Source organism: Aythya marila (assembly GCF_965140915.1).
Source record: "Aythya marila genome assembly, chromosome: 2".
In the NCBI taxonomy this organism is placed as follows: domain Eukaryota; kingdom Metazoa; phylum Chordata; class Aves; order Anseriformes; family Anatidae; genus Aythya; species Aythya marila.
Genome location: NC_139043.1, coordinates 41,178,811 through 41,250,456, shown reverse-complemented (window position 1 = coordinate 41,250,456; position 71,646 = coordinate 41,178,811). Strand labels below are relative to the sequence as shown.

The 71,646-nt window shown below is 39.9% G+C and overlaps 3 protein-coding genes and 1 long non-coding RNA gene across 5 annotated transcripts in view; 3 read left to right on the top strand and 1 right to left on the bottom strand.

Moving 5' to 3' along the window:
• Positions 1-18,503: 18,503 nt before the first annotated feature.
• Positions 18,504-24,948, bottom strand: OXSM (3-oxoacyl-ACP synthase, mitochondrial). Its single transcript, XM_082754125.1, has 3 exons — positions 24,917-24,948; positions 22,055-23,072; positions 18,504-19,311 (listed from the first exon to the last, which is right to left on the bottom strand). The coding sequence occupies exons 2-3, from the start codon at positions 23,035-23,037 to the stop codon at positions 18,909-18,911; spliced, it is 1,386 nt and encodes a 461-aa protein (XP_082610251.1). The 5' UTR covers positions 23,038-23,072; positions 24,917-24,948; the 3' UTR covers positions 18,504-18,908.
• Positions 24,949-26,238: 1,290 nt separating this feature from the next.
• On the top strand, positions 26,239-49,728 carry NGLY1 (N-glycanase 1). 2 transcript variants are annotated; one of them, XM_082754745.1, is made up of 13 exons: positions 26,239-26,376; positions 26,544-26,658; positions 28,772-29,014; positions 31,540-31,696; positions 34,855-35,077; positions 35,325-35,446; positions 35,749-35,894; positions 36,077-36,187; positions 40,806-40,826; positions 41,161-41,325; positions 42,702-42,890; positions 46,143-46,320; positions 46,841-49,728. In XM_082754745.1, the coding sequence occupies exons 1-13, from the start codon at positions 26,249-26,251 to the stop codon at positions 47,014-47,016; spliced, it is 1,974 nt and encodes a 657-aa protein (XP_082610871.1). In that variant the 5' UTR covers positions 26,239-26,248; the 3' UTR covers positions 47,017-49,728. The 2 variants fall into 2 exon arrangements, with proteins under 2 accessions (XP_082610871.1, XP_082610872.1); XM_082754746.1 differs by lacking the exon at positions 40,806-40,826 and having other exon boundaries at positions 46,841-49,725.
• Positions 49,729-52,922: 3,194 nt separating this feature from the next.
• Positions 52,923-61,588, top strand: LOC309875374. The gene is made up of 4 exons (XR_014317027.1): positions 52,923-55,580; positions 56,148-56,465; positions 60,877-60,912; positions 61,564-61,588. It is a non-coding gene; the product is annotated as an uncharacterized lncRNA (long non-coding RNA).
• Positions 61,589-63,852: 2,264 nt separating this feature from the next.
• TOP2B (DNA topoisomerase II beta) overlaps positions 63,853-71,646 on the top strand; it is a 62,941-nt gene continuing 55,147 nt past the window's right edge. The window contains exon 1 of the mRNA XM_082753759.1: positions 63,853-64,276. Within this exon, the coding sequence (XP_082609885.1) occupies positions 64,199-64,276 (78 nt within the window). The 5' untranslated portion in view covers positions 63,853-64,198. The remainder of the gene's footprint in view (positions 64,277-71,646) is intronic.

Genomic DNA, 71,646 nt, shown 5'->3' with positions numbered 1-71,646 from the left:
AGTGACTCCACCACCTCCCTGGGCAGGCCATTCCAGTGCCTGACCATTCTTTGAGAGAAATAGTTTTTCCTGATATCTAATCTAAATACCCCCAGACACAACTTGTGGCCAGTTCCTCGAGTCCTATCATTAGTTATCTGAGAGAAGAGGCCGACCCCCTCCTCAGCACAAGCTCCCTTCAGGATGTTGTAGAGTGCAATGAGGTCTCCCCTCAGCCTCCCCCAGACTAAACAACCCCAGCTCCCTCAGCTGCTCCTCACAGGACTTGTTCTCCAGACCCCTCACCAGTTTTGTTGCCCTTCCCTGGACACGCTCCAGGTCCTCGATGTCCTTCTTGTAGTGAGGGGCCCAAAGCTGAACACAGCACTCGAGGTGCGGCCTCACCAGAGCAGAGCACAGGGGGACGATCACCTCCCTGCTCCTGCTGGCTGCACTATTTCTAATACAGGCCAGCATGTCGTTGGCTTTCTTGGCCACCTGGGCACACTGCTGGCTCACATTCAGCCGAGCATCGGTCAATACCCCCAGGTCCCTTTCCTCTTCACAGTCGTCTAGCCACTCTGCCCCAAACCTGTGGTGTCGCAGGGGGTTATTGTGGCCAAAGTGCAGGACCCAGCCCTTGGCCTTGTCAAACCTCATCCCATTCACCTCAGCCCAGCAGCCCAGCCTATCCAGACCCCTCTGAAGGGCCACCCTGCCCTCAGACAGATCAACACCACCTCCCAACTTGGTGTCATCTGCAAATTCACTGAGGGTACACTCAATCCCCTCATTTAGGCCATCAATAAAGATATTAAACAAGATAGGCCCCAGTACCGACCCCTGGGGGACACCACTTGTAATGGGACACCAGTTGGACTTAACTCCATTAACCACAACCCACTGGGCATGGCCCTCCAGCCGGTTCTTTGCCCAGAGAAGAGTGTACCTGTCCAGGCCACGGGCAGCCATTTCCCACAGGAGAATACTGCGGGAGACCGTGCCAAGGGCTTTGCTGAAGTCTAGGTAGACTATATGAACAGCCTCATCTACCAGTCTGGTCACACAGTCATAGAAGATGAGGTTGGACAAGCACAACCCGCCTTTCATGAACCCGTGCTTTCTTCCCAAAGTGAAAACTGGAGAAATTATCTTCATGGTGCACTTGCATATGCCATCTTTTTTTCAGACCACCTAGAAGAACAGATCTTCCCTGATCTCAAAAGACTTTCTGAAAATGTTTCTTGTAGTTCAGCATTATTACTTTTGGTCTGAATTTGAATGCAAGAAAATAAACAGGTGAGTATTGTATTTATTATCTACATCTTTCCAGAAATTGTTAAAAATTAGTTCAATCCTGGATGAATGTTCCAGCCAAATTTTATTATTGATCAAAGAACACAAATAAGAAGATTTGGTGAACTTCAATCCATTTGCTCTTCACCTGCAGTGCATACTATGAAGTGAAAATTGCTGGAAACCTTACTAGAAGAGGAAGGAAAATGGCCTCTGCTTTTGCCAGGTAACCACTATCAAACTTTCTGAAGGAATTCCCTGGAGATGTGACATGGGTCCCAATCCATAATTTGATTCCCAGGTCATTTCTCTCTTTTTTCTAGAGCTTGTGCCATCCAAATACGTATAATATACACAGGCAAGAAATCCTTTTATTGTGAACACAGATATCTTCATGGCTCCCTGTGTAAATATCATGCTTCACATAAACCATTTCCCACAAAAGACTTCAAAATTTAGCCTTTTGGTTTTCAGTTTAAGACAAGTATGTTTCCTTTTGCTCTGTATACATACCACATTTACATTTCAGCCTCCCCTCTGAAAACTAACCATTATGAAATCAGCCTCCCCTCTCCAGTCTCCACTTTGACAGTTAAACTTTTCCTGGAGGAATTCCCTGAAGATATGAGATGGTCTCAACCCATAATCTGATTCACAGGTTATGGTTCTGGTTTCCTCTTTGTCTAGATTTTAAGTCTTCCAAATGCAGTTAATATAAACAGGAAAGGCATCCTTGTATTGCATACACAAGTCTTCAATGTCCCCTGTTCAAACAAAACTTTTGGTCTCCGCTTCTAGCCTCTACTTCGTAAACCAGTCGTTATAAAAGATTTTCTGGAAGAATTCACTGGTGTTATGAATCCTACTACATAAGCTGATTCTCAGGTAATTGTTCTGGTTCCCTTTTCACCTATGACTAGAGATATCCAAATGCATTTTGTGTACACAAGCAATAAATCCTTTTATTGCACACAAAACTGTTCCAGCCCTCTTGCTGCCATCCAAGAATCACACTTCACAAAAGCTACTTTCCTCTAAACACGTTAAAATTTAGTCTATTTTTCACTTTCAGAAGATTACATGTTTCCTTCTCATCTGTTGACCCACCATATTTACATTTCAGACTCCCCACCTGGCCTCACCTCTCAGCAGTTAACCATCATCAAACCTTTTCTGTTTCTAGTTTCTAGTTGCCTAATAATAGGAGAGATTATGGATTAGGACCTAATTCCCAGAACACCACTTTGGTTCCCTTTTTGTCTAGCTTTTGTGCCATCCAAACACACCTTTCATTAGCAGGTAAGACATCCTCATAATACACACAAAAGCCAGGCCATGTGTCAAAAACATTGCATTTTACACACACCATTTCCCACAAAGGAAAAATCTCCCAGATTTAGCCTCCCAATTCTCTTACCGAGCCTCTTCTGGAACAATTCCCTAGAGATACAAAGTAGACCTGGGAATTAGATTAAGAAGGACCTATGTTCAAGTTTCCTTTTTTTCCAGATCTTGCCCCTTCCAAATGGATTTTATGTGAGCAAAAAACACATCCTCTTATTGTACAGTAAATCCTTCCACCACCAACTCTCAAAACACCCAAGAGTTTCAAATCATGCTGAAGTTTGAGAGAAAGATTTCAATATATTTTTTATGAAGTTTAAAGTGTTATGTTCTGAGTATATCTATTTTATAAATGTTTCTAGGCTTTATGTCTTACACATTTATCTCTTTGCCATAACTACTGTACCCGCTCTACTGAACAAGACATTCTGACCTAAGGCAATTTCCGCAAGCATATAACATGCTCCAGCCATGGGCTAAGTCTGATCCCAAGGAAGCAATATCTCCTGCCAGCTGCTTGAGACGCAATTTTGCAGAGAAAGAAAGCAAAGCAGTGTGTATCAGCCCCTTGTTCAGCTAATCAGCTGCTGAATGCAACTTTGGCAAACCTCAGAAATAGCTAAGGTAGGAAACCTGATGAAATGGTGCAGCTGTCTCATGTAAACAAGAGCTGAAAAGGACCAGCATCCAAGTATAGAATATCCACAGCAGTTGACTGAGGCGGTTTAAGCCTAACATGATGCCTCCAGGGAGGCTGCAAAGTAATTAACATCCTGGCTAGATTTTTTTATAAGAGTACTAAGAATTCCATAAGTTTCCAGGACAGACTTATGGAAGCAAAAAAAATACATTATTGTGTTTTGCAATGTATTTAATTTCATGATTTAGCATTTTAGTTATTCTCTGCTAATATTGTTCTTCACTGAGTCCCTTTGCTTTGCTCAGGATAATTAGCTTGCCTTTTGCCATTCTTCCATCTGTCTGATCCACCTTTTAGATGAAGAAAAATTTTCTTTCAACAAGTCCCTTGTTAAAACACACCTTCTGCAAGGCAATGAAAACCTTACCTCATGAAATTAATACTTATAAAACCAACACACACAAAAAAAAATAGTACAGGAGTGACAGACACAAGTCAAGGAATTCTCTTACTTTGTTGTCTGCTGTTCCTGCCTCCAACTCTTATCTGAATCATGCTGTTTTAAGAAGTAATTATTACCTTATGCCTGCTGTTGAGTTACATTATTATTAGATGGTGTTAGAATAACAACAATGATAATGTTCAAGGGCCAAGACCAGAGACCTGGATAGTAAACACAGTTGATCTAGTACACTGATCACAGGCGTTAAGGTTGGCTTATTCTACTAAGTATTACAGTCTGCTAGTATCTGGCAGATATTTTATAGGCCTCTAATTGACTTAACGCTTTTTATAGCAGTATCATTAGATAGTTCTAATAGCCTAGGATCTCTTCCATATGAAATATTTGTGGCTATCATTACTATAGGAATAAACGCTTAGGGATATAAAGGAAAAACCTCAGATTACAGGAAGAGCAGAAAGCATTACACCTACAGAGTAAGAGTTGCACCAGGGTGAGCATGCAGCGTTGTCGTGACAACATACCACGTTCTGAAACACTAAGTTCTGACAGCAAACAGACCTGAGCTGGTCTGTTAACAACTATTTTGATCGGTCCTCTTAACATTGTAAAAGTAGATGCATGCAATAACAAATAACTTCATTCCTCCATTGTAATTGGTGTTGTTCCCCTCTTTAAGGCATTTCATCAGGAGAGGTCTTGGAAGTGCTCAACAAAATGAGACCCACAAAGTTCTGCCCCATGAGAACATGTGGCTTCAAAACTAATTTATTCTGACCAAATTCACATAAACTGAGTGGAGTCAGAAATTCAGAGCCCATTTCTAATTCCTTAACTATTCAATACATTAAAAGTAGAATTTTGTTGATTATAGTAATTTTTTTTATTTGTACTTAATAAAGTTACAGTAGAGCTATTTTACAGTTATCTTCCAGATTAATTTGGCCAAATGTCTTAAAATGGAGTAGAACTGCCTCATTGTTTCATTCTTTAGTTGGCCCCATGTTTGTTCTAACTAGAAGTATTAAGCTGAGTTGAATTTTAAGCATACTTGAAAAAAATACTCCTCTTAAAGAGGAGAGAACTAGCATCACGTTGCAGTAGTCTTACAGTCCATAGAGGGTAGGTAATGTACACTGGTAGAATCCCTTCAAGACCAGCTTCTAAAGCCTCATTCTACTTGCATCGTTCTCTATTTGTCCCTGCAGCTTCCAATTCCAGTTCAGTACATACTGTTTCTTTGTGTTGTTTGTTTGTTTGTTTGTTTTTTCCTCAAGAATAACCTAGCCATCACAAAACAATTATTTTATTTTTATGAAAATATACTGCAGAGAAAATGCATCATAAACTAAAAGCAGTCTAAAGGAATTCAAAATTTAATCAGTACTTTCTACTGGTGCACACATCTCAGTCTCCATCTTCTCCTCTACCTTTTTATTTGCCTGGTTCCTTGAATGAGAATAGAACAGTTAATGTTGTTTCCTTCAGCAAGTATTCCTGACTCATGTATCTGGTAAATAATTCAATTAACTGCCCACTAATAAGCAAAGCAAAGAGAATCTATCACTAAAATAATCTTTAAACTCTCTATCTGCTGTAGATAGTGTTTCTATTTAAGCAAATATTGTACTGGGAATGAACAATTTAGTTATTTTATTGCTTACTTATCCCCAACCCTGTGTATATCATAATAATGGAAAAACCTACAGACAAGTAACTGTAATCCCAGAGACTAAATGCAACATATATCTTAAGTTGTCTATTGCTTTGTCTATTGCTTTAGAATCTAAACACCAACAAAACCAAATAATCAAAGATCCTAAAATACTCTTAGTAAGAAGCATCCAGCATTTTAAGTTTCAGTCTTAACCATAAGGTTAAGACTGAAATTTTGAAGAGGATGTTTCCATTTTGTTGTTAGGGTTGGTTACTTTAAAAAGAATAAATAACACAGTTAAGGTCATCTACATCTCAGCTTTTAAACAGCTACCTGATTAGTATTAGCTGCTGAGATTGTGGAAAAAAAGAATAGCTGTTCATAATTGAGTGCAACAGTCCTCACTTTGTTTTGTATCCTTTAGAACTATCCCCAGATTGATTATATTACGGAAATACAAGAACTGCTACAACCACTGGCACTTTCCTTAGATGTAGTCTACCCAGAGACCTGAAGAGAATAACCAAATACCTGCTAAGGCTAAGACCACCTCCTTCTGTATTTACTATGATTTTTTGAAACCACAGACAACACAAAACTCCATTGCATTATTGTAATTGCCCTCATCTGCATATACAGTTAAGCCAGCCTCTTCTATAGCAAAGATTTTATTGCATCCCCAATTACATCTGGCAGGTCTTACAACCAGTAACCGACCCCATCAACCATCCAGTGATCATAAGCCAAAGACCAGTCTCTTGGCCAACACAGGATAATCAAACAGAATTGCATTGAATTGAGTGACAAAGATATGACTAGACCCATACATGTACTTGCATCACCTAAGACCAGATCTGGGTGCTGAGGCTGACTTTATATGGGCTCCTCAGCCATGGGCGGGGAGTGTGGGAGTGGTTGTGGTGTAGTGGTTGTGGTGTAGGTTGTGGGAGTGGTTGTGGTGTAGTGGTTGTGGTGTAGGTCAAAACTCAGGACATTCACAACCTATTTACCCAAACGCATACACATTCAAAGGCTTAATAGAGCTTAGAGCTCCATAAATAGCTCCATAAAGAGCCATTCTTGTGTCCTGGCCTAAGAGTAGTGATTTGGTTTGTATCTTCCAGAAATGGGGGCAGTTTTCTTTCGTAGATGACCCATCGTTTTCTCTAAGAAATGCAAGTCACTGTGCACAGTCCCACTGGCAGTAACAGGTATCCAAGGGAGAGCAATGCTCTTCGGCAGACTGGTAGCCTTTTTCCCACTGAAGGCAGAAGTAGTACTTCTGCAATTTAGTGAGGGCATGAGCTTACCACAGAAGGAAGAAGATCCAAAAATCTTCCTAGGCTGATCTGCCTACCCCATTAGCATGCAGGTGTTGCAAGGGCACTGGCTGCTCACGTGCTGCCATCATGGACAACTGTGAGGCAGCCTGGGGCTATTCACCCACTCTGAGTATGCTCCCCTGTGATAGACAGACACTTCACAAGCAGGAACCACCATCATCTTTGGCCTTTCTTGGGGTCACGACCTCCCTTGGGGTCAGCAACACTTCAGGAGGTGGCATCTCTGGGTCAGACAGTCCAGGGTCCGGTTGCAGGAGGCCATGGCCAGGCCCAGGCCTGGCTGCCTGAGGCTCAGGGCCTGCACTCGCAGTGAAGAAACCACAAAGAAAAGGTATAAACCTGTGACTTCAGAGCAACTCTGCAATTCAGTCTCTGATGCCAACGGTGTTTTGGGGGCCAGAATCCCATTTTTTTTTATTTTTTTACCTGGTCCATTAAGAAAAAAAAAAAAGAGAGAGAGAGAGAGATCAAAGGATGAGGCAGCAGCAATGACTGTTTGGGCATTTTTGTTTTTTCCTCTCTTTCCCATTTCCCCTAACCAATCACTATGCAATAAATATTATCATTTGCCTATGAATGTGATTTAGGAATTTATTTTTAAAGAGTTACCAGGAGACTCCTTTCTTTCAGCCTTGAATGTCACTCCATGCAGAGCAGAAAACACGAAGATGAAGCCAGGGGAGAAAGGAAACAAGCAGAAGTGACAGCCAAGTCATATTCAATATCTAGTTAAGTACAGGGAGTGTTAAGCTGCCTCGATTCATTTGCAATTTATGATAGGGAAATAAGTGGTCCTAAAAGACTTCTGAAGAAAGTCCAAAACAAGAAAGCTGAGTTACAGCAAATATTGAGCTGTCCCCAGTATATTTCTGTTTCCAAACTCTAGGGTTCCTCTGAGATTAGAGCCAACAGGGATCTCTCCTGCCCTCTCTCTTCCAGCAAACACATTCGGGGACTAAAACATCTGAATTTAAATTTATTGAATATTGTGATGCCTTCCTCTGAGCGAGCGCAACGTTTAGGAAAAGACAAATTTCCCCTCTTTGTTGCTGTGCTCTTGCTTTTTTCTGCCTGATGTTGTAACATCATAGCATAACTTAACAAAGCTGATAACACCCCCTAAGACTGCACTTTAGCAAGTCTGTCCAAACTTGCTTTTTAGTCCCATACAGAGATCCAGCTGAGCTTTATGAAGGGAAAAGCAAAGGCTGGATGAAAAGCATTTAGATTCTTTTCTCCTTTCCTTTCTCTGCTCTTCAGTAAGAAATTGCACGGTGGTGTCTGTGAAAAGGAAAGCCATGACTAAGGGTAATTAACCGTTTAGCTCAGACTGTGAGGGCACGGAGCTCCCCAGATAACTGAGATTTTGCTGCCACCGTGTGGTCACCTTCATTTCGCTCACGGTTTGCTCGGGAGGAAGCACCGTGGGACGCCAGGGCAATGTCCCTCTACTGAGATGCAGGAAAGCGGCCTTCAAGCAAAGATGCTCACATGAACGTGGTTCTCGGTAAAAGCCTAACCCTAATCTTAGCCCAAACCCCAACCAGTAAAGCCCAGCTGAGTCTGATGCACACGTGGAGAACAGCAGTGGCTGTTCTCAGCAGGTAGAGGCTCACCAGTTTTGTCCAGGTTCAGACCATGCTCTTCTGTGGTTTCTGATGGCTCTGTGCTGTTCCTCCATTGTCATGCATTGGAGATGGACAAACAGCAGTATTCAGGACAGGAAGCTACTTGGCAAAGAAGCAGCTTCAAGCAGGTGTCTTTGATCTTCTCCAGAGAATTGACAGGAGTTGATGCTTTTAAACGTTTTATTACCATTCATGACTGAAATCACTGGAAATGTTTTATGGTATCATTAGTAGGAGTAGCTCTTCAGGCACCACATGGCATAGGGAACAGGCTTCAGGTAGTCTGAAACTGTTGTGACAGTCTTTTGTCTCTGGGTTTCACAGACACAAACACCCTGGATAAGCCCATGTCCTCAAGAACATATACTGCTGATGGATACGCCTCTGAAGTCTGTGAAGTTTGTTTCTGTGTGGCCAGAAAGCCACACACAGTTTTTATGCAGAGGACTTTAATTTTTATTTTATTATTATTATTTTTTTTTTTTTCTGGAGACCTACCAGAATTAATTGGGAGAGATATTAAACTTCCTCTCCAGAACTCTTAAAACATACCTCTTCCTAAACCTGTCCTATAGCATCCTCTGTGAGGCATAGGCTGGTTCAGCCCAGTGCAGAACTGGGATCCATAACACACCAGTACAGGTTAGTGTGCTCACAAATTAACCTGACTGTCAGCCAGTAAACCCTGTGCTCTTAAATACGGTGCAAACAGCAACAGTTTACTTTTTAGCTCTTTCAGAAGAGGACGGTATTATTTGACAGTGCCAGCAGAAGAGGAACAAATCATTCAGTACAGAAATGAGAATGCCTCAGTGACATAGTGACCATGTGTAAGTCCTTCCTAGCAACCTATAAAATTTATAGACCTAAACAGTAAATATAGCTAAGGTCCTTAGTTAGCAGGACTATTTCAGGCAACATGACCCATGGGAGTAAGATCTTTTGTGTCAGTCCATTTCCCAACTGACAGACACTCTAATTCATAATGCAACCACCACAACCAGCACCCTCATTGCCAGTCTGAGGAGGAACAGACACTAATTGAACAGAGGCCAAATTATTCTCTCTCATTATAAGCGTGACATTGGAGAAGATCCAAAATGCATCCAGCAGTAACTTCACCTAGTCCGTTGGATATTAAAATTGCCTCCGAGAGAGCATGATCTGATTATTTTCAAGGGTCTGAGCAATTGTCATTCAGAACACTCTTCCACACACATCCAAGCTGCATAGCACAGAACAAAGATGTCCTGCATTCTCATTCTACCTGATATTGTTGAATCACAAAGGGAATGCCTTTAAAGCAGTTGTGAATAGAAAAACTACTTCTCCTTGACTTTGTTGCAGTGGTAAACTCCCCGGACAATTTGCTAATAATCTCAGGAATCTGCTTCTCTTAGCAATTCTGGCTTTTTAACTGCTTCTAAATTCATCTGAATCCTTCAAGTGAAGGTCTTTTCCCTTCTCTCTGTTACTGAAAGAAATTAGATATGAATGCTATTTCTACAAACTCCACTCTGATGTACTCTGCTGGAAGGGCATGCGTTATGAGTGATTTGCCTACACTAGCAAGGAAAAAGCACTAACAAAAAATTAATTGTAACCATGACAAAGGTTCTCATTCTCTTCCTTTTCCAGGCAGAGGGACATATTTTCTGATTTCCTCCTGTTCTGACACAAAGAGCATGAATAGGTAACATCCCCCACTTAGCAGTTAAGTTAAGGAAATGCTCAAAGTAAAAGTAACCAAAAAAAATCAAACGTTGACTTATGATATATAGGTCAGGCTCAGTTTAATCCAAACTAAGAAACATATTGCATAGATTTATAAAACAGTTTCACCTTACAGGTAATGAGCTTCTATTCAGAAAAGTTGGTGGGGCAGACAGTGAGCTCTAACAGACTGCAAATAAGCTAGAGAACAATATTTTTAGACTTATATTCCCAGCTCAGAAAGATCCTTTCAGTCTCTTAACTGTCTCCTAAACCTTATCTTTATATGATGGAGAGAATAATATTAAACTGTTAATGTTAGGAGAAAGCAATATGACTTAATTCTTATTTATGTACTAGAATACATCAAAAAGCACAGAATTTCTCCCATAACTGGGAAATTTGCAGCTCCCAGATTTTATCTTGTTCAGATGAACATGTGCTTCTTATCATTCAATGTACTTAGCATTTAGGTAATAAGCACAGACCAAATTTTCTGATTAACGCTTGTTCATCTCCTTCTGTTTCTGGATGTCCTTCCCTACTATCGGTCCTCTCGTCTCCATGCCTTGTACTCCACATTCCTTCCTATTCCTTTGAGTCTCTTCCTAGCCCTTCCCCCATCTTTCTGTCTGTGAGAGGCTTAAATGTGTCCCTCCATTCCTCTACTCTCTCATGCAAGGGAATTCTCCAATTTGCCCAAACTCACTCTCATTTCCCTTTCCATGCAAGATGAGCTGTGGTGCTTTTTTTTTTTTTAATTCCTTCAGCAGCTCAGTGCAAGCTCATGCATGCGACCACCATCCACTCAGCTGAGTGAATGAGCACCGATTTCATGGTTACCCAGTGTCCTCCCCACCTCCCAGACCCAGCAGAGCTATGGTATTTCCTTTCCTTCCAAGAGAGGAGTATTCTGTATGTTGATATTTCAACAGACACATCCGAGACAAGACTTATAACTGGGATGAATTAATCAATGTAAGTGCCAAGGCATTTTTTAATGTGTAAACAAGGGGATGACTAAAGGGCGGCGGCCAGGACACACCTGACTCCAGAGGCTGTTTTCTGTGTTGTACTGCTTGCTGTCAGATCAACCAAATATGTTTTGTTTCTGTTTATGCACTCTGGACTGGGTGCATATCAAGGTATATTAGGTCAGGACCTCAAGGTGCAACTGCAGTTGTGTTGGCCGTGTCTCCAGCATACATGCGAGGACCTTATGGTGGTCAGCAAGCTTACAAAACCTGATGGATATAATTACAGAGACAGTTTAAGATACTGGTTCTGCTACCCAAATGGCTGGTGCTCCCATTTTCCACCCAATTTTCCCAAGAGACAAGAGAATTCCCACCACTGATTTATGATATTCCTTGAGAATTCTTAGATGATTCAAGACAACATTCAAAAACTTTTACATTAAATACAGACAAATGATGCCAAGTTCCAGGTAAGCCCCCTAGGCAATAAACATCATTCCTGGAAATAACAGTCCTCAGGAAAAGACAGAAATGCTACTGTCTTCTTAAATAATAATAATAACAATAACAATAATAATAATAATAATAAATAGAATTATTATTTTCTGAAACTCTTTCTGAACTTCTACAAATATTCAATATCAAGACCAAAGTCAATAGCCCATCTGCTTTTCTTTTTCCTTTCTTCCAACAAACTCATAACATTATGAGAATTAACTCCTAAATTAACTCCCAGGATAACTTTTACATATTTTCTTCTGCCCAGGGCATTTCTGATGGCATTCTGAACACCAAGAAACCATCCATTAGCATGAAACAAAAAATAATCACTGCTCATAACAATAACACAGCAGTAAGATCCTGATGATCATAAAAAAAGGGGGGGAGGGATCTACAAAATGGTAGCATCGAACATATGGATGTCCAGCTATTTAACATCTGATATGCTTCACAGCACTTGAGGAAAACTACAAGATCCATGTTAAAAAATATCCTTCTCCTTTTTAATTATAGTTCCTATTTTACATTTCTTTTGCTCCCTATGAATATGTCTTTTTTCAATCCTTCTTATTACCTATTTTATTTGACTTCACTCCTATTAACATATTTTGCCAGAGACCTTGTGTGGCAATAACCTTATATACTACCAGTTTGGTATTTCAGTATATTAGCTGTCATACTGAAATTATTGTGCCTCCTGCACAGAGGTACTGACTATAAGCAATTGGTACTGGCATATTTCTTTACAGTTCAATAACTCCGGGTAGAAAATTGCTTTTCTACCAAGTTAATATTAATCATCGTTGTTACAAAAGTTGGAGTGGTGTCTACTGCCAAAGAAGAAACTATTATACATTTTGTTTAGTTTATAAAACTGCCTTCATCCTATTGTTTTTCTGTCACTGATGCTAGCTTTAGAAATCAAATGGGAGCCTGTCTTCTCCAAAAAAATGCCAAATAAAGGTTTATTCATAAAATGTGGTACATACAGAATTATTTTTAATCTTAGATGAGGCAATCTATGCTAATTAAACTGCAGAACCTATGATCTTGATAGAAATATCCAGAAAGACAGAATGTTTTTGCTATGGTCGTAGCTGTGGAAAATGCTAATTCCAGTTTTGATTTCCTATTTGGTGAAAACTAGCTAGTGAGTTTGGGCCAATACTATTAGAGAATCAAAATTAGTTACTCTAGACAACTAGTTAGTCTCCCAGTATCATGAGAGGTGGGGAGATTTGCTTGTGTCCAGATGATGAACAAAAGCCCTGGAAGATTTGCTGAAACTCACTAAGGTACTTAAGAATAAAACATCCATTTGTTTCAGGTGAAATGTAATTTATATGTTGGAAACAAAAGAAGATAAGAATATTTATAAGTATATATTTAAGGACATGACCCTTGGTAACTTAACTGAAGACACAAAGAAAGCCTGTGGCAGAAAAATGATGTAACCTAGGTCTTTCATGTATATTGCAAGAACCTTAGTCCGTATTTGCTGCTACTGAAGAAGTTAGAGTGGTATATTTTCACAGACCATTAAACAAAGACACTCCAGTTCGATTAGGATTTTCAATCAAGTCTTGTAAATAAGTACACCTACATGCCCTTAAAAGTACTCATTATTTCCATTCTGCAGTATTTTCCACTGTACCAACAGCATTTGAAAACATAGTGTTTGGCTACTCTTAGACATTTGGGCTTTTACAAGGCAAGGTAATACACATTCTTTTTTTCTTTTTTTCTTTTTTTTTTTTTTAATTCAAGAGGGTTTTTTTTATTTTTATTTTATTTTTCAAGTAGTAAAATCCAGTAGTAATGTATCATTCATACAAATCAGGCAAAGAGATAAAAGAGTGAAGATTAAAAAAAAAAAAAAAAAACTTAGCAATTTACTATCCATTCTTTTCATTCTGTGGTACAGTAACATATATTTTCCACCTCAGAATACAGCAAGTATATACTGCTGAAAGATCAAATCATACAGTGTGAAAGCCTTTCCTCAGAAACTGTCCAAGATAGAAATGTTCCATCCAATGCTCAAAAACAGTAAAATGTCTCTTCTGCCAACAACGTTTAGATTTGGAGCAACAAATATTTTCAACATAGGAACCTGATGTGATTATCAGTAGCAGTCAGGGATCACATTTTGCAGTTTTCAATGGAGGAGATAGATATATTCCAACAGATGTTTCTTTTAACAGCAGTTGGGTTGCTAAAAATTACACAATTTTCAAGGTCATGCTTGAAAAGATCCAACATCAGTATGGTATATTTACTAACAGGTACTGGTTTCCCTAGGCAAATGAAAGAAAATGAACCACTTGATTTGAAGTAACATCTCTAAATCAACTGATTTAGGTTTTCTTTCACTAATGATGAAAAAAAATTAAAGACTGGAAGTACTCCATCTAGAATCTGCCCACTTTTTTCATTCTCAGATATCCTCAAATATGAAATACTCATTCACAGTCCTTACCCCATATCCATGGTATGTCTTTATGTATCAGGACAGCTATAAACGTATAACGTAGAATACACATTTAGTATATGAACTGTCATCTGCAGAGTACATGGGCATGCCCAATCTGAATTACAAGATGAGGTGTATGGTTTGATGAAGTCACCCAAGAGAATGCCACTTACATAAAATTTGGAATTGAGATCTTTGATCTGAGTCCTACTCATCCCAAAGAGCAGGAAGTCAAGCAAAGATGACTGGAGGCCTGCATGATTGAACATGGAGGAACACAAAAAAAGTGCAGAAGAGGTGGAAACAGAGACAAGTGACCTGGAAGGAATATAAAAACACTGCCTAAGTGTTCATGATTGGGTTAGGAAAGCCAAAGCCCACTTGGAGTTGAACTTGGTGAGGGATGTGAAGAGCAACAAGAAAGCTTTCTACCAGCACATCATCAGCAACAGGAAGATGGGAGGGTAAGTATGGGCCTGCTGCTGAATGGGGCAGGGAACCTGGTCACAAAGGACAAGAAGAAGACCTGGATAGTGAATGCCTTCTTTGCCTCAGCCTTTACTGGTAAAGAAGCCTTCAGCAATCCCTCCAAAATATGGGGGAAGGTCCAGGGTGAGGCAGACTCCTCCTCAGTGGAGGAGGATCAGGTTAGAGAACATTTAAACAAATTGGCCGTACACTAGTCCACAGGCCCTGGTGGGATGCACCAGCAGGCTCTGAGGGAGCTGCCTGGTGTCATTGCAAGGACACTACTGACATTTCCAGGCTTTGCTTATCAAACTATAAGTAACACCAAGGCTATGAGGCTAACTATTAAGCCTTTTGAATCAAAACTCTGGACCATTATGCCTCCTAATTATTAAGACGAAGGGTATGTTTTAAGGGAAAGCATTCTGTTTTATTATGTTATTCAATTTGCCTGTTTCATAGCTCAGCAACAGGGAGAGATCCATTTCCTTTTATGTGCACAGCTATCATAATAAAGCAGTAATTAGCAGTAAGTAGTCCCTGATCAGCTCAGTGGGGTATGTGAAAAAAGAGATGACTCCATCAAGTCCAAACAAGTACATAAAAATGTAGCCTGAACAAACAACATTCAAACAGACGGGGCTCCACTTTGGGGCTGTCCTTTTTTTTAATTTATTATTATTTTATTTTTTTAATAAATCTTGATTCCTACAGGGCACACTATTTACAACTACATCCAGACCTCTTAAAATTATCCATGATCATACTAAGAAAGCTACCCCCACAAAGCTTTCATGGTTTAAAGGTTACCTGCAGCAGAAAATCAAATTGCAATGAAATAAAGTGAGGTGAAAGATCTTTTTAGTCATTTCAGTTTCTGTTTTATTTGTCTGTGTGATGGTACAATCTGTCTTTTCGTGGTTGGTACACAAGAGTCTGCATCCAACACTCCAGAGGCCACGATCTCTGCTAGCTAAGGGAAAGGGAAGCATTTCTCCCTGTCACAATATTAATTACAGGTGTGTAGCTATGTAACAAGGTTGGGGGAGTTTTGCTAGACTGTACTTCAGGTCCACAGTAACACAGCAATATCTAGTCTTCCCAAGTTCCACCCCTGCTTACAACCACCTGAAAAAATATGATCTCCAGAAGAAACTCACTGCACGATTTCACAGTCCAAATTCACAGTCCTATTGCTAGCTTGCTCTTAGAGGCTGATTCCTTAAATTAATTCATTTTGCATGTAATTTGCAGAAAGTAATGTTGAATTTTAGATTCTGCCTTTTATATTGCATGCAATCCAGATTCTCATTCATTGTACTACGACTATTAATTACCACAGGCTAAGAGGTTTGCAGATATTTTTTCCCCACAGCAAATTCCCAAACTCTGTCTTGGTAATAAGCTTTCACATTCTCCCTCTGGTAATAAGCTATTTTACTTGCAGGGTTATTTTACATTAATCTGTTTTGGACTGCATTGTTCTGTACTAGCTCAGCTTCTGAAAGAGTCTTAATCATTCCCTGACTGCATTTTTTCTCATCATTCTCTCTTTCTACCCAGTAAAGACAGCAAATGCAAAAATTATGCTATTTCATATCATCATCCCGACCGTTTATATAAATAATGACGTTTTAGAGTACTGCTAAGCCTCATGATAGCCCATTAGCAGTCTCTTTCCAGAATGAAATTTACTTATGATATAGCTACTTTATATGTCATTTACTTTAAATTCAGCAAGTCAATCTGTCTCTACTTGCGTGGGTCAAAGGCTAACATCTTGAAAAATAAAACCTGTTTTTATAAACTATAACACCCATGGGGATGTTTTGTATCTGTGCCATCAAGGCATGAGTTGGCTAAGACATATACTGGTGCTACAACCAAATTCCCTTACTTTTTCTTTGCAATAGATAACCAAAACCCCATCAATTTATCTGTTTGAAGTCTAATTTCATAACAAAACCCCCCATCAATATATCAGTTTGAAGTCTAATTTCATTTCCTTGCTTTCATTCTTCAGATTTGTTTATTGTGTATTCCTTTGTGACCTTTTCTTTCTTTCTTTTCTTTCTTTTCCTTCCTTCCTTCCTTCCTTCCTTCCTTCCTTCCTTCCTTCCTTCCTTCCTTCCCTCCCTTCCTTTCCTTCTTTCTTTCCTTCTCTCTCTCTCTCTCTTTTTCTAAAACATTCCTTGTTTTTCCAGATTTGGCCAGCTTTATTTTTCCATTTTGGCTGAACAACCATGGGTTTCAGGAGTCTTTTCCTTTCTGTCTAAGTATTGTTAAGCCCATATTTGAATAAATACCTCACTAGTCTTGTATAAAATTTCAAAACAAAACTGGTTATCATCTACTAATTCTTCGTCTACATATGGAAATTAATAAAGTTAACAAGAAACTTTTTAACTGGCCCAAAGTGCTCACAGAAGAGCCACTGGAGAGCCACCTGCAACTGTGCACTTGGTCAAACCTCCAAGTTCCCATTCGTGTTATGTGATCCACTGCCAGAAATCCTGTCAGCCCTGTATTGTCTCCTGAATGTCATCTGTATGGAAGAATGTATGCAAGTCTACAACATTTGCAACGACTTATGATGAAAAATGATGGTGAAAAAGTCAGAATTGTAAATGGAACAAGTAACAAGGGGAAGCTCAGTCATAAACCTTGTACCATCATGCAGTAAGTCACCAAGTCACAACTGTACAGTCCTAACTTGCTAGCCAGCATCCCTTTTGCATAAATGTTTCTGAGTAATTTCTGTGCCAAATGCCTAAGAAGAATCTATTCTAATTAAGAAAAACAAAACCACAGATTGATCAATGGGTTGTTAATGTTGAGTCAATTGCAATATAATTGCAAAACTTTCAGTATAACTTTATTTGAGCAGTCTTAATCATCACATCCACACTCCTCATACTTTCTGTAGTGCCTTTTTTATTTATTTTCTAAATGAACACTATCAGGTTGAGACACGGTAGGTTAATTGTTCATATATTTCAACTGTTAGAGACTAACAATTTTAGCAATTAGTTGTTGATAGCTTGGATTCTGCATAATAAAAAAAAAAAAAAAAAAGAGAGTCAAAATACCTTTCTTTAGAACCTTTATTTTTAGCTACCAAGAAATGAGCTGGCTAAGGAACATCAGTTAGGATTTTTCTATCTAGCTCAACTAACAAACTCTACTACATAACCCCTATTCCAACGACTTTGAAATCCTTGTGCCATTTTCTCTCCACTATCACAACACCGAGACTGGTATAAGAACCAAGTTGATTTCCTCGGCCTGTTGGAAACTGAACAGGGAGCTGGAAGAGCAGAAACTCTTACCTTCTTTTCAAGGACAACTGGCGCTATTGCTTTTGTGCATTCACAATTTCTTTTACTCAAAACTGAACCAGCAGACTCAGAAACCAGACAAGTCTATTTGGAATTGTAATGGTAAATTAAAATAAAAGCAGAGGACACAATTAAACTCTTATGCTTTAGATGAGATGCTGGTAATCTAGAGCTTAATTATGGTGGCCTTACAATGGGTATTCTGTAAGGCTTTTTACCAGCCAAAATGGAAGAAAACTCCACCAACCTACACTGATACTCAGGGTATCTTCTGCCCAAAAGCGATTTTGAGATCACACCATCATCAGAACTCCTGCCAATACCAAAAGCAGAATACTGCTGATTAGCAGCACTCTCTGATTATGAGAGGCAGTACCTCCCACTCCAGTGTTTGACACAGACTACCAGAGCATGCTGAGCAGTGTTGCAGACAGAATGCCAAAAAAGAGCACTACCTGCCTCACTACAGCAGCTGATAGTTTAGGAGATGAGATGAGGTAAGAGCCTACCAAAAGCATGAATGTCCACTTTCTCTTTTCACTACATAAAACTAATATCCATATGCACAGCCAGATGGTACTCCATCTTGACTGCTGAAAAGAACATCATAGGAAACAAATTTAAATAAACAAAAGGAGGAAAATTAAGTAAAGAAAATCCACATTTGAAATTTCATATCTGCATTTAATTTTATAAGCAAGTCAGAGTTCAAAAGAAGTCCATCATTTGGCCCAAACAATGACAAAGACAGGAGATACAGTAGTCATAAATGCATGTCACTGAAATACAGTATTTGTCATCACCTTGATCCTCTACTCACAAATTAGTGCTATTTAGATTAGTTGTTAGAAGTCTCCCCTTTTAGTGAAGAATAAAATCTTCTTTACCACATATAGAATAGTTCTTATATTTATTTTTATTAAAATGAGTAAAAGAAATTCCCTCTTCCTAAAAGAATTACTGATATAAGTGTTGGGGTGAGTAAAGTTCTTACATATCAAGTCTCCACGCTAAGATTACCAAATACACCAAGGATGGCAGCATAGAAAATGACTGAATGCCATTTTTCATAACATGCACAGCACAAGTCAAACACTTCCAAAGCACAAAGTTGCATTGGTACCGCCAAAGCCAAATGAATTTGTGAGTGCAATATGCCGCTTTGCAGTTTTCCATTCCTGGGCTGTTAGCGGAACATAATTGAGATCAAATTCTGGCTCTGTTTGTTTTAAGTTTAAAGTAGGTGGCAAAATTCCATGGTAACAGGACAGTGCAGTAAAAGCTGCTTCAATAGCTCCTGCAGCCCCCAAAAGATGTCCCGTTGCTCCTTTTGTTGAAGAAACTGCAATGTTACGTGCGTGATCTTTAAAAAGTCTCTTGATCGCTTGATTCTCAGCAGCATCTCCCAGAGGTGTAGAAGTTGCATGTGCATTAATGTATGTTACATCTTCAGGCTTGATTTTAGAATCTTTTATTGCTGCAGACATACACCTAAGGAAAAAAAAAAAAAAGGCATAAAAATGCTGAATTTCCCATTATATTTTTGTCACATGTATAAACCAAAAGCAAAACTACAGTGTTTGAAAACATTTATCAAATGTGAAAACCTGCACAATCTACTTTACTAGAAATATCAAGAGATGGGTTCATTTACCTAAACTAACCTCTACATTTAGCCACCCTAGAAAGACAGCAGTGGTAAGGCCCACTACAGAATCAGACTTGCCGCTAAAAATGTGCTGATTAAATTCCACCACTAAGAAAAATACAAGTTGAAAGAAAGAAGATATAACAAGCTATCTCTACAGATGACATTAGTATATCAAAGACTCTTTTCAATGCAAAATTTGAAAACATTTGTGAGAGAAATAAGTACCTGAAAAGATTACAAAAATCTAAGTTCTGCTTCATTGAAGTTTCTCTGGTGTAGCTGACATTAATGTAACATTCAGTACAATGCTGCAGGAAATCCCCGTGGCTTTGTAAGGGAAAGAAAGATTCCCCCGTCTTTACATTTTATTTACCTTTATATTTACAGTATTACAAAATAAGAAAAATTGCTCTATCCAAATAAAATATTTGGAGATGAAGGACAAATTCTGAAGTTGTTGTGAGTTTCTTTTGCATGTTTTTAGAGGTTGAAAGATACCTTCTTCCCTTCCCTTGAGCAGCAAGGAGGTAGCCAAATTCCTGCACATTAAAATATTTACTGAGAGTCACGCTGTTCCACTCTGACACCATATCTCTCATTCTGACATCTAATGACCTATGGACTATGACTGCCTCTATAAATAATGCTTTTTTATGAAAACCACAGAGAGATACAGCTCCATATACACTCCACACTGTGTTTTTTCTCAGCTGTCCTACAAAAAGGAGATGAGTCACACACCCTTCCTTGCACACACATTTTAACTAAGCATCTCTGGACGAAAGATCACTGTCTCCTTTGAAATATATAAAAACTAAGTAAAAAAAAAATGAAGCTCAAGAAAAAAGGATAGCACAGCCAGCTGGACAAATTGAAAAGTCTCCATTACAGCCTTCTATTCTCAGAAGCATACAGCTTAGTTTAGGCTGTAGTCCAGTGATTCTCACCGTCAGTACAGAGTAAGCCAACAATCACACAAAAAAGATTACTGATCAACAGTAAGGGAACCAAATATGTTAATTTAGTTTAATAAATAAGCTGCAAGGAACATAATTACTTAAGGAGGTAACAGATTATGGTGTAGAACATACTTTATATACACACTTCTGAGTCTCCTTTCCTGCAGGTTCACTCCAACATGTGTGTTAGTCCCTAACTGAAGTAGTTCTTAGAAGATGACAGAAAAATACATCTCCCTGATTTTTTTTTTTGACGTAGTGAATAAAAATCCTACAAAAAAGTAAGAGAAGCATATACATTTCATATTTAATTCGCACACCACTGCAGTAACCAAATATTGGTATGAAAATTGCATTAAAATGTATTATCTCTTCTCAAGTGTGGAAAGGCTCTACATTCTGGAGACAGCAAGATTAACTTTCAACTATTTCCCATTGTGAATTTAATTTATATGCTATTGCAATCATAAAATATACAAAAAGTCTGTTACAAGATATTGCTGTATCGTCTCAAGGGTAAACAAAAGTCTGAAGATCTCAGTTAGACACTCCTGAATACTCCCACCTAAGCCTGTAGACCAACCAACTATGAATCAAATAGCTCTGAGGGAGATTTGGTATGTTACGCTTCTTGGAAAATCTATTAATTCAATGAAGAAGAAAACATACCTTTAGGGGAACGTGTAGAAATCTGAACTACTTGCACAGTGATGTATTGAATTTTGTTATTAAATATTCACATACATTCATGGTAATGCCAACTAGCAGAGATTCCTGTATCTGCAATAGCATTTGGCCTATACAAAGCTCACAAACAGCACATACACATCTAACTTAACTGATAATTAGCTCAGGGATAAAGATTGGATGAATACCAGCTACTTATGAACTTTTTTTGGCAATGAAATTAACAACGATGAAGCTTTACCATCTTACCAAAGTGTACTAAAGTGTATTTCTGCTATACTCCTCCACCAGCAGTTAGCTACATCACAGAGAGGTATTTAAACGTGATTGTAGCAGAGACGTATGGCCTAAATATATTCTTTACAAAAAGCCAGAGTCTCTTCTGAACAACAATAGTCACAATTAATGCTAATGACATTTACGGTAATTATTCTAATAAACTAGATTCTCCGAGTGCTCTTATCACTTGGCATTTCTTGAGGAATGCCATTCCCCTTCCGTAACGTAACAAATGTCAGGACCTGCTTTTGCTGTGGGGTCTCTCTGTGACAAAGGGTGAGGGAGTACCTCAAAAGGCTGTCATACCACAACAACCTTAAACAGGAGACTAATTTCTGTGAACAGCTATAGGACCAAACATAAAATATTTTCACACAGAGAAGGTTTTCATAATGCTATCCAAAAAGGCTGATTCTAGCAAGAACTGCCCTTCCGGCCATTACTAAAATCAAAGGAAAACTGGGACAAGGAAAACTGGGGCTCCTTATCTGGAGCTCTTTTGTTCTTCAGATTAGTTTCAGATTATTTTATTGGTTTTTGGAATATTAATTCAAGACTGAATAGTATTTCTCTAGGGAAAGTATAAAGTAACAGAAAAGTACGTGCCCATTATAATTAACACATGAAGTAGCCACAGTAATCAGCACAGGGTTCTTACCTGAACGCACCATCTCCCTCTGGATTAGGTGCTGTTATGTGGCAAGCATCGCCCGACAGTCCATAACCCAGAACTTCTGCGTAGATCCTGGCACCTCTTTGCACAGCGTGTTCATACTCTTCCAAGAGCAGCACAGCAGCCCCCTCTCCCATTATAAACCCTTCTCTCTGTGCATCAAACGGCCGACATGCCATTTTAGGGCTTGAGTTAAAACTAGTGCTGAGGGCCCGAGCTCTTGCAAATCCAGCCAAGGACAAAGGACTAATGCAAGCCTCAGTCCCTCCAGCCAACATGACATCCGCATCCCCAGAGGCAATAAATCGAAAGGAGTCTCCAACAGCGTGAGCGCCAGTGGTGCAGGCAGTTGACACAGCGTGATTCGGCCCCTTCAGCTGGTATTTAATGCTGATCTGACCTGCTGCCATATTGACTAAGATCTTTGGGACAAAGAACGGGCTGACCTTGTTATAACCCTTTGTTTTAAATAAAGCGGCTGTATCAGAAATCTCTTCCAGCGGAACCATTCCCATTCCAATCGCCACACCAGCTGTTAAGCGGTCCTGTTCAGACTGCGGAGACCAGCCGGAGTCCCTTATTGCTAGCTCTGCTGCACCAATGGCCATGACAGTAGCAGAACTCATGGATTTGATCTCCGACTTCGACACAAAGCGCTCTTCTTTGAACTGACCCTCCTCGTCTCCCCGTGGCACACAGGCAGCCACTTTACACGGAATGCCTGCATATTCTTCCCCATCTAGCGATGTGATCCCAGTGTCTCCTTGGAGAAGGCGCTTCCACACAAGCTGAGTCCCCACACCAAGGGGAGAAACTAAGCCAATACCTGTAACAACTACTTTCCTTCGACAAGCAGGCAGTGACTTGCTGAAAGCTCTCCTGTGATTTCTTAAATGCAGATTCAAATTCAGACCACGGAGATGCAGATTTGAAATCTTTAAGAGATCCTGGGAACACTGTGAGAACATGGTGGAAATCAATCAATTCATGCACATTCCTGTAACTGGGGGGGCAAAAAGACACAAAAACAACAACAAAGCAGTCAATGTGAGAAACATTCCACGTTTGCCAAGTTAACAACCTGCTCTTTACATGAAATACTATTTTCAGCACTGCAGAAAGGCATGCAGTTTCTGTGTCTGTCATCAGGAATAGCATGTGTTACATCTGTGGTCTGTAAAGCACTCGCTGGTAACTCCCCCTAGGGCATTCACCCCCAGCTGACTGGAGATACCAACAATGAGCATGAAGATCTTCATTCTTCTGATGGAGAACTGCAAGTGTATGTCTAGCCCTATCATGTTAAGGATGCCATCATCTTAACCAGGCAGGATGCTCTAGAAAACTAGGTAACAGGAGTCAAGAGTCTTTTCTTGGTGGTGCCACTAGTGCAACTAAGTATCTTGGAGAAGTGTCCTCACCTTCCTATCTCCACCTATGCTTCATCAGCCTTGGGGTATTTACTTGGTCAGTTCTGATGGGTAGGGACAGTACCTCAAGTGTGTTTGAACAGGATTTACACAACAGCATCTTGAAAGAGCTGCAAATTGAACCAAAAGAAGCATTTTGGATTGCAATCTTTTTTCACTTATGTGCAGACTAACATTTCTATATTGTGATGTTTATGATCAAAGAGAAAAAAAAAACACTATAAAAATAAGTGATGTACTAAACACTCTCCTGACAGAACAGTTTTTCCAATAACGTGTCTAGCACTTACATGTTACTCTGAGATCTGGCTTTGAACTGTTTGATTGCTGGCCAGCAGCCACGAAGCACACAGCCTGCAGGTTTCCCAGCTCCCTTGAACATAACACCACGAGACTTCACATATCATGAAATATGTCAAGTGACAGCAGAAATACTTCAGGCAGGCCATCTCTGGCGAGAGGAGCACACCAAGCAGTAAAGCCGTAGTGCTGTGCCACAGACCCTGTCTCTCGTGCCTTGTCTGGCCCCAGCTAGATGAGGAACCGGTCTGATTACACACATCTGGCACATGGGAGCAGGAGGGGGGCCACAGCACAGCTCTGTGCACATCTACGATTACAGGCTTCAATAGGTCTGAATTTGCTGCCGATGCAAATTTTAACTCGGCAGGCATTTTTCATCCCATTTGATGAGGGAGAAATTAACTTTTTTTTTTTTTCTTCCGGTCTTCTGCAGCTGGGAGAGTCTGTGTGCTTAAAAAAGCAAGAAGTTAAAACACACACAGGGGGGGAAGTTTCCCTGTTTCAGAGCTCTTCTTGTCTCTGCCTCCACCAAGGGTGATTGTACCCTTGTAAAAATAATTACTAGAGTTTGTCTTCAGCCAAAACACTGTTTCAGCAGCCACAGGCTCAACAGTCAGAAGTGTTTTTGGCTGTTTTTTGGCAACAGCCACGTGCTTTTTGCCTCATCAAAGGGGCAATACAGCATCCCCAGATATATGGTGAAATATAAGGAGCATTACTATTAAGTAAAAACCTAAAAATAGTGGTTAGAAATGTACACGGGGGTTTTAAAGGAGGCTGCTTTAAACCATGGTCCGAATGTGTCATTTTTAACTACATTTAGCCAGTTAGGCTGGGCTCAATAAAGGGAGCAGAGACAGCTGGCAGGGTCACACAGCTGCTATCAGGAGGCACTCAGGCAGCATAACCTAACGAGAACGACTGATTTGACCCCAGCCAGGCCAAATTATCTGTGGTCATGCACAGGGCCCGCGGGCTATGGACACCACGGGGGCTCCTGGGGGCCCCTCGGGCGCCCACGGCCATCCCCGGGCCCCCTCAGACCTCCCCTGCCAGCGCCACTAGGGGCGGCCGCTCCTGCGCCCCCCCCCCTCTCCTGGCCCGCCGCCCCTACCTCCGCCGGACGCGCTCCGCCCCCCCCGCCGCCGCCCCGCAGTGGTTGGCTCCGCCTCGTCCTCCCGCCCTGCCGGCCTCGGACCGTACCACTCGGGGGAGGACAGAGGGGGAGGAGACGGTGGTGGGGGGTGTGGAGCTCAAGTGCTGTGAGGGGCGGCTGAGGGAGCTGGGGGTGTTTGGACTGGGGAAGGGGAGGCTCAGGGGAGACCTCATTGCTCTCTGCAGCTACCTGAAAGGAAGCTGTGGGAGCTGGGGGTCGGCCTCTTCTCACAGATAACCAGCAATAGGACTAGAGGGAATGGCCTCAAGTTGCGCCAGGGGAGGTTCAGGCTGGAAATGAGGAGACATTTCTGCTCAGAGAGAGCAGCCAGGCACTGGGACGGGTTGCCCAGGGAGGTGGTGGAGTCACCGTCCCTGGGGGTGCTCAAGGAGAGGTTGGACGTGGTGCTTGGGGACATGGGTTAGTGGTGACATTGGTGGTAATGGGGTGGTTGGACCAGAAGATTTTGGATGGTTTTTCCAACCTGAATGCTTCTGCACTTCATACACTCCAGCTTAGTGCAGGTTTCTGACCTGCACTTCGTTCCCCAGGCGCTCTCTGTGTCCACCCCTGCTGTGTGCGCCTCTCAGATCCCTGCCCTTCACCAAGCCCCCCAGCCCCAGCTGGAAGAAAGTTTGTTTCTCCACACAGATGCTGAAATGGTGTGAAAAAGGGCAGTAAGAGGTAAACCAAGGCAAGTTGGTAACTGGCTGTATAGGAGTCTCTTGAAAACACGTACAAATAGGCCAACAGCACCAATGCATGCAAAAATAAAGCCTTTAGTTGCTCCTTCTGGATGCTGGAATAGCAGGGCATGATCTGGGCTGAGACCAAGCTCCAGCTGTGCCTGACAGGAAACGTAGGAAAAAATAAGTTTTTACGTATGAAAAAAAAACGTGGTGCCGTACATCAAATACATGAAAGCGGAGGAACTGCCGTGGCAGAGCACAACGTGCGTGCCCAAGCCACGTCAACACAGACCTGAGGAACCTGCTGCAGGAAAAATAAATAAATAAATAAATAAATAAGACAAAAAGAATGGAAGGAGAACGTGCAATTTAATGAAGAAAAAAATAAATATTTCTGTCATATTGCTGAAGAATCAGGAGTCTGCTCGGTTTCCACACGGGCACACACTGCGGTGCCCCTCCCCCCCCCCCGGGCCGCGCGGCGCCTTTAAGGCCACCACCACCACCAGCGGGGCGCTGGGCAGGGCCTGAGGGCAGCGGCCTCACCGCCCCGCTGCGCATGCGCGCTGCCTCCAAGGGGGGGGGCGGTGGGGAGGGAGCGATGGCGGCCGCGGTGGGCCGCGCTTCCTCGGCGGGCTCGGCCGCCGTGAGCGAGCTGTGCCAGAACGGCCGCGACACCTTCCTGGAGGCCTCGCGGCTGCTGCTGGCCTACGCGGACAACATCCTGCGGTGAGGGGGGGGGGCACGGCTGGGTTGGGGGCGAAACGGCCAAAAAGAGGCTGGGCTGGGGGTTGTTTATGTACGGGTGGGCTGTGGGTGTGCTGTGTGGTGCAGTTACTCAGCTGCTTAGCGCTTACTTAGTGTGCAGAGGTAATTGAAGATTTCACTTTCTTCAGGAATCCTGCCGAAGAGAAATACAGGCTAATTCGGATTGGAAATCCAGCGTTTTCCACGAGGCTGTTGCCTGTCAGAGGAGCAGTTGAATGTTTGTTTGAAATGGGATTCCAAGAGGTGAGGATAATCCAGTCGCTTCTAATGTTTTAATTGGTTTACGTGCTAAAACTCAAAATGGTATACCTTCTTCTCGCTCAGTTGCAAGGCACTAGTTTTTAAGCCAATTGCTATTTTCTTAGTTTAATTTCAAGCCTTGTTCGCAAAGACCAGTGGTTAACCAACAGAAAACTTCGGTGAGGCTACTTCAGAAATCCTGATGGAGTGAGAACTAAGCTAATCTGCGTAAGATTGGTTTTCTGATGCTCAGGTACCCTATTAGTTCACTTAATTGTCATATATATATATATATATATATATATATATATACACATGGTGGGAATTGAAGGGAAAACCCTCTATTCTAGTTACAACCCACTATTACATGGACAACAAGCTGCACCCTCAGGCTGTAGTTTCCATATTATAAACTTACCGAAACTGTCATCAGGATGAAAAAAAACAATCCTGCTTTTCTGCTGCTTGTTCCCACCACCAGCAGGGCTTATCTAACAGTGAGAACGAAAGTTCTTCTTTTGTTATTTTAAGGAAATAAATTTTTAGCCAATTCACAGTGCATCCACACAAGTACTAGCGTTGTCATGACAGCAGTGGAGGGCAACAGACTATTGAAGTAGTGGCAGGGTGGGACTTACACAGTTAGAGCTCAAGTAGTTATGAAACTACATCCTAAAATAGGCTCAAGTGAATCTTGATTCTGTTGCTTCATAAAAAATGTATTTCAAAGATTGCTTCACATGCTAAAATAGTCCCTGTCACAGTATATTTTAACTCCAAAGCTTGTTGAGCTAGAAGCGACCTTTGTAGTTACAGGAGTGCAGGGGTGAAAAAACAGCTCTCGCTTAATGGTGCAAAGATACTGCTCTAGCTTTGCTTTGATTTGTCTGCATGCATACATAACCATGGCATGAAACTGATGTTGTTTAGGTTTGGCTGTTGTGAGACCTCTGCCTTTTGTTCTGGTGAAGTCAACTATTTGTCTTAAAGTTAATAAATAAATAAATGTATGCTGAAGGAGATGGTGACTGCAGAGAAGAGAAATGGGTCTGTGGATTTATTTCTCTGCTGGCGTTCAGGAGATGGCTTTTAATGATGTGTTTTAGCCAAGAGGTAGTCCATGGAGCTAGTGAAGCACTCAAGCAACAATAACATAGGCGTTTTAAATGTGTCATAAAGTGCTTCTCCCACTTCTGTCCGATCATTAAGAGCATCTCGGTTCAGGCTTCTGGTTATCATGCCAATTGAGGCTGAAGTTCACAAACTTCTCTTCGACTGATTATTTTGTCTGCCTAGCAAGCTAAATTACTCATTTAAAAAAGAGGACTCTTCTAAATTGGTATATTTCGTTCGATCTTGTAATTGTAAGAATTAGTCAAGTACTTCATCTGCAATGGCAGGTGACCTAAGGTAGTGGTGCAGATAAACACATTACTTGGTTTGATGAATAGAAGCACTGAAAAATGAAACTTTTAAACTATGAACGTTTCAGGGTATTCATGTTTTTAGTAATGTATTTCTTCATGTTAAGTGCATTGCAGCTGATTCTGTCCTAATTACTGATCTGCTGTTACTGGATTGTCACCAGTAATCATGCTGCAATCAAAGATAGGAGCCCAAAAATCAAGCTGGGTACAGATCTAAATAAGAAGAACGCTTCTCATCTGAAAAAATTACAAAAACTAAAAGATGCCAGTGTAGAAGATAATTACAATGGATGCTGTTCTAGGGGCTTCTCCAAACATTGGCTATCCTACTGTGTTGCCTAGTGTTTCACTGCTGTCCTGTAAGAACTGCATTTGTTTTTCATTTCTGTTGCTGCTGCTTGCTCTGCTAAACAATAATTGCATTGTTCATGTGTGACTCTGCAAAATAAGTTGCTCACAAAAGTATGTTATGAGAGCTTTTCTCTAGACTGACTGTAGGTACTTATCTAATAGCTTCAGCTGTGGGGGACCTACAAGTTTTTCATGTAAGGAACCTAATCTGAACACCAAATCCTGCCAAACCTTAGGCTAACTTCCAGTTACTGATACAGCTGTTAGCAAGAGCAAATATAAACCAGCAACTAGCTTAGACCTACGTTAATTGCTGAATTAACTTTCCTAAACTTCAGGGAGAAACTCACCTGATATTCCCTAAGGAAGCATCGATTGAGCAGCTACGTAAAATCAGAGATCTGATTGCTGGAGAGAGGAGTAGCAGACTGAATGAGTCGAATCAGATCCACAGACCAGGATCCTCTGAAGCTGTAGCCAGCACTCAGGCAGCTGCACATCAGCCTTCAAGACCTGCTGACCCTGTTCGTGCCCCTGCCCAGCAGCAGCTGGAAACATCACTTGTGCAATCTCTTGAAATGGTAATTACTGCCTAAAAGCTTTCTATGAACACAAATTCTGAATATAATGATTGAAGAAGTCAGCTGTTGGAACGGATTGCTCAGGTTGTGTAGTCTCCAAACTTGGAAGTTTTCAAGATCTGACTGGATAAAGCCCTGAGCAATTTGGTCTGACCTCATAGCTAACTCTGCACTGAGCAGAGGACTGGAATAGTGGCATTTTGTTGTTTTTGAATGTTTTCTTCAGTCTCTATCCAACTTCAACTTGAAATGTGATATAAATAGAATATTAGCAAGAGATTTTGTTGAAGATGTCCACAGATATGCATCTTATTGAGCAGGGTGTGACAAAAAAAGCAAAATGAACACATTTTGTATTGGAAGGGAGTAATGTGGGAGAGCACAGAGGCAGGGGGAAGGAAGCTAAGACAAGGTTGTATGCTGTGTTTGGTAGTTGTCTGATAACCAACAAAGGAACTGGAGATCAAGACTAATATGTTTATAATTGTTGATGTCTCAATTCATGTGTCATGACCTGTATGCATGGCCTGTGAGGGCTTTCTTTATTCATGCACAACTGTTTTGAGAGACAATAATTAGGCCAGGCAAATACAAGTATACAGTTAAGCTGTTTCCCTTGTGCAAGAGTTTGAGAGGAAGTTCCTGGCCAAGAGAAAGAGAGGGGCAGAGTCCTCATTTCAGCTGATGTTACTTGGCCTGATGGGAGAAGAGTCTTAAGACCTCATATTACTCTGGAAAATGAAGCCGTTGTACTGTTGGATATAAGATTGAAGGATTCTTTGGCTTAACCCTAAAGAATTTTCTCCTTTACAACCATTGTGGGTTTGGTTTTAAATAAGTTGGTGCAAGATGGATCCTTCCAAAAGCTTGCTTCCTATACATCCTTCAGCAGACTTTGTCTCTTTTTAAATGATATGAGCAATATATTGTTGGATGTTGAACTGTCGTGCTGTTTCTTTTCAATATCTATTCAAGGCAGAAAAATGGCACAGTATGGGTTCAAGTGTATAGATGCAATGCCTGGGTTTATTTTAGTATTGGCTTATCTGCTTACTGCATTTTACTGTTTCAGCCACTTCTGTGGTGGTGGTTGGAAGTGACTGTGAAACTTCACTTGCTGAAGTACTGGTCTGTATGTTTCTCTAGGCTTCTTGAGATTCAACATGGGTGGGTGACGAGGCCAAACTAGTTAAAAGCAGCTCTATTAGAACTCTGTATTTCTGTTGATCTCTTCAGGGAGTTACACTAACAGCTCTCTGAACCTGTTAAATTCAGTCTATATAGTCTGTGTTGATTAGAAAGAAGTCCATAAAGTACCTTCTGGCTATGACTTGGCCACCTTGTTTGCACAGGAATAGGTGTTTGTTTCTCAGTAAGCACCTGTATTATTTCTGTATGCACCGCTGTCAGATGTCAGAGGGATTTAGAATGGTTTTTATAGTGTGAGCAGTTTTATTTCTTGCAAGTGTGTTGCTTACCAAGACTCTCATGAATCACAGGTGCAAACAGGAGAACAGATCCAGCACAGGAATATTCCTAAATAGCACTGTTCTAGGGGTCTAACCCATTGTTATTTTCCTTTGTCTTTGGCTCTTCTGCATTTGTTACCGTGAGACATTCTTGACTTCAGGAGCAAGGAAAACTCTGGCTAGTTACTACTGTAGTGGATGGATTGTGATCTCTTCCTGGATCATATGGTGATTAAGAGGAGGAGAGAGATGTTAGTTAGCCAGGCTGAAGACTGAAGCATGTTCTATTGCTAGAGAAAAGGAGATTCAGCAGTATCACAGGCTCCTCCCTGTGTATGTCAGATTCTTAATTTTTAACATCTCATTTAGTTTTCTGTGTTATCCCCTTTTGAAGGGAATTAAGTATCTTGTTAACTACTTAGTAACTTAGCTAGCTAACTTTTTAGATATGTTGCACTCGAAGATACACCCAGGCACACGCCACTAAGTGACACTTAAGATAACAGAGTGAAGAAGCCCAGTTCATGTGTTTTGGTTTCTAGTGAAATATGGTCATGGGGTTCTATGTTCAAAACTGGATCAGAGTTGATCTGAGAGGAAGTAAAAATAGACGAGCAGTGTTCATGAATAATAGAGTAACGTGAACTGGTTCACGTGGTGTAGTAGTGTCCAGGAAATTGAATGAATAACAGATTATTTTGTAGATTTCAGGTAGAAGGTGTCCAGAAGGAGAAAAAAGAATTGGGTTAAAAAAAAAAAAAAAGTCAAAAACTTTGTTAGCAGAGGTGTCTTTTAAAATTGCTCCTCTCCTTGAATCAATACACTTTTTATGAAGGATACTAATCAGAGTGCTCAGAGATGACAAGTTGGCTTTATGGCTTGGGTGGTGGTGTTTGTTGCAATTTTTGATATCTTTATAAATTTATGCTGTTAAAAAGTAAATAATGTAACTTGTGAGCGTGGAATTGTGACTGTGAGCTAAAATAGTGGAGCTTGGTTCTTTTGGTTTGAGATAGAAGTTCATAAGCCATTTTATGACTGAAAATCCTTTTGCAGGCTGCAAGTATCTTGAAAGCACTTCAAAGCAACTTTGAGCATGTGTTAGTGTATGAGGATCCTTCTCTTCAGCAGAAAGCACTAGCTTCAATTCCCCTCCAGCAATTGAAAGGGAAGGCTCAGAAAAAGTTAGCACAAGCTACAAGACTGGACAAAGGTAATGTCACCAAGTTGCAATGTGTATGAAACCAGAAATATTCTTTCAAACATTTGGGTGCTTCAGGGGTATGGATTTGGTCAGATGTCTGCAAATTCCAGATGCTGTTTCTAAGTTAGAAAAGCCATCTTCACTGAAAACTTGAAAATCATTACTGACTTTCACTTCATTACTATTTTTCACTTCTTTCTTTTTTCTCTATCTAAAAGCATTTCATTTTTCTATTTCATTTGTGCCTATCCATCCATCCATTACTTGCTTTCATGTACAAATTCTGAATTCTTTATTTCCAAATTAGCAGCAAACAGTGCTAAGGAGACAAATTGAGTGAGCATTTACTGTTATAATCCTTACATCTAGAGTGAACTAACTACAAGAGGGAAGGGAACTTGTTTTTTCTTTATCGTCATTGTTTTGAAATTGTCAGAGTTTAGTTTTCCTGTCTGTACTACAATTCCAAATTCAGGAAAAAAATGCAAAATGCCATGTTTGTTAATAATGTTATTGGAGAGATTTTTGCATATGGCCTTTCCAAAGCGCAACTTCATACAAAGAATCATCATTCTTGCAAATGCTTAAATGAATAATATTGTTCAAATGCAGCCCTCTTGGAGCAAGAATTGAAGCATGAGCATAAATCTTAGGCACTGATGCTACAAATATGTTTTTTCTAATAAATGCAAGTTTCTTCAGAATGCACTAAGACTTTGTCCGTCGAAAATGTGTTAATCTAAAACTCTTAGTTAGAAATATTTCATCAATATAGTGAAATTATACAATTATGTATATATTTTTAAATAGGATTCCAAAACCATATTTAGATTCACAAGAAAAAGGATTTTTTTTTTTTTTAATCTTTGACAGATTTTGGAACAATTCAGCTTGCTTGATGGGGATGCTGTTGATTACAAACCAGAAATAAGCTGCTCTTATCATTTTTCTAAATGACTGAGATGTTTCATACAGCCATGCGAACCTGTAATTGCACCTTCGGCAGAAGTGAACTTTTGAGAATGAATTTCATAGTAATTTTTCATTTTTTTTATAAAGCTACAATAGGAAGTAGTACACCACGTAAGCAAGCATAAAGCATTCTTATCCAGCACAATCTAGTGCGATGCAATGGTAAAAAGACTTAGCAGTAAGAAATAAAAAATGATTTAAATTCTTTACAAAATAAATAAATAAAAAGGACAAATGTATGTCTTAGACCCTGCTTCTATTTTCTTGTGCACCCTAGTGCCAAAGCAAGGAAGGAAGGAGGGTGATGTGTACAGATGCTTCTTCCCAAGCCGTTGAGCTGATCAATTCAAAATGGCTTCCAGGGCTTAATCTAGATGCAGAGGAGAAAATCACTGGGTTGTGACAGTTTGAAAGCATTTTTTTTAGAGCCTTATAGAAATGTTCCTTTGGAAATGGACTATCTAGGAGATACACGGCTAATTAGCCCTTTCAGTGTCTTTGGTTTGTTACTATATTAAGGCTGTCACCTGTAGGAACAACTGTTTGATGGTAAGTGACACTTATTCTTAGGACTTTCCCTACCAGGCATCATAGGAGACTGTTAGGAAGATTGCTTGAGCAGAAACACAATTTTGACTGTTTTCCTTTACCACTTTCCATTAGAAAGATGGCTTTTGCAGTTGAAAATAGCTGCATGTTACAGCCAGCTGTTTTCTGTTCAAATAGATCACGTTTGTCATTCTTTCCATGCGATGTTTGCTTGCAGGGCCTATTTTACAAACCAAAAGAAGAACATTCATATGATACCAGTTACGTTTTCATAGACAGACTCTGGTTTATGTGTTGTCCAAAAAAAGACCATAGCCAGTGTTCAGAATCTTCTCATTCTGTTCTTGTCAGGAAGTTTGAATGCATGAGCATGTTCATTTTGTAAGCAATAACACTTTGTCAGAATGTTTCAGCACAGATGTTCTGCACATACAGTGCATTAAAATTTCCATTGTTGTGTAATTATAAGTCAGTCTGAAGTCTCAGGTTTTCTTGCTTTGATTAACAGGTTATCTTCTCTAATGCTCTTCATGTTCTTGGTAATGTGTGTTTAATAGGGGCCCCTGGTCTTCCATACCAGGCAAAGAATTCACACCTTCCTCTAAAATTCATCTCTAGATGAATTAAATATACATCTTCATCTATTCCTTCCTCACCATCCTGAAGAAGAAGCTAGTGCACAGATTTGCTCAAACTTCCTCTTAAACATCATTCATAGTTTTTTTTTTTTTTTTTTTTTATATATATATATATTCATATTTTCATAAGTCAGACCTGTCTGCATCGTGACTATAAGCAAACTACAGTCACATAATAACCAGGTATTAGATACTGATGATTGCAGTGTGGCCTAGATGGTGGAGTTAATAAGAAGACTTACTTTATTGTTTATGAATCTGAGGAGGAGAATCCCTGTGGGCATTGGAGCAGAACATACATATAAAGCCTATAAGGAGTTAGAAGGGATGGATCTCTTTTAGAAGAGTGGATTTAATAATTTGTTAGGTGAAGTGAGGTTATTTCTAAATGGTGGAATAGCAACAGTACAACATGTATACATGGGAACATACTTGTTGTGAACGTAGGACAAAAGGTCAGAAGTTTAGTGTGTATTAATGTGGCAGAATCGGAGTAGAAAAATAGTGACTTCCTGTGTCACCTTGAGTAAGCTGACAAAGCTAATATTTGCTGAAGTCATAAGCAAACTCGTCTTTGTTTACATAGCTCCTAGTTACTCCTAGTGTAATACCAAAGAACAGGAGAAGAATGTTTAGGAGCAAAAAAATAGTTTGTATACTATCTATTTCATAGTCCTAGAAGAATATGAGGGGAATGAGGGAAGTTCACCGGGCTTCACTGTATATCTAACTTGTTTTTCTGAGAATTTCCTAATTCTTACTCGAGCTGTAGTGTTCAGTAGTGCATTTTTTTTGTTTGTTTGTTTTTTTAAATATAGTTTGCCGTTACTTAGTCTTCAGAACTTAGATTTTTCTTTCTGGTGTTTTTAAGCAATGCATGAACCTTCATTTTATGAGATCTCTAAAATATAATAAGGCACCAGGAGACAGTGATCTAGGTAGATACTGGAAAGTTAGCTAAATTATTGTTTTGCTCTTTGATCAAACCGTGTTGTGTAAATTTTACAGGTGCACATGTGAATGAAGACGACTTCTTGCTGTTGGAGCTCTTGAACTGGTTTAAGAATGACTTTTTTCATTGGGTAAATAGTCTTCCTTGCAGCAGGTGTGGTGGGCAAACAGAACAGAAAAGTGACAAGCTGACACCGACTGATGATGATCTAAGGTGGAACGCTGGTCGAGTGGAAAATCATTACTGTAACCAGTGTCGGTTCAGTAATAGATTCCCAAGGTGAGCATACAAAGATTTGCTTTGTTTTTTTCTTGTCTTTCACAAAACAGCTATACATTTGTGCGTTTTGTGAACAAGTGTTGTTACATGAAAGATTAGAGAGGCCTTTTTAAGCAACATTATAGGATGGTTGGTGAAACAGCAATGTATCTTTAAGATGAAATAGATAGGCAATCATGATGTAAAAAATTTTGAAAGGTGAAATTTGTTTTCAATTATTCTGTTGTTTTTTTTTTTTCTCCTCTAGGTACGGTAATCCTGAGAAACTTCTGGAAACCAGATGTGGACGCTGTGGCGAGTGGGCTAACTGTTTTACACTGTGCTGCAGAGCTGTAGGGTTTGAAGCCAGATATGTCTGGGACTATACAGGTAACAGTATTACAGAATGTATTAATACAAATAATTCAAAACGAGGTTATTTTATGGTTCTAAGGTTATATTAGCCCGTAGGCACCATGTAAAGTTATTCAGTCCAGCTAACAAAATATAAATTCTGTTTCATGACATGCGTGAGAGATGAAATACAGTTCTGCAACTAAGGTTAGATGCCTGATTTCAGTGAAAATCTTTTGTCGAATCAAAGGGAACGTGATCCTATGATAGTATTGTGTTATTAGTAGAGAGAATCTATCCCTATTATTCATTGTTTACTTTCTACCTTTCTTATGTAGATCATGTATGGACTGAAGTATATTCTTCATCTCAGAAAAGGTGGCTTCACTGTGATCCCTGTGAAAATGCCTGTGATAAACCTCTTCTCTATGAAACTGGGTGGGGAAAGAAGCTCTCCTATGTAATCGCATTTTCCAAAGATGAGGTAGGAATAGTGATGCTTTAAAAAAAAAAAAAAAAAAGTGTACCCTGAGGCAAGTGTGTGAAGTAATGTCATTTCCAGAATTATTAGGGAAAAACATACTTCTACTAGCTAGCCTCTTTATTTTAAAGCCAGACATATGGGAATCTTGTTTGCTTTATTTTCTTCTTCAATTTGTGCTTGAGGTTGTTGATGTCACCTGGAGATACAGCTGTAAGCATAAAGAAGTACTCGCTAGAAGGACAGCGCTTAGTGAAGCTACACTACGTGAAACAATTAACACATTCAATAGAAAGGTATGTAGCTTTTCTTAAATAGGTTTCTTTAAGTGAAACATAAGTGTTTTCCTCAAATGTGAAGTCTTTGAACAAAGGAATGTGTTTTGTAACCTCATGGAAATGTCCCTGCTTTATGGAAAGTAAAATGTTGCTAATTGTAAGGAACTCATTTTGCACAAGGTACTTAGGTTTTTCAGTGTTGAACTTATTTGAAATAAGATAAAGAAAGGTATGTGTGTCTTACATTCTCAGGGATGTATGTGTCTGTGTGGATAAAATACGTATTGATACATATTGTGTGTATGTTTATTTTTTTCCCCTAACAGATTTTAAGTGCATTTATTCATCACCAGATACAGTAATAAACTACAACTGCTTTGTAACTACATGGAGTCTCTGAAGACAGTTGCCTTCAAAAATGCTATAACTTGGAAACAATAGTATTTATAGTTAACAGGAAATGTAGGCCTAATCTGTTTTCCGTTATTTTTTTTTTTTTTACAGGGTCTAGAAAGTTGTGTGTGGGGGGGAATGATTCACAGGTTCTTTCCTAGAGTTTCAAAAAGTGTTGATAACATCAGTAGAACTCTGGCTCAGAGCCACGTATACAGTCACAGAACCCAAGGGCACTTAGTATCTCTCTGCTAAACTTTTTGCCCTCCCTTCTTAGTACAGGATAAACTTTTCTTGACTCAGTGTACTAGAATCCCACAGAACATTGAATCACCCTTAAAGTTTGTGCCCTCACTTCCTTCCAGGGCTAATTTCTTTGCACAGAAACATTGGTTCCTGTAACAGAGTAAAGCTGATGGCTTAATAAACACATTATTCCTTTTTAGAGACCTGCTGGCGTGAGGGTTATAGTCACATGCTGTGAAGAGTTGAGCTGGACTTGTGATTTCAAGTCCTAGCTTTAAAACTTTCATCAGTAACAAAAAATCAGTCACGCAGAGTAGAGCACAGACAAGCCTGGCCACAAATTAACAAAACGAAATGAAGTGAAGGATCAGAAATTCAGGTTGGGGAACGTGGTGTACTTTGTGAAGGGTTGCAGGAATTTAGTGAAGTCCTCTGATTGTTGAACCCTTGCTGCTACAAAACTGATCTGAGGGGCTTTTAATTCAGCCCCTCAGATTGCTGGAGATAGCAATCAGTCACCAGCCTCTTCACCACTTGAAGAAAACCTTGGAAATGGGGTGCTGGTTCAAGACTGAGCATTAGGTGGTACTACTGATAGAGGATTAGTAAGAAGAAAATTTAAAAATATTGTGGCAATATTGATGGAATGAGGAAAGACTATAAATGACTCGTGAGCTGGCTTATATCAGTGATGTTGCTGTAAGATTGTGCTCTGTTTCACTTACAGAAGCATGGAGAACTCCAGTAAAAAAATGTGTTGCCATCTCCAACAGATGGTGCTGCGTGTTGGTCTGATTCTTACTTCTATCCACCTTCTTTATAGGTGCAGCTCATGAGCTGACATGAGCACTTTTCAAACAAGAAGGAACAGGTGCTCTGGTCATGTTTTAGAGGAAATTTTCATTAAAACCTGAGTACAAGGAAGAAAGCTATACATGTGCTTCCCAAACACCCCTGGCTCTTCTCTACATGTGGGAAATCCCAGACCTTTCTTCTCTATCCTGCAAGCTTTCCCTACTCCTTTTAAGTATTATTAAATCTGCCTTATAGATCTAATAGAACACCTTTATCAAAATAAGGTGCCCTTAAAAGAGATTGATAAATTACCCTCTCTTTTTCCAAGCTGAGTGATACTCATTCTCCTCCTCCTGCCATGCTTTCTTTTGCCCAGTAGCTGTTCAGGATATGTTTGACAGGATTAATTTAATTAGTGTCTGTAAGTAACTGCTCTTAGTCTCCATTCTTTTGTCTGTTATAGTTGAAATTGGGTTTCCAGGGACTAGAGGCCAGTTGCAAGGAGATAGCTTGAAGAACAGTTTTTGTTGCTGACCTTTGTCCTAGTCCAAGGGCCTTTCCTGAAGTTCATACTAAGGAGACAATGCAGTGGGAATCACAGGGCCATTAAGATGGCTGGTTGAGGCTCTCCAGGGGGTATTCAGTAGCATCTGCTGTCAGTAGATGACTAAGGCAGCTCACTGCTAGAAACATCAGTATGTCTTAGAGCAGGTTTCCATTACTCCAGGTCTCCATTGCATTTCCCTCACTGCAGCCTATTCAGCAGGTAATTGATGTAGGTTGAGGCTGACATCTAACTTTCCCTTTTTCCATCATCAACTAGAGCATGGCTCTTCACTTGGAGGAGTAGGCTCAGTACCTGTTGGTGCAGAGCTCCAACACAGCATCTTTCAAGTTCAGTTCCTCTCAGTTACAGCTGAGGAGAAGCACAGCGTACAGTACACATCATCACCTTTGCTGCGCTGTCAGTGAAGACATTCTATGAGGTCAATATTTTGTTTTCCTGTGTAAAGAGCAACTGCTCTGATTGGTATTTCTCTGCGTGTCTCTATTTAGTGGCTAAGTAGAGACAACACACCAATTCAAAGGATGTTGTATGCCTGTCACTGTTAAATGGAAAAGGGGCGTAGCTAGTTTGATCTATTCAATACATGGTTTTGCTTCTCAGAATTACTGTGCGTTTTGTTTGGGTCAGGCACTCCTGAATGGGTGTGTAGCCAGCCTGCTGATCACCTAACACCTGCTGTCATTCTATAGGACCCTATTGCATCTTACTGCAACACTCTGCTTTGCCTTCTTTGTATGGGCACTGCCAGGCTCTAGTCCATTATACGTTGCCTAATATATAGAAAGAGGAGGGAGACCTCAGAGCTTTCCACTGCCTTCATTGGAAAGTGATGGTGGGGTAGGGAAACAAATGATCTTATTTGCTCCAGAACTGGATCAATTTTGTTTGTAATTGTGAATGATTATTGCTACGGTCAGGTCAGCTCTTAAAAGGAGATCTAATAAATAAGAGATAAAACTGCAGCCATCTTGGGGTGATTGATGTGAGATGAACCAGCATCCATGTTAATGGTTTAACATTCAATTTCAATCCTCAGATTATCTGTTGCTTACCCAGCAGTGGGTCCACTTAAATTGCAGTTTATCAGTCAGTCTCCCAAAAGCATGCAGTTCTTCAAGAAACAAACAGCACGTGATGCAGAAATTATTTTAAAGCTGTAGTTCACAACCCCTCTTCCTTCCTTCCTTCCTTTTGCATCTGTCCGCCAAAGAAAGATTCTGGGCGTGCATGTAGAGCATAATGCCTTAGGAAGAAACAAAAGCAGGAAGTTTAAGCCATGACAGTGTATAATGGAGTTCTTGTAATCCGTTTCAGTGCAGCAATGCTAGTGACAGCAATGTCATTTACAGGAAATTTAGTAACAGGTTTTCCCACCGTGTTCACTGTTGATCTCTGCAGAGTCAAGGTGTTAACACGTCTTAGCTTACTGCTGACATTTATATGCAAGAGTGGGTTGGGAGGTGTGAGGGGGAGGGAGCAGGGACAAGAATTCACATACTTGTACCCTACATTTGAGGAACTCCCTAATTTCTTGTTTCCTACATGAAAGGCCTGGTTTTGGAAACACCCCTTTTGTGCACAAGCTCTCTGTTCTTCTGACAACTTTTTCAGATACTGTTACAATAGATGCAAAGCAAGGGCAACTAGTTCTCAGTGTGGCATCACCAGCATCAGTGGTGATAACCCCTAACCATGGGATTTCCTCCCTCAAAGTGGCTCAAACAGGATTGTAGAGTGGAATTAATAACTTGGGATAAGCAACATCAAAATCCCTCTGAGCTGGAGTGCATCTGTAGAGCTGCATATGGATACCCAGGTGCCTAGGCAAGTGTCAGGTTCAGGAAAGCCTGGTATTTCACAGGGAAGTGCTGGAGTCACTGCTCTAGACAATTCTGTTAAAATGGCTAACTGGCAACTGGAATTCATGCGACTGAAGTTATTTCTCATCATATCTCTGTATCTACTTTCCCTTATCCAGTTTTATGTTGTTTTCTGGAACAAAGGCCCGTCCAATGCCTGTTTTCTGATCCCTAGTAGCAAAAGTTCCTGGGCTCAGGACTGCTTTTGAGATTACTGGAATATTTATTGGCCAGAAGTTTCAGGTCTTAATGGGCTGTGTGTGCATGCCTTGTCTGATCACAGAAATGGGAAAAAAAGAAGCAGTGTACATACCCAGTCTTGAACTTAACTTTCCATCCCTGTACTGGTGTACTCTACGTGGCTAAGAAAGAAAGGCTTTACCACTCATTTCTGTGTTTGATGTGAAAATTGTAGAGACTAAACCACAGCCTGCTAATGATTTTTTCTTAATTCTATATAAAAACATACCCCTAGTTTTATTCATGTGGCCAAAGAGTGTATCGTATGGTTTTTTTTTTCTTCTCCTCTAAGGTTTGCTTAATTTACCTGGAAGTATGACTTTTTTTCCCCCCTCAGTTTTCTGATATCTGCAAATATAGGAGTGTCATAGTTTATTTATGATAGAATCAGTCACTGTGAAATAATTCTTTCAGGGACCAACTGAATCTTTTGTTTGGATTTAATCACAAAACCAAGACTGCTGCCAGCCATATCACTCAGCCTTAGAGAAGAAAAGTTTGACCCAATAATTACGTTTGCTTTCTTTTTCCCCAGATAATATCAAGAACAGCTAAGGTACAGAATGCATATGAATAACTAAAAAATATGCTATGGAAGTATTTTACCATCCAAGCAAATACAAACATAGCACAAATCTTATTTTAAAATAAATCCACACAGTTATTGCATGAAAATTCACAGAAAAAGCACCTAAACAGCACTGTCAAATAACTACAGTTATGACTGATTTATATTTGCACATGTGGAATAAAATTAATGTTTCTAACAGCCATTCTAAACTTTAAATGTTACTCTCTTTTCATTTTTTTCCTGCTGGTGTCAGTCTAGAACAGAATTAAAAATAGATTTTTTTCTGACCCTTTAACTCTTTTCTTAAACGTCTTTTCAGAGACAACGATTCTTGGCAGAAAGCAGAAAAAGTGAGCTCTTGCAAAGAACAATCGTGGAACTTGTTGAGTTCATTTCTCCTAAGCCACCTAAACCAGGAGAATTTGGTGGAAGGACATCAGGTTCAATGGCTTGGCGAGTAGCCAGAGGTGAAGCTGGTTCAGAGGTATTTAACTTTTCCACTGGTGACCATCCTAGAGGTAGCTAACTCTAGCGGTTGTGTGGCTATGGTCTGAAGAGGAATAGTGCTTCATGAGTTAGTGGTAGGTAGACTGAAGACTGTTTGTTCAAACAGTGAACTTGGAAAAGTGTTAGGTGCCAGTTTGTGAGTTCAGTAGAGGCACACAAAAAAGTTTTGAGGACTTACTGTAGTTTGTTGATTCAAAAAATGTTTGACAGTAACTGAATCACGTGAAAGTGTGTTTTGTACTTAAAAGTTAATTTAAAAATATTTTTTTTTCCTTTTGATTACTTATGATGCAACAGAACTAGGAAGTTTTAAGGCAGTTGGAAGCTGTTGGGAAAACTTTTTAAATTGTGTACTTGTATTATTAGGTACTTTTGGTTAAAGCCTAGAAGCAGGTTTTGAGCAACTATTTTTGTTAATAAAACAGTGCAGGAACAATTAAGAGCTTATTTAAGAGCTTGTTCCGTTCACATAAGGCTAAATGGTTTTCTTATCAATGTTTTTAACTATTTCAGAATGCAAGACTTTATTTTGAATTCTTTTATGATAAGATAGTTTCCCAGAACTTGAGACGTTTTTAGCTTGAGCTGGTATGTAAAGATGTGACTTAAACCATCACTCATGACATTGATTTTGTAGTGATCCTGTCATCTGGAATGATTATCAATCCTAAATAGAGGTGGTTAGGTGAGATTAATGGGTTTCATAACATTAAGTTTCAGAAACGAAGAATTTCAGTTCTCTATAGTTTAAAAGATTTGATTTTTTTTTTCCTGAAACTCATAAGAACAATGAAAATTCTTTAAAAAATAAATAATAAAAAAGTAATACTGTGAAGTTACAAAGTTTGTGGCTTACCTTTTTCTTGAAGTTGATTCTGAAGTTATTATATAGAAGCCACCTGTATGTGATAGTCACAGACTCACATTTGGCATTCAGAATAACCATTTACCTGTTGATTATAAAAGAATTAGAAATATACTCAACATATAAGATTTTTATTCTTAACATGTTAATCTCTTTCCTTAAATTTACTTATTTTATGTTAACGGTTTGCTTCTGAAAGTAATTATGTGAAACATTAAAACAACAAAGTATTGTTCCTCTCTTTAAAAGATGCAAGTCTATTGTCAGAAAGTAGTTTGTTTATTTATGTATTTATTTTTTGCAGAAATGCTTTTGTTCTGTGACCTCTTTAAAAATTAAGGTGTTTTTTATTTTCAAATTTTATTTTCCTAATTGGCAGCAAAACTGAATTGGGAAATCATGGTACACTGATTAAAAGTAACGTAGTTTTACCGAAATTCACTGGGGATCGAATGTGCTGATGGTTTTTTTTTTTTTGCCTTTTTCAGAAGAGAAAAGAAGTAATTTTTGTTCCCTTTGAAAAAGAGAAGACATCTAAACTCTTCCACCTCACCTACAATATAGTGGAAGATAGTTATATACGGATTTCCAATAATAATGAAAAAATAACTGGCTGGGAAGCTGGTGTTTGGAAGGCAGAGTCTATTTGGAGAAAGGTTGAAACAGATTGGAAAATGGTAAGGGTAACATTTATTAGAAGTGTTAAATCTACCGTGAAAGTATGATAATGTGAGTAAAACAGAAAATTCTTGCCCATGTTTGACATCAAAACCTCTCTTGGTGCCTATACAATTTAGCTGATGTTAGTAAATGTTACTGTTAAGCTTCAGAGAAGATTGTCAGATGATTTAAGAAATTGGGAATAATTTCAGCTCACCTTTCAGAAAGGTAGAATCCCTGCTAGAGCACCAAATTTTAAAAACTGTGTTCCTTAATATGCTTTTGGGCAAACTTAGGATGCGTTGCTGTTTTATTGAAAAGCAATCCTTCTCTCTGAAAAAGTGTGGTGGTTTTTTTTGCCTTTTTTTTTTTTTTTTTTGGCCTAGGAGAATAGCTTTATAGTGTGTATTATATCTCTGTGATGCACAGCCAAAGGAAGAAATTGTCATCCTAAACATTATGGTTCCATCTGCAAGAAGGCAAAAAACTGTCAGTTAGCCAGATTATTGTATACCCTGCCCAGACTCCTTCCCATCTGTCAGGACACTGAGCAGCAGAAGAATCATATGCTCTAAATCTAGGAAGAAGAGAATTGATGCCTGTAGGATGGGAAAGGGTCATTTACCAGCAAACAGCTTTTCCAGCGACAGCTCCCAACTGTGGAACTGAGCCTTCCTATCAGGGACTAGAGCATGTTATTGCTCTGTTACCCTGTCATCCTACCAGCCTGAAAGGTCTCTGGCCAAACATTCTTACAGCTTAAGCAATGGTTTGCTTCCCAGTAATGAAAAATGGAGCAAGTGTATAATTCTCTTCTGACATTTTCTGTTCTGGGTCTATACATAAATGACTTGCAAAATGCTATCAGAGAATAACTTAGAGAGGTTATTATCCCTAAAAGAGAAGAAAAAAATAGAGAATAATATAAAAGATGTTACAGAAGAGTAGATTGATAGGAAAAGAAAGCAACAAAAACTCAGAATGAGGGACATCTGTTTTCTGCCTCCCTAAGATCTGCTAAAAATCTGGTAGCACATTATATCTTCAGGTCTCCAATGATCAGTCATCCTCCTTTTGTAAGAAACAGTCTTTGCAGTGAAACCAATTACAAGTCTGCTGTTCTGCTCAACTCTACTAATCAGATAAAATAGAGGAGCTGGTCTATAAGACCAGACAGAAAGACTTTACCCTTGTGTTCAAGAGCTCCTCAGTATTTCTGGATAAAGGATGAGAGAATGGCCTTGAAAAAATAGGAGCTCTATAGATGTAGGTATATCTCAGCCTTATGGGTTAGAATATTAGTTTCACAGGAACAGCATCCTGTAGAATGGTTTTGTATGAATCTAAAATTACATTTTTCTTGTGAGTTGTTTGTATTATGGGAGGTAGAAGAGGGAAGGGTTGCTTGGGGTTTGCATGTTGGTGGTTGTTCTGTTGTTTTTTTTTTTAAACTTCTCAAGTACCTCTAGTAGGTACAAATTTGGAGTTTGATTCAGCAGCAGTCCAAGAAATTTACCAACCATAAAATATTTTATTTACCATTTAGTGTGTGATGAATGGAAAGTATGTGTAAAAAGATAACTGTAGGTATTAGCCCAGGAGTAACAGAAAAGAAGTGCCTGTTGTGTCTTATGTCTTTCCTGTGTCATTGCAAAATGACGGAGATGGCATGCATCAATTGATCATCATAGTCAGTATGATGATCATGGCAGTAGCGAGATTACCTAGAGGTAGTTTGACATGTAGTGCTCAAACAAGCAGCCCACAATAGGTGATGATAACATTGTAAGATCTGATATCCGTGGGTTTTAAAAGCTTGTCTTCTAGAAGTGGAAGAGAATCTGACTGAGATGTTATTTTCCGAATTCATGCTTTTTTCCAATTATACTGGAAAAAGACTATCCAAGTGTGAAAGTTAGAGGAGAGTCGAAAAAGCACAAATGGAAACTTGTCGGTTTCTGGTTAAATGTCTGGATATTAACAATGGAAGATGAACCAGACTAACTTGTTTTTTATCCCTAAAGCCTATGTTTAATGTATCTCATCCAAATACTAATGAATGGAGAGTTTTGGCACCCTTACAGGCAATGATGGTTCCGTGAGTTCTGATCAAGGAAAATCTCATGCTAGAAGTAGTTGAAGTACTTAAAATACATGTGTGGAGATGAGCACTTTCATGAACAGTAAGATTGTATTTACATGAAAGCAGGTTATGTTGTTACATTTCCACAGGTAATCTTCAGGTGTAACACTTCACACCTTTAGGGTTTTCCAGCTTTCCTATGCATGAGAATTAACATTTTTATGCCTTGGTGCATAATAAAATGAAAATCCTGACTTATTGTCTGGGAATGATATTTCTATATTAAGGTGAGATCTTAGTAAAGCATATTACCGTACTTTATTATCATCTCATTCGGAGTTTTTACTTCCAGTTTTAAAAACTAAAGAGCTGCCTAAATCTACTCAGTATGACATTAAACACAAGTCTGGACATATCAGAATTTTGGTAATGGTTTCGTTACTATGGATTCCAAAAGGATTGTGGCTGGTTTGAGTCTCTTAACCTGCAATGTTTGTTTTACGAACCAGATTTGAAAGTAGCCTCATGTTGAAAGTACTGCATATTGCAAAAATCTTATGAGGATTCGTAGTAACCCTTCAGTAAATGTTGATGTATGAGCCTGACTCTTCAGCCACGTGATATTCAAAATGTATTTAATGTTGGACACATTAAATTATGCAAATCTCTAACAGCTCAAATAATACCAGTACAGGACGTGTATGTGGACAGCATGTATGATTTACTTTAACCAAGACATGAAGTTCTAGGAGTGGTGTGCAGCCAGGAGCCACATCTAAAGAATAAAATACTCATTACAGTTTTCTTCATCAGCAATACTGAGCAACAAAAATGAAATTGAGTGTTTGGGCCTGTGGATTTATATAAAAGCCAGAAGTCTGCTTTTTAAGAATAATGAGCGTAGATATTTTCATGGGTCAAGCTTTAATGAGCATTTTGAAATCGATTAGTGAAGTCCCTAGTGAAGGGCTGTGAATCATGTACGATTACATAACTGTGGAATAGATTTAAGGGTTCAGAATGAGTGTATACAAAAGTGTGCTATGAACAGTTTTAAATGTTCAGAGGCTTAATAAAGAATGGAAGTACACTATATTAAGTTATAATATCATTATTACAGTAATTAATTAGATATGTGTTGATCATCACAGGTTTTTGACATAATGTCTGTCTTGTTTCCACTTAGGTTTATTTAGCCAGAAAAGAGGGGTCATCCTCTGCTTCCATCAGCTGGAAATTTGAATGCAAGTCAGCTGGTCTAAAAATAGAAAACGTTTCAATTAGGACAAGCAGTCAGACATTTCAAAGTGGAAAAATAAAGTGGAGAGTATACTCTCCCACAACAGAAATTGCTCTCTTAGGAGGTAAGTGTGGAATTATATCATGCAGCACAAGTGTAATTGCAAATAAATAGTTTATATAGGAAGAGCACTGGGCAGATATTAATAATTACACATAATGCACATTGAATTTTCTAATTTAGTCTTCAGCAAGGTCAATAAAATACTGTGTGTTTAATCAAAATTGGTATTAAAAACTGGTACAAAACCCGAGTTGAGTAGTGTACACAACCCTGCCTGCAACACGGAAGGATTAGGAAAAACATGGAGGATACAAGATACCTGTGTGTTTTACCTGGAAGGATAGATATTTGTGTATGTGGTGGCTTCAGTCTTGACTAAGTCCTCTGAATATTAACAATAAACAAATAATAATAAAAAAATCTGCCACTATTTTTTTTCTGCTGCTGATAGATTAATGTGAGTAGTTATGACTCAGATCCTTAAACATTCATTAAAAGTTACCCTTTTTAATAAGCATTCTAACATTATATGCTGTCTGGAGCAGAGGTTTTCTTAATTGTTTATCTTTTTCTTCCAATAGATAAAAATCTTTGCTCCTACTCAGATTTTTGTGGTGCAACAGAAGTTACATTGGAAGCAATTCTAAATGGAGGGGATGGTGAAACTGCATGGCAACACACACAGCTGTTCAGAGAAAGCTTAACAGGATGTGGAGAAAATTGCTTGGAGATAATTATAAAACTTACTGACCTCTGAGAGCATGAAATAAATAGTGAAATAAATCATCTTTGGATTCCTTGAAGACACTAAGTCATGGATACAATATGAAGACTTGGTTGGCAGTTCCCGCTTGTCCTGTTGGCAGCTTATTTCCTGTTTCAATCCATCAGTTTAGCCAACTTGAAACTGCAGAAGTGTTGAGTAGGTAAACATCTCAATGAAAGCCTTCTTCATTTTAAAAACACCCAAATTAAGAGATCGAATCATTAAAGTAATACCTTTACTTAAACTTTAAAGAAAGGAAAACAGATTTTAGAAACCAAAATGTGATAGTAGGAGCACAGAGCAATTTTAATTAGAAGTTTTGAGGTTGGCTTGCTGATTATTTTATTTTATTTTTTTAATAACCTGTGTTTTGGAAAAACAGTTTGAATTCCATTTTCTGATTGCAACAGACATGTTGTGATGATTTTAAAATATTTTAAAGAGTAATAGAAGCCTTAGACATTTTAAAAGAAAAATCTGATTTTATGTAATAACCAGAAAAGCTCAAATAAGAAATATTGAAGCTATCTGAAAATAATATTGTTATATATCTAAGTATTAAACTTGTTTTAATACCTAGAAATGTTTGGACATATGATTATGCTAGGAAAATAAACTAATTTTGAAAGAAATATTCCTTATGTACCTAAAATTTTGTCATGGCTTGTGATATGAAATTTAGATTTGAAAATGAATAAGAGCATCAGTTTTTTATATACAAAAAATTATTCATTATACATATTCTTTTACAATATAAATTCAAATTTATGCACCTTTTTACAGATTTATGAAGTGTATAGGTTGAAATAATTTTTTTTAGCTATTGTCTTGATGCAGAAGTGTATACAATTTTCTGTTTCTTTATGCAATGTTTAAATTTCTTTGCATTGGAAATAATAAAACTGCCACCCAGGAGATACCAGATGTAGCAATGCTGTGAATAAAGTATGGAATGAATGTTTAGGTTAGACAGTCTCTATAGAGAATTTGAGGAAGGCTATGGCTGGAATATACAGGAAATTTTCTATCGTAGGACTGTAATGCAAAGTATGGCTAAAGTTTTATTTGAACATAAGTGAATATTAGGGATGATGATCCCAAGGCCAGGGATTTTTAAAGCTTGTTTTTTCTTCCCCCTGCTTTTTCTTTTGACCTTTCCAATTACTGTGTTGATTTGAAATGATTGTCTGAAATCATTTGCATTGAAATAAGCGTTTGCTGACTTTTCAACAAATTAAGTAAATATTAGACTGTTGGGTTTCGTTAGAAAACTGCAAGTGCACAGTGATCATAGACACCAAAGTTATACTACAGATGTCTTAAAGTAGTAGATTACAACAGCTCAGGAGTGACGGGATGATGTGTATGCTTTTCCTCAGAATGCAAATTGACAGTTTATGAGGGAGGGAATAGGAAGAGAGAGTGTCACTCCCTTAATCCAGAACAACTCAGTGACAGGGAACTGTTTGGAAGGATGTCGATCTACAATTGACAAATGCAAAGTAAATTTACCAGTCTCCATTCAAACCTCCTCCTGCTTTAGTTTCAGCTAAATGCTAGTTCAGAGATTTTGAGCGGGAACCCAAAAAAAAAGTGTTATAGATTAATCTATATACTATGTTGGAAGAAATTAGACAAAATACAAAACCAACTTTCAAAACCAAACTTTTTGTTCATATCCTGGTTTGATCTGAATGCTGCATGCAGAACAGCAACCACTAGTGGCAACACAAGAAATCATAGGAGTAATTTCCTACACCCCAGGAACCTGATGGGGGAAAGAAAAAAGAAAAAAAAATGTTTGAAACATATGAAGGAAGTTCCTTGTAGGCAGCATAGAGAGAAAACACAGAGTACAGAAACCAAGCAAACAATCTGTATATAATTATGTATTTGTGCTAAGATATAAGTAAAAATTATCTCATCTGATCCTTCGTGATAATCTGTCACCTTTACTCATCAGTTATCCACAAAGCATTTTTCACATAATGGGGGTTATATTTTATGTCTAAACCGCATTATGTGCAACATCAGGAAATGTAGAACACTAAATATAAAGTATGTTTGTCTCCATAGCACAGTGGAATGAAAACAGATGGTAGGCAGCACATATGGCTGCCAGAAGCTGGGAACACCCATTTGCAGAGTTCTTCCAGTTTAAAACAAAACAAGCCAAAACAAAGGAACACCAAGGGGAGCAGAGATTGTGCCAAGCAGATATCAGGATATCTGTCCTCTTCTCTACATTCACACTCCTCTTCTCTTTACATTTAGTTGCTAAAGCTAAAAATCGAAGTACACTACAAGTTTAGAAATTGGCGTGCCATAGTATTTGTCAAAATTTAGCATTTATTAAAGATATGTTTTTTAAAATCTCCAATTCCCACTATGGTTTCAAACCTCTGGTTTGCTTCTTTGAGCAGTTCAGCAATTTAAAATTAAAAAAAAAAAAAGTCTACAGTAGGTCAGTACAGTTTATTCTCCTCTGCAGTTACCAATTTCAGGTAGCAAGGAGCCACTGGAGCAGAATTTTGATACCTCCCATCCTATTATATGGCTCTTAGGAACAGCAAAGTCACAAGCCAAGGTCAACACAGCCTCAAGCTGTGTTCTAGGTGTGTAAATATTGTGAAACGTAAGAGTATAAGTGTGATTGCCTGTCTCAATAAGAGAACAGGGTTGTTTTTTTTTCCCTTTGTTTAGCTTTTTATGTTTATTCCTGTGCTTTGCTTTTTTTTTTTTTTTTTTTTTATGGTAAGTTTTGTAGTTAGACTGTTAGCTAAGTTTATGGTTAGCCTGCTTCAGTTTCTGCAGCGCTATCTTTTTCTACACATTTCCATTTAATTTTAAATTCATTTTAATTTCCTTTTCATTATATAGAGAAATGCAAGTGTATGACAAATGTGCCAAAATTAAGTTAGTTTCTTCACTTATTTGGTAAGAGAAAACAAAAGGGATAGATTAAAGATTCTCAAACTCAGCAGAAACAAAAAGCAATAGTAATTAAAATTGATGACACCCATAAACCAACAAAAATAGCAGGACTTAATAGGATTTAATGGGGAAGGAAAACATAATAGACTAACTTCTATGATTGACCCTTTTTAGAGATGTTTTCTGATTTGCTCATTTATATTTAGGTTATTGAGAAAAATGCTCAGAATAAGAAACAGCTTTTTTGCAAAGCAGTCTAATGGTTAAGGTATATCTGTTCTTAAACTTTTTTATTATTATTTTTATTAGTCTAAGCTATATAAATTATTTTAAAATTAAGAACAGGCTCCTTTGGCTTGATATAGGATCATTCCTTTCTTTGTTCCAGCAAATAATGTGTCTTTAATTTTGGAAGAAAAAAAAAGTGTGTTTAGTGACATATTGTAGCCAACAGCTTTAAGAGAACATCATCTTTAATGACTGTGAGATTTGAAGTGTGACTTTTAGCACTGGCAGAGCCTCGAAGGACCTGAGCCTAAGCACTGGATAGCAGTGACCCTCTGTTAGAGATCACCATATATTTTGAGTGTAATGTTTCAAAGTATGTTCTGCCAATGTGATATTTTTACTACATAATGCTTTGTGTTATTTCATATCCCTAGAACTTTGGTAATGTAATGTATGTCTCATATCCCTGAAGTCCCAGGGGAAAATATTCTCCCTCCCAGAAAATCATCTAGCAGCTTATTTTGATTCTGCAACGGTCAGGAGGAAATGCTAGATTTATTTTAGATACTCACTTCAGATAATACACAGGCTCCCTTGTGCAGCAGTCATATGGAAACCAGCTGACGTAAGAAAATGAAGGCATTCAGGAGCAATGTTTAAGCAAACTCTTAGTAAGGTAGGTGGGACAGTTTGTAAGAGTCTCTTAGAGAAGTTGGAAATGGCAGCAAAGTATGGAATGGAAAGAAAGAAAACTAGCCTCTTCCCTCTGCTTTTTACCATTGCGATGAGAAGGATACAAGGTAATGGAATATTGTATATGTCCATGCTTGCTCTGTATCAAAACTCAAAACAATGTAGTTAAACTGCAGCAGGTTTTGCTTTCATCCAAAGCATCAGGGAAATACACGTTACATTCAAAGCAAAGTTCAGCACTGGCAAAAAGATGTAAAACTTTATTGGCCAAAAGGAAAGTGCTGCTTTGTGGACTGTAATACGAATTCTGAAGCCATTCTGTTTTCTTTTAGCAAGAAGCCTGCCACAGACTGTTTTTGATTTGGGTGTTTTCTGCTGTTCTGTTATTCGGCTAGGAGTCTCTGCCTAACTATACTTACTAATTTCCATGATGTTAGCAAAGATGGTTTCAAAGAAACTAGGCAAAAGAAAAATATTAAAATAACAGATTGGAATTCCACAAAAAACTCTGTAAGGGATGTAACAGCACAAGCAGTAAGTGTTAGAGGCCACGATATAGTTTTCATTCTTGAGGACAGAAAAAGGTAAAATCAGGTTAATGCTGAGAAATGAATGTCAAAATTGCATCATTTGAGTTTTGTTTAGTAAAATAAGCAATTTTTATAAATCAAAACTTTTTAGAAAGAATTATCATCATGGAGCCTTCAAAGGCAAACAGTGCCTTAATAAGTTCTTGCTCAAGTATCAGAGTTATGTATGGACTGCCTTTGTAAGATGTTGTCTCAGCTCCTGACAATCTTGTTAGTGATACAAGTTATTTCTTTCACTCCAAATTCAGTACTTCAGATTTTGTGTGCGTGTGTTTAGGGGGGAGAAGGCGTAGTGGTGAAGGTGTTGGTTTTTGTCACTATAAATCCATTTATTTATTTTTTACAAGGATGAAAACCCAGAGTTCACATTCAGTAAAAAGAATACTGTAATTTTTCTTGCTTCCACACTCTGGATAGCTATATTCTGCAATTTCAGCTTTGTTACAGAATTTAAAGGTTGCCAGTAATTCATATCTCCATGTTAATTTATTGCTGAGAAACAGATTCTTGCTTGACAGAAAGATACAAAGAAATGGGTGTTCATCCAGTCGCAATATATAAATAAACTTCAGAAGAGACAAGAAGATTTGCATTCATTTCTGGCCCACAGAGTCAAAATTCATGATAGGAAACAGACACTAAAGAGAAACAAGCATTTGCCAGAGTACGTGTACTTTTTTTAAACTTGGTATTTTATTGCGTTTACTTCACATATAGTACTGATTACTGGTCCTGGGAGGAAATCAGAGATTCAGCCCTCTGTAAATATTCAGTGAAAAAGACAAAGTCCATTTGCCAACAGATCATGGAGGCAACGTGTCTGCTAGTGAAAGAGTGATGCAAAGACTGGGTATGTGGAATAAAAAAAAAAAAAAAAGAAAAGGAAATTGTAATTTCTTTTTAAAGATCGGGAGATTTACTGGCATATGGAAACAAATTCAGCGGAAATCAGCTAGAACCTATTATACTATGAGAACTGAACATCAAATTCATAACTAGAGAACAGTTTATTTTAAAAGTTGTATGGAAGAGGCATTCCAGTGATACAGTGTTTGTGAGTCGAGCAGGAGTCACAATGAACAGTATTCGTCAATGGATTTTGTATTTAATGCCTATTAGAATGACAAACATGGCATTGGGATATAGGAGTCGTTATATTAGTAATAAGATGAACTTCTCTAGAGTGCAGCATAATCAGATGCTTTGGCCATCTTTTGGACAATTTCAGATATAGCCGAACACTTCCCTGGTAGCCTTTCTACAGCTTCAGTTGTTCCCTTGATCAACATGTGATAGCAATTACCTCTGGTGGCAACACTCCCTGTTGTCTTCACTGCTAAAAGCCCTTCTAAATTTACTTTCTTCTAAACTGGTGGTTTTCATCCTTTGAAGCAGTCTCTGCAACAGAGATCAAGGCAACTTGCAGGTGAGTCACAAGGTAAGATAGGGAGATTTCCAAGCCAGCCCTGGATTCTTCCTTTTCCTTGTTTCCCCTGTGTATCACAGACTGGCAACCCCAGCCCCATAAAGTCTCCCTGCATTCTCCAGCTCACGAAAGCTGCTGTTCCTTCTCTACTGGGCAGTGGGAGAAAGCAAGCTGTGAGGATGAGAGTAGTATCATCTGTTGAGTGAGTTTATTTCTGTGTCTTCCTCTGAATTCGGCACCCCTCACTGCTGGAGAATGTCCATCCATCTCCTTAGATCATTTTATCTCCTACCAGCTTTTTGTCCCTACTCATACCCACCGCATATTCACAGGACAACCAAATCCTCAGCCAGTATCATCCCAGAATCACTCAGTAACCATCCTTCACTCTGTTATCCTTCCATGTTCCCAGTGTAGTTCCTGTTACCACCAGGTCTACTGGTCATTGACTGTAGCCTTCTGCAGATCTGCTAACATAGACGTTTCCTGGAGCTTCATCAACACCCAGGAACCCAAGAGGTAAGGAAAGTGGTATAAGTGGTCCATGAGGCAGAGGAAAGCGAAGCAGCAGCCCTTCTAAGGGAAGTACATTGAGACCAGGAAGCTAAGAACCTAATGTTTTAGCATGCTTATGTATGTAGTTGAAAATGGCAATGAGGTTCCCTACAGAATTAGATTAGTAGATTTTATTTCGGGGGAGAATTATTCCTCACACATCACGGAAACATCACAGGAAGGACGGCTATAGAAGATGCAGCAAAAACCTGAAGAACCAAATGAAGGATTAAGCATTATGTTTGTGTGTTGTGCTACAGATTTCTGTTGTAAGGAATTGAGAGTTAAGCTTTCAGTTCAACTCCATAGGATGATGCAACCAAATATGGAATTGGGACAAATATTTTAATTTCATGTCATTTTGAAGGATTAACTAGTGCTTTTCATAATCTGCAAAGACCCGTGGGAGTAAAAGTGCAAAGCACAGCATCCAACCCATTAACATGCTAATTAATTTAGGGGAAATGTAAAAGGTATTTCCACTTATTTGCATCTTCATCTTCTCTTACAGAACCTGTTCAGCAAGGCATGGTTAACAACCCTGTGGGTAGTACCAGCCTTACCAGTCATGGGGCAGCCCCCAGGGCTTTGAGCAGCCTGGTGTGGTGGGAGGTGTCCCTGCCCATGGCAGGGGGTTGGAATCAGATGGTCTTGAAGGTCCCTTCCAACCCAAAGCCTTCAGTGGTTCTATGAATGGCATGGGAGTAGCATAGATCAGGGATGACAGGAACTGCAATCCTCCTGCTCGTGAAATGTAGCGTTTCATAAGCGATTATAAATCAGCAAGGAAGATTTAAACATTAAATGGAAGCTGGAGAGAGGCTTGGGAGTGCTGCGTTCAGTGGGTGTGCCCGGTGGGAGCGCGTTTACTCCGACGGCGGGCTGGGGAGCGCTGCATGTTGTGCCGCGCTGTGCAGCCATTCGGCTCCGTGGCTGAAAGCAGTCCTGCTGGTTTGGTTAAGCAACTGTGAGCAGGAGTGTGCGCCTTGGGTTGTGTTTGATTGTTGTAGCTTGTGCTGCGTTCCCATGGGCTGGTTAACGTGCCTGCCGCTGCTGCCTGCAACTGTGCTCTGACTTCAGGGTACTCCGAGAGTTGACACTGTTACGGCTTTACTGTGCTCCTCCAGTCTTGTAACAAAAAATGTTCTACGTTAACAAAAACTGTCAGAAAAAATCAGCTTGTTGTTTGGTTCGAGTTTTCTTCACTTCTCTACAGCATCTCAAAATTAGTAGCTTTCATTATTTGGGAGAACAATTGTTCTGACTAGAAAGATTGTGATATATTTTGAGAATGAAACATCACAAAGAACAATATAAATGCACAAATACATATAAATAATCTCTTATTCTGTGACTTCAAGTAATTTCATTGTCTTTTCAGTCTTTATGCTAGTATGCTCTTTCATCATCCTTGCTTATATTTCAGAGAACTGAGTCCAAAGTATTTTGAATGATAGAAAATAATAAATAACTGGCAAAACAAAGAACAACAAACCTAAGGAATTCATGTGCATGTGCTGGGAACTAACAGATTCTTTTTCAAAGGGTAAGATGTTAAGTTAAAAAAAAAAAAAAAAGGAGCTTCCATACTTCCCTGTTATGTGTCACGAGAGAAATGAACTCAACAGAAAAATGGCATGTTCAGTAGAGTATATGATATGACTCTAAAAATACATGAATATAGAACCAGTAAGAATATCAGTGGCTTTGTGTAAAGAACTAACTTTTTAGAACTTGTTACAGGATAAAGAGGATTCTGATACTTAGTGTCAAATAAAGTTTCCAAAAATACTAGAAAACATATAATTATATAAACTGCATTTTCTAACTTTTGAAAAGACATTAAAAGAAGGACAATGTTGAATGGAATGGAAGTTGATACTGTGTTGGAAATTGCTGGATAGTATGTCTTTCCTTTTCATGAAAATCTGAAAAATTCATAGCACTTACTACCTGAAAATAAAACTACGTGAGCAGTAAAAGCCAACTGTAAAAGAAACCACACCACTTCCAGATAAATTTAATGAGCTACTCCCACTCTTCAAAGGCTTTCTGATATAAAAGGTTCCAGCAGAAGAGCATATGTGGAATAACAAAGCTCAGTGAAAGGCAACCAACTCAAAAAGAAGGTGAGTTGTTATTGCAACCATTGTATAGCAGAATGCTAACAACTTCAGCGTGAGTTCACTACAAGACAAAGTACAAGAAAATGTTTTAGCTGTTATATGAGGGCACAGTATATAACTGGGTAGCTCTTTGCAAAATTAGTTTAAAAAATGTAGAGTACAATTATTGTAAAATGATCAATAGATGTTTTGCAAAAAAATAGATACGCTGGCTTTTTCATATTTAGGTCTAACAGTAAGCATAAAGCTAAAAGATGGAGTACTTTTTAAGGTTCTTTACCTCAGTTTGCAAGAAATGTAAGAAAATTCTAAAAGAACTGCATCAGTGAAGAACATTTTTTTCTTTGCTGTACTCTAAGTTAAATGCACAGTAGATCTCAAAAGAAAATGTATAAAATGAGGGCTACTGCTTCTTTGGGTTAAACAAAATGCGTATATTCATATCAAACCAAGTTACTTTTAACATATCACATGGGGGAAGAATTTTCTCTTAGAACATTAAATGAATTCAGTAAGCATTTAAGCACATGTATTCAATGTCACTTAAGATTGTCTTCCTCCTTCTCATAGGTGACAGACAGGAACCCCAAATCTAAAAAAGAAATGCTGTGATCAGGATTCAGCTTTTTGAGATTCTCAAAAAAGGAGAGATGCTCTTGAAAGCCACGTTGGACTGAAGATGACCTAGACCGAGATTCCCAAATTCTGTTACACATGTGCTGTAGCAAAGTGTTGCCTAAATAATTACTGAGTAGTCAACGCATTTTCCTGGCCAATACTGAAAGCAGCAACTTCTGTTACCACCACCAGCAATAGCTACAGCAATAGTGAGGAAGATGCGTGTAAGAGCCACTGATCTGGATGTTTTTACTTCAAGTACAGACCGAGGTAATGTGATTTTTATTTTCTTGAACAAGAACAGGAGAGCTTGAAGCTCTTTAAGCTCTTTTCTTGAAGAGAACAGGAACATGATGGATATACACAGGTAAATGGAAACAATATAAATTAGGTGGTGGACAAAGATTAAAAAAAAAAAAAAAAAAATGTTTGGATAAAAATAGAATAGACCATAGCCCAAACACACACACACACACACACACACACACACACACACACACACACACAAAAAAATATTTGTTACTACATTTGGTATTTTCTTTTACCTGTTCTAACAAGAACTGCAAGAATTAAATGCTGAGAAGAAAAACACACTCCACAGGAACTGAAGACAGTTGTGTGTTATCTCAGGGAGAAATGCGTAAGACAGAAATACCAAAATATTAAAGGATAATACCAAAATATATAAAGGTTTAACAAAATCTTTTAAATGCATTTCTGATCTTCTTTGCTTAATATGAACTTCCAATGAAAATTGAAAAGTGCATGAAGCGGCTAGCAAGACCGTTTTTAAACACAGCTAGTCTAATCTTCTGAGCTGTTGAATTACACAACTCACTGAAATAAATAGGAACTGCTGGTGCTGTGTTCTGTTACAAATTATGCCACTTGAGAAACTGTTTTGTAACTGATCTGAAACAAGTAATTGCTAGGGATTTGTGAATTCAGATAATGCTAAAGTTTAAGTAGGTGGCTGAGTCTTGAGTACATTATTCAAGCACACATCAGATTTTTGTAATCACTTCCTCAAAGACTTTTGAAGAATTTATTCTCAGAAGTCTTCAAATTGTCTACCGACACAGGTGATCTGAAACAATACATTTGTGCAAATGGAATTTTTAGTAAACAGGTTGCTGAAAAAATAAACAGCTTCAGACAGCTAGAAAAGATTATTCACAAATACAATATTCTTGTATAAACTTCCTCTTTTAGATAAACTGTTCTGTAATTTTCAGTAGCACACATTCCCTGGACTGTGGGCTATGAAACTGTAATTCAGTTCGCCGTAAATCCCAACGAGCAGGGGTAACATGGCAAGAAAATGGGGACTGGAAGCATAAGATTCTCCCAGCCACATCAGGAGATACTCTACAAACATTGGAACTATCGGCCATTGTGTGGGCCTTCGTGGAATGGATGACAATGCCCTTGAATGTGGTCACAGACTTGTTATATGTGGCCAGACTAGTGGCACGCATAGAAGATGCCCGAATTAGAGATATACAAAACGAGCAACTATTTGACTTACTACGGATGCTGCAATCTGCCATCCGTCAGAGACAGCATGCATATACAGTTATCCACATAAGAAGCCCCTGAGTAAATTTACTATGGCTAGAGAGGCGTATGCCGATTTCCACCAAAATGCGAATGGACTGCATAAACAATTTGGTATAACAATGGAAGAAGCACGAGGAATTGTATGGGCGTGCCCCAATTGTAGTCACCAGGGCCCAGGACTAGGGGTTGGAGTTAACCCTAGGGGTCTGGGGCCGCAGGATATTTGGCAAATGGATGTCACACATGTCCCTGTATTTGGAAGGTTGAAATACGTACATGTTACAGTAGATACATATAGTAAGTACATATGGGCCTCAACCCAGACAGGGGAAAAGGTTTTGCATGTACAAAGACACTTAACAGCTTGCTTTGCAGTTATGGGGGTGCCAAGACAGTTAAAAACTGACAATGGGCCTGCTTACAAAAGCGAGAGAATAAGAAAGTTTTGTCAAAGATGGGGGATTCAGCATATAACAGGAATTCCTAACTGGCCAAACAGATTTCTGCTTGAGCTTACAATCAACGACGGAGCCATTTAAGACATGCCTAGTAGGAATGCCAGGATATGAGATAACAGATTTTAAGGGTTTTGTGACGAATTACAGCTGTACCGGCTATGAGAACACCTCACAGTGCACTGCCCACTTATCAGCAATCTTAACACGACCCTACCTTGGGGTCTCCTGGGGTCTCAAGTGGTGGGAAACAAGAGCCACAACTGGACTCAAACTTGCATAGTGTTTGGAGACAGGTTTCAAGAATTAGCCGGGGCAGGCGTTGTACTTGCAAAACTCTTGGGTGTCAGTGATCGCCAGTGGAATCCTTTCCACAACGAAACGGGCTGGACTGTAGTTTCACCAAAGAAGGAGAGGGATTTCTATATTTGGGGACCCTACAGTGGGTATAATGGGAACCGATCTCTGGGGGCCTATGGGGCCAGTTATAAGGCAGGGAAAAGTGTCACACATAACGAGAGCCTGTGGAACAATGGGACTATGAAGGCCCTTCCCCCAGGCATGTTCTTGATTTGTGGAGACCAAGCATGGCAGGGGATACCGGCGAATGCATACAGAGGTCGAGTATGCATTTGCAGGTACCTTGGTCGAGTGGGATTACTTGCGCCTTGCCACCAGGATTGGCTGAATATCTCCAAGACAATGTCCAGTAGAACAAAAAGAGACACTCACAGTCTAACACCTGACTGTAAAGATAATGTTGAATTATGGTCAGCAACCGCGCGAATATTTGCCTCCTTCTTCACAGCAGGGGTGGCAGCCACGCAGGCGCTGGCACAAATAGAAAAGTTGGCATGCTGGACAGTGAAACAGTTCAACGCGACTACCGATATCCTCTCTCAAATGATGGATGATATGGACAGTCTGTGACACTCAGTGTTGCAGAACCGGGCAGCCATTGACTTTTTGCTGCTGGCCCAAGGACATGGTTGCGAGGACTTCGAAGGAATGTGCTGTTTTAATTTGTCAGGTCATAGTGAGTCGATCCATAAAAGGTTGGATTGGCTAAAAGAACACATGAATAGAGTACGAGTGAATGTTAACCTGTTTGATACCTGGTTGAAATCCCTGTTTGGTGACCTCTCATATTGAGTTGATCTCTTGCTTCCCCGCGCTGAACTCGGCGGGTCGCGTACCCGCAAAAAACATCATGGTCTAGTGATTCAAAGCACTGACCCAGTATAAACTCAAGCTGCCAATACAAAATAGGTCAAAGGGGTTGTTTGGTAATTTGTGGGATAGGTAACTTCAAATTGTCTGACTTCCTGTGGTTCTGCTGTCATGTGTTTGACTGGACCTTTCATAGTTAGTCCGCATTTCTTTTTAATAGTTTCTTGTTTTTGTCTTACGCACTTCCTATGCTCAGAAGTATTGTTCTTTGACGTCTTCTGACCTCATTCATTTTCCACTTGGATGTTCACAACACATTAATTCAACTTTTTTTTTTTATCTTTGCCTTGGATCTTGTCTTATCCAAATATTCAGAAACTTGTGGCCACCTCTTCCTTTTCACTTTGGCATCAGCATAAGCTCTGCGGTTGCAGTGACCGCAACTTAATGACAGGCTCTGTCTCAGTGACTCCAGGTGGAGGCTGTACCATCTGCCTCTCTATGGTCTGCCCTGATTCTTTCCTCTTCTTGGATTACCACAAGAACCATGCAACTCAATTTTGAGAAGGGAAATGCAAATGTACATCCTGACATAGTCATCGATTCCAGTCACAACTGGTGGTAAAACGAAGCTATGCGTGAAAGGTTGCCCTTTCCATTTCCCCCCCATAATTGCTAATCATGTATCAAACTGGAGACTGTATCAGAGGTGACTGAATTTTAGCTCAGGAGAGCAAAGTACTGTCCTTTTAGGCTTTTCCCAGAATGAAAGCCCGGTGGGTTTTTCTGTTTGCTCCATTGGTCATCACTTCTCTCCATGGGTTCAACAAGTCCACGTGCCCTATATAGGAACAACTCTGTCACCTTCTTGCCATCCCTGGAAAGAATAGATGTGACTTTCTGCCATCAGCAAGCAGCCTTGATACCCACTCTGGGTACATCATGGATTTCTCCTGTCTGGAAGGCTGGAGAAACACACTATTAACAGGGACTTTCGAGGGGCAAGAAGAGTCTTGTTAGGTAAAGATTAATCGCTACTCCCATTTTCTTGCCCAAAGAGTCTTGAGTGAACTGCTAGGAACAAAACTACATGCCTTAGTCAAAAAGATAATCCCTTTTGGAGAGAAGCTGATATTGTTGGATGATCCAGCAATAGGAAGACTCTTCTTAATTGTCATGGAACTGCAGCCTGGAATTCATTCAGAACTAAGGCTGTATGAGTGTGTTAATAACCATCATGGCGTACTACCACAATCCTACTCAAAGACTTATTGGTGATTTGGCAAATGCTAACGAATCATGATGAAATTTTAAAATGCTGTAGAACATAGAATTTACTTTATTGCAAATGCAAACATTTGATATTACAATATGCATTGTTTTATACCTTATCACAACTACATACGATGTGAAATGTATAGCATCATGCACATCAACTTAGTTACATAAATATTTTAGACCAAAATTGCAAATTACACCTTTTTTTTCCTGTGTAGGTTGCAGAAAACTGACAGCTGTGGTCACTTATTTAGGTAGGTGGTTGTATTTGAGTATGTGGATAAGAGTCCACTCAGAGTGGATAAGTGTACGTGGTTTCACAAATAGGCAAGTTTTATGCCCTTGAAGTCTGGTGCCTGAAAAGCTGCAGAGAAACAGAAGTTTTTATTAAACAGCAAGCAAACTTGAATAGAGGCAGCAAATGATTTGCAATCAAAGTATTTATAGATCATACATATGGCTGTCTTAATGCTAAAGTAATTACAGGCTGCACTTTAGACTTGAGTAAAAAGAATGGGAATGAGGGCAAAGAAAAATCTGAGCATAAAGTAATTATACACAAAGTAATATTACACTAAATATTTTGCTTACTAAAAACAAATACTAAAACTAATAGTGATGCTGGTCTAAGTAGACAATTGTAATGAAAATCTGTAGGGTATTTCTATTCATGTTATGGCCTCCAGCTGGGAGAAAAACTGATGAATTGAAAGAGGAATTTTGTGTGTATCATCTCAAAGGGACAATTAATTTAACATGTCACACAGTAAATGTAAAGTATTTCACAAAAACTGATAGGACGTGACTGGGGCAGGTGGCATCCAGCAAAGAAATCCCACTCTTATCAAAATGTTACGGTGTTTAAATTCAATTCATGCTTAAATTTAACTCTGTGTTTGTTTTAGCAGGAATCACTTGAAACACGATGAACGGTCTAGTCTCACTTCTTCACCTCTGAAATCCATGGAGGCAGCTGCCTGTAATCTCCTAAGAACTTTGTCACACCATCCTGCGTGGCAAGGAATGCAACCACTCAACATACACACATACCTATTATGGATAAAATCAATACAAACAACAAGCCAGTAACATGCTGGGCTATGTCCACAGTCTCACAGGTAGCGTAGTATAGGATGAAAATTAAATGAGAAGCACCTTGGACAAAATAATTTCAAAGGTGTGTAAAGAAAATGCTTGGAGGAACTTCAGCCTCATCTCCTATATTTATTCCAACGTGACACAGACTGAGCATGTCTGACCATGCACATTCAAGGATCAACAACTGCCAGAAAGAAACTCCCTCTGTCTTTCTGTAACCTATATAGAATTGGCTGTCTTCAAGCTAGATCGCTATCTAAAGCTTGGCTCAAGATAAATGAGTGCAAAAAACACACTTCCCACGCTGAGAACAGCCTATTTACTAAACAGCTGGAGCTAATGAGAAGTGAGTACGCTCATGTCTGTGACTCGTTGTATTTCTACTGCATACATTAGTGGTTTTCTACCAATGCAAAAAGCCTGGAACAGATGCACTCCTGCTATTTCTTCTGGTCCTCCTGGTACTCACTGTAGGCACCCTGGTTCACTAAACCTACTTCATTGTACCAGGCCCTACGCACATATTTGAGAATTAGAAGAAAAAAACCAACAATTCTAATCAGCACGTCCAACACTGAAGCAGTAGGCAGAGCCCCGTGAGTGCTACCTTCTTGTTCTGCAAGAAACACTCCTTATCTTGCCCAAGTCGAGGAAAACCCAGGCTGCCGCTCAGGGGCACATGCAGCTGCAGTAAAACGGGGCTGGAATAGATAACGTAGTGTCCGCGCTAGGCAGATGCCATTATTTTCTCTAATCCCTGTGCAGCACTTAGATATTAGTTTAGCGGGTTCCTTAGAAACTGACGGAGCAAAATCATGCTAAATAAGCAATATTTACTATAAATTCTTCTGATCCTTCCCTCGAGGTGCAATTGAACACTACGACTGCCTCCTCAAAAGCAGCTGCTCGGTTTCCAACATTTTTACTACTTCAGAAAAGCATTCTGCGAAGGGAAAACCTTTAAATTATCACTATTCGACTGAAATTATGCTCTTTGGGTACCAATTTGTCTACCGAGCGGGACGCGGGGCTGCTACTACCCCCTCCTTTTGTGACTTTGCTGCGGGAGCAACCCGAGGCGCTGAGGGGAGGGCTGCTGCGTGCCACACACCAGGAGCAAAATCAGAAATCGCAAACTGGGGGGCTTGCGTGCGGTGTCAGAAACCTACGGCCACAATGTTTTGGTTCATTCTGCTGCTGGCGGAAAAGCGAAAGCGGCTTGGACTGGAAATATTCGTCATGCCCAGGCCCCACATACACAAGACGAATTTCGAGCTCTGGTGGTGGAGGCAGCTGCGGAGTGGCAGCGTGCGATGTTTTACTGGGTGATGGTGGTGATGGTTTTCACCAGAATCACAAATATTTTAGGAAGGGACCGTGTGGGGTGTATGGAACTGGGTGCTTCGTTACGTGACCCTACAAGAAGGCGAGGCGGGGCTGGCTGAAGGGGGACTAGGACATGATGATGCTCAGGAGCCCTCCAAAAAAATGGGGGAAACGGGAAAAAAAAAAAAACGGGGCCGCGCCGAGCCCCACCCCCAGCGCCTCCCCTCAGGGGCCCTGAGGGGAGGGGGCCGGGGGCGGCCGCGGCCGTTACGCCCCGCCCCTCCCCTCCTCAGCGCCCCCGCGCGGCGCCCAGGCTCTTCCTCCCTGTTGCCACCCGCAGTGACGTAACCACAGCCCCGCCGGCCGCCCCTTCCTATTGGCCGGCGGCCCTGGCACCCGGCGCGTGATTGGCTGCTGGGCGCGGGGACAGGGCTCCGGTGGCGGCGGTGTGGGGGGGGGCGCGCAGAGCCCGGTGCGGCGGCGGCGGCGGCAGCGGGGCCCGCCATTGTCCGGGCACCGGGACCGGGGCGGGGGGGGGCGGGAAGGAGAAGGGGAAGGGGAAGGGAAGGGGAAGGGGGCGGGGCCTGCGTGCGTGCGTGCGTGAGGGGAGCGCGGAGGAAGAAGGAGGAGGAGGAGGAGGAGGAGGAGGAGGGAGGGAGGGAGGGAGGGGGGGGGTGGGTGCGCGGGGGCGGGGCGCGCGGGGGGCATTTTGTTATTAACCTCGCGCCGGGGCCTTTGTGGCGGCGGCGCTGAGGCGGTGGCGGCGCCGGGGCTCGGGTGGGCGCTGAGGGCAGCGGGAGGCGCCGGGCCCGGCCTCCGGGTGAGGTGGGGAGGGGGAGGCGCTTTTGTGCGTGCGGCGCGGCCCCGCCGCTGCCCTGCCTTTCCTTTCCTTTCCCTTCCCTCCTCAGCCGCCTGTGTCCCGGGTTTCCGCTCGGCCCCGGCATGAAGTAGGGGCCGGGCCCGGGGGGCTGCGGGTGTCGGGAGGGCGCTGAGGGGGCCGCGGGGCCCGGGCTGGGGCTGGGGCCGGGGCCGGGTCGCGGGGCGAGGCGCGGCGTTGGGGCCGGCCCTGTGGGCTGCCGCCTGCGCGTCGCCTGAGGAGAGAGAGACGGGCGGAAAATGGCAAAGTCCGGCGGAGGAGGAGGAGGAGGCGGTGGAGGAGGAGGTGGAGGAGGCAGCGGGGGACTGACCTGGGTGGTAAGTTGGGGGGGGGGGGAGGGGGAGTTGTTGAGTGTTGAGGTGATTTTTTTTTTTTAATTATTATTTTTATTTTATTTTTTGAGTCCCTTGTGCGTGTGGGCCGGCTTTTAAACGAGGGAGCAAGCAGGGAAGGGGCAGCCCAGCCTGCACAGCTGTTCTGTAGGGGTCCGGGGTGGCAGGAGGGGGCTGGCAGCACCGGGGGGTCCTCGGGGTGCTGGGGGGGGGAGGAGAGGGGGTCGGTGTGTGGGTCTGTGGGCAGGGAGGGGGAAGGAAGGAGCCCCCCGCCTCATAGGGGATCGCTCAGCAGCGGTGCTGGCTGTTGCCCTGTGCAAGTCGCAGTTGCAGCAGCATAAAGCCTTTGTGGGCTGCCAAAAGGGTCCTGCTCGGATCCCAGCCTCTTTCACAACTTAAAGATGAATCCAAAAGTTCTCGGGATGGGTAATGAGGCTGGAGCCGGGTGCTCCAAGTTGTACCTTGGAGTTAAACTTCATTGTCTCCCACAAGGTGCCCCGCTATAACAGGGCTGAGAAGGTGGGGGGCTGTTCGTTTGCTTTCTTTTTTTGTTCCTTTAACTGCTTCTTGTGGATCAAACAGCAGTAATGAGGCTTTAGAGGCTGCAGGTGATAAGTGCCGCTAGGACTAATGAATCGCTCTGAAAAGTTGTGAGGTCTTTTGAGGGTATTGGCCGTGGTGCCCAGCACTGAGGGATGCTGTGCGGGTCTGTGGTGGCAGTGGGAAGGAGGGAGCAAAGGTGACCTGAAGGGGTCTGGTTCACCCAGTCGATAACTTCCCGGCCTCTTGCTTACTGGATGTGGAGTTCAAAACTGGGTAACTTATCTAATGGTGAAGTAAAAAAAGATGGTGCATCTGGGTGGACGGTGAGGTGGCTGTGTCTTTAACCAGATGCACGTGCTTTATGGAGTTAGGAACTTTAAGAAGTCATGTGTAAGAGTAATGAACGAACTTGTTCTTTGGTTGTGTCTTTCTGCATCTTTGAGCTCTTGAGGAGAAAAAAAATGCATTACGAAGGTGAACAAATCCTGTGTATTCTGATGGTGGGTGACTTCTGTGGCTCTAATTACTGCATTTTATGTTAATTCTATTTAATTTTAAGAAGCCAGCAGCATGAAAAAGTATATAAAAATGAGCAAGTTTCTGGGTGTGTCACTTGAAGTTAGACAGGTTAGATACAGGAACAGCCAAAGTAAAGAAGTTAAAATCATTCTGCTTTGCTTCCTGCAATACGGTGTGATCTTTATCATCTGGTCTTTTGCTTAGCTCTTCAGAATTAAGGCTTATACAGTATAGGTTGGACAAGTAATTGAAAGTTTTACATCTCATGTAGAAAACTGCGGAATGAAGTGTGGAAATCGCTGAGTAGGCATTTTAATGAAATGTTCTTAAATCTAATGGGGATGAAAGTATGGTGAGTCAACGGTTTTCCACAATTGGAAGTAATTGGACTCTTCCTTCTCTAAAAGCAGTAAGGAATAAAGTGTTGTTGTTCTGTCACAGTAGTTGTGGAGAAATAATTAGATCTTAGTTAATACCCTGTGTTGACTCTGTTCAGAAAGCCGTAAGACTTTTTTTTTCTTATGTGCATCTTAAATGCTGAAGGTAGGACCTGTGAGACAGTTCCTAAAGCCAAATGTGTTTGCTGTCAGCTATAGAATACTGGCATACAGAAGAGCAATATTGGGGCGGTGGTTAGCAGTTGGTTTAGTGTGTTAGGTGGAAAAAATGGTGTTGTGGTCAGATGTTGGTTGAGGTGTAGATGGGATATGTTGGCCTTGAGGTTGAGATGTACAGAGTTTGGGACAACTTCAGTCTTCTGGTTTCAGTCTGCCTGGCCTACGTCTGCTGGATATGTAGGTACTTGCTACTTGATATTAAGCTCTTCTGAAACTACCTTGAGGGTTTTTTTTTAGGCTTTGTATTACTGTGGTGAAACAATCAGGATGCTTATTTTCTGAGTAATGTATTTCTATTGTTAGAGGTTTCTTTTTAAGACCATAGGAGTTAAACAATTGAAGAGGAACAGAAATAAGTCTGAGCTCTAAAGGGGGGGGGGAGGGGAAACATGTTTAAAAATTAATGTGGTGGTAGTTTGTATTTCAAATTAGCAAATCCTAGGTGTGTAAACTGGTTCTCATGTCTCACCAAGAGTTGTCTGTGTAATTTTGGCTTTGACTGTGATTTTAAATTGTATTATTGTTCTTAAGTTCAGCTACCTAGGAAAGAACTGTAAGCAGTTTTGAAAGAGTTTGGGTATTCTTTAAGGTACAGAACTTACATTGGAGTGAATTTCCTACTGGAATGTCCTGCAAGTGTCAGGTGATACATACTTTCTCTTTTAGAGGCAAGATGAATTATGTGGCTGTAGAAACAAACAGCCAGTCATTCATTTTTAGCTACCTAGTAGCTTAGCTTAGTAACAGAACTTGAAGAAATGTAACTAGCAGTGGTGGGCTGGGAAGCAGGCACAGCTATTGGTGATAGGCGCCCATGAGAATGTAGCCATTTAAAAAGTTTATTAGGAAAACAGTATATTGTTATAAAACTGAAAACAAACTAGGATAACTTCAAACTTATAAATTGTACTAGTGTCCTGGTTTCAGTTAGGACAGAGTTGGTTTTCCTCCTAGTAGCTGGCAGGGTGCTATGTTTTTGGCTTAGGATGAGAAGAGTGCTGATAACACCCCGATGTTTTAATTGTTGCAGAGCAGTGCTTACACCAAGCCAAGGACTTTTCAGCTTCTCGCTCTGTCCTGCCAGCGGGCAGGCTGGGGGTGCAGCAGGAGCTGGGAGGGGACAGACCCAGGACAGCTGACCCAAACTGGCCAAAGGGGCATTTCACATGATATGGTGTCATGATGAACAATATATAGGGGTGGCTAGCTGGGGTGGGGGGCTGAACGCCCAGGGTTAGGCTGGGCATCAGTCAGCATTGTGCATCACTTGTTTCGTACACATTATTAGCAGTACTATTATCATTATCATTACTATTAATGTTATTATTTTCCTGTCTTAATAAACTGTCTTTATCTCAGCTCACAGGCTTCACTTTCCCATTTTTCTCCCCATCCCAGAGAGGGAGGGGGGAGCGTGAGTGAACGGCTGTGTGGTGTTTAGTTACTGGTTGGGTTAAACCACAACAACTAGTTATTTTTTGAGGAGTTTTTTTTTTTTTGTCACCCAGCTGATTGAGTGTACTTGCAGCTCCCACTGCCCCCGTAATGCTGTAATAGTTGATAAAAGGTGGAGTTTTGACCAACAGATTTATATTAGTTATTTTTTGTGGGTGATCTCCAAAGGTCACACAGAAACATGTTGTTATGAGTTAGCTACAAAAGCATTGATCTATAAAGTAGAGGAATTTCTGTTGGTAAACATAATGGCAGTTTCTAATGCTAGAAAAACTTGCTTTAAACAAAACCAGCCACTCTTATCTTCACCCTTTCTTTGTGTTTAGGGACAACGGGAAGTGAGCTGTCATGATACGGTAATAGTGCTTTTTAAAATATCCCCTGTATTGTCCAAGTGAAGTAATTTCAAGTAACTCTATGAGGTGTGTTTGCTCTGATACAGTGGTAATGCACACAGAACCATTGAAGTGGTTTCAAACAAGCAACACTTTTGTGGTAACTCGTAGGAATGTTTTCAAGGCTTTCTTCTTGACCCTAAAAGCTATGTGAGCCTTATAAATAAAAGCTGAGACTCCTGAAAACAGTTGAAGGCTTCAAACACCACTTCCATCTTCCAGCTCTTTGTGAAGGAAACACTTCTAGGAAATGCTAGCTTAACATGAATATATGCTGAGCATTGATGTGACTTTTCTTTTTTAAAAAAGTTTGTAGCAGAGGTCTGTGTGTTTCTTGAACAAAATAGAACAGCAGCAACATGTATACCAGTTAGGCCTAGACTGGTTCATACATGGTTTGAATAAATACCTGAGCTGTATATTGGTAAGTGGAAAGACAGATAAATTTAAATTTATTTAAATATTTGCTATTAGCGTTTCTCAATAGTCTCAGAGTTTACACTGAAAATAACATTTGCAGTAACATCACCTTGCTTCAAACAAAAAGAACATCTACGCAATAGAGAGGATAGGACACTTCACTCAATACAAAACACCACCATCAAATCTCTGTTAAAGGGTCCTTGTCTCTCTTTTATCACTTCATTTGGAAACAAATGCTCTGAACTGTAATAAAGGATTAGCTTTCAATGGTTTGACTTAGCTGTTAGTAATTTGCTTCAAGAGGATTAAAACAAATCTTTGTCTGGATAATGCCTGATAGGGTCCGGTGATAGGCCGTAATTTGCTTCCTAAGGTTTCTGAGCTAGGTGGTTTCTAACTTCATGGGTAAGTTTTTTCCATTGGAAATCTGGCTAGGTTTTCTCCTTCCACAAGTACCTGCCCACTGCTGCAGTATGTACTCCATCAGATACCCTGTTTGGGAGCGGAGGCTTTTGAGTGGAACGAGGCAGGAGGAGCTCCCTTCTGTCACTGCAGTGAGTCTGTAAGCCTAGGCCTGTAAGCCAACAGGGTTCTGCCTGCCTGAAGGACAGTTAAGCAAATACGACCAGTAGTAAGACTAAATCCTGGTCATATCTTCACTTCTTAAAAATTAACACACCAGCCTAGAGATGAACCATATGTAAACAATTCTTTATTATCTTAATTACCATTTATTACCACTTTATCCTGTTCAAAAGCAGGAATAAGTGCTTGAAGTTCCTACCCTTAGCTTCTAGACCTTTTCAGTTGCCTTTATAGACCCAGGTTAAAGTTCAAAATGATCTTTCTATTCTTTCCATTTATTTATTTTTTTAATCTGGATCAAGCACTCTGTTTCTCCTCTGGCTGAAGCTGTGCCTAGGACAGTTCTTGTAACAGTGTATGCCATTAGTTACTTTCTTATCGTGCCTCTGACACCTTGTGGCCTCTCCAGAGGAAGAGAGGTCTTCAGCTGTTGCCATGCATTGACTGGTCTTCTGCTTTTAATAAGCACCTATCTTTTCTTTTGTGATGTTGTCCAAAGAACTGTGGCTTGTGTGTGTTTGTTTTCTTCCCCTTTTTACCACCTTATGCAATGGAAGGGAGGTCTGACCTCAGGATGGTCCTGTTACGTTTTAGTAAACCTAATGCAGTCTGTAGGTGTTCTGGAGCAGTGTAGTCAGTCAGCAGTCAAGGGGGAGCTGCATTTCCTTCTGCTTCTCTTGATTTTTCTGGTTCTGGTGCCCTTAAGAGAGCAGAGGTGCAAAGAGGTGTGATGGCTCACTCGGATATTCTAGCACTAAGGAAAATGTTTGTGGCTTGCTTTGGCAAGTTGGATACAATTGTTGTGATTCATCAGATGTTACAGCTTGCCTGCCAGAAGGGAACGTTGTTACCTTTATCCTCTACTCTCCACAACCATCCAGTGAAATACTTTTGTCCTCGTCTTGTTAAACAGCTAAATAATGCAGGGTCAAGGATGTAATGGAGATGATGCTAGGCAGAGACTTGGTGATGGAATAAGATCAGGGCGACCTCTTTGTGACTGCAGCTGAGCCAGACTCGCAGCTTAATATTATGCGGCTTCACCCCGTGTGTTCTGTGCTGGGAGGAAGACTTCTTACAGCATCAGTGAGAGAATGCTGAATCTGTGGAAGTGAGGAACTAACAGAATTGTAATGAACCTTAGGAAGGTTTGTGTATCTTGGAGGGAAGGGTGGTTAAAGGAAAATGCATGGGAGATCAAGCGTTTGTTGGGGGAAGGTGTACATTCAAGAACGTGCCCTCTGTTAATGGTCTCTCTGTCTAGATTTGTATGTACACATAAAGTTTCCAAGCTAACTACTGCATTAGATGTGAACTAAAATTATACTGTTTAGATGGATAAAGTGACCTTTCCAATAAAAGAGCATATAAGTAGTCTAGGGTAGGCAGTTTAAACCATATATATTTTTTGCAAATCTAAATATAGTGTCTTATTTTCATAGACCTTGTTTTCCAGAATCAGACTTCTAATTTGTGTGTGAACTGTGTCTACGTGCAAAAGCTGTCTTCAAATACACATCTATATTCCAATTAATTAAAAGCATCAAATATGACTCAAGGTTTCTATCATAGATTTTGCCCAGGGCAGGGGGAGAGGGAGTGCAAACAAAAAAGCACACTACCACTAAAGCTGATATGAAATATACGGAGAGAACTTGGAAATTAAAACTTCTTTTCAACATGGATAATTTAAAATAGTCAATTTTTTGATCACCACTCACAAAGAAAATATTGTTCTGCTCAATATAGGTGTTTTAAAAGGTTTCAAAAATGTATCAGGCAAAAATACATCGTTCTAAATGGGGATAACTGTTTGAAGAAGCCTGTGTTGAAAATTGCATGCTTGGAGAATTAGTGGTGTCCTCTCAAATACATGCAGAGAAATCCAAGTACTTTGGAAGAAGGTATTTTAATGTAGATATCCCTTATTTAAACACTGAAGTAAATATTAAGTCAAGACATGTAAAATGTTTTTATTGAACTTTAAAAATAAATAGTAAAACTTAAAATAAAACCTGAGATTTAGTAACCAATGAAGGTGTAAATATTAAACATAACAAATGCTTGTTTATAAACATAAGAGAAAATAATTCTTCTGAAGTAAAATGATAGATCAGTTCTTTTTTTATACATATATAAAATATATTCTGGTTCAGAAATATATTGGTTTCCTTGCTCTCTTCTTCAGTTAGTTCAGTAATGAGTATATAAAGGGCTGATCTGAAAGTCAGGGAAAGATTTCACCCTTGCCCCCTATAAATGAGGATCAGATCTTCTAGTTTCAAAACTCTGGTGTGATCACACATGCTCTTACTCTTAGGGCCTGAGTCCCTTTAAATTATGTTCCAAAGTGCATGTTGAACTTTTTCTGTGATATCGGTTCATCTAGTTTCATTTATTAAAGCTATTTTAAAATGCCTCTGCATCTTAATGTAATTCTAATTTACATATAAATACACTTTGCCACTGAAAGCAAATTAAAGCACCACTTCTAATTTTTTATTTTTAATGATAAATCTGCATATTTATTACAGTGTACACATCGAAGTAATTCACTTTTTTTTTAGCAACAAAATAAAAGGACGTCAGCACAGCTAGTGTAAAGGTTTCTTAAGCTAGATTGTGTTTGAAAGGTTTAGATCTAAACATCAGAGCTGTATTTCCCTTAGATATAATTTTAAAAGTTACCCTAAAATGAAAAAGATGCAAAAGAGAGCTAAAATTGTTTAATCTTCTGTATGGATTTTTCTTGATATGTGAGGTAGAACTGCAAATGAGGTATTAAGCTGCCCTCCTTTAAGGGGAGAGCTACATCCTT

Coding starts and splice junctions, on each gene's coding strand:
- NGLY1 (XM_082754745.1), top strand. CDS start 26,249: ATGGCGGCCGCGGTGGGCCGCGCTTCCTCGGCGGGCTCGGCCGCCGTG. Junction 26,377..26,543: donor TACGCGGACAACATCCTGCG/GTGAGGGGGGGG, acceptor CACTTTCTTCAG/GAATCCTGCCGAAGAGAAAT. Junction 31,697..34,854: donor AGCTACAAGACTGGACAAAG/GTAATGTCACCA, acceptor TAAATTTTACAG/GTGCACATGTGAATGAAGAC.
- OXSM (XM_082754125.1), bottom strand. CDS start 23,037: ATGTTCTCACAGTGTTCCCAGGATCTCTTAAAGATTTCAAATCTGCAT. Junction 19,312..22,054: donor GAGGGAGATGGTGCGTTCAG/GTAAGAACCCTG, acceptor TTTTTTCCTTAG/GTGTATGTCTGCAGCAATAA.